At 43.6% G+C, this 69552-nt stretch overlaps 1 protein-coding gene across 1 annotated transcript; it reads left to right on the top strand.

The window, feature by feature from the left end:
* Positions 1-9156: 9156 nt before the first annotated feature.
* mul2 (mitochondrial E3 ubiquitin protein ligase 2) lies at positions 9157-45425 on the top strand. Its single transcript, XM_084332879.1, has 6 exons — positions 9157-9196; positions 26105-26249; positions 35540-35627; positions 38413-38533; positions 39074-39305; positions 40811-45425. The coding sequence occupies exons 2-6, from the start codon at positions 26133-26135 to the stop codon at positions 41297-41299; spliced, it is 1047 nt and encodes a 348-aa protein (XP_084189005.1). The 5' UTR covers positions 9157-9196; positions 26105-26132; the 3' UTR covers positions 41300-45425.
* Positions 45426-69552: the final 24127 nt, after the last annotated feature.

Here is a 69552-nt window from a genome sequence, read left to right as displayed (position 1 = left end):
CTCGTTATTGCTTTTCTGGCCGCTATCAACATTATCTTTATTAAATATTTGTCCCCTCCTTGTATTCCCTCGTGTGTCAGGTCTCCTAAGTAAAGCACCAGTCCTGTTTGTGGTAATCCGTATCCTAGTATTCTGATCATTGCCTCCCCTATCTCCTCCCAATACCCCTTCAGCTTCTGACATCCCCAGAATATGTGCGTGTGATTTGCCCCCTCCTTCCCACACATCCTCCAGCAAGCTCTTTGTGTTGGTGCATATTTTCCCTTCAGTTCTGGGGTTATAAAGAATCTGATTATGTTTTTCCATCCAAACTCTTTCCATATCCTCGATCCTGTTGTTGAATGTTGTACCTCGCATATGTTCCCCCATTCCTTCCCTGTTATTTCTATCTCTAGCTCTCTCTCCCATTTCTCCCTTATGTAATCGGTCGTGTGTCCCTTGCTGTTCATTATAGCCCGGTATATTGCTGATATTACTCTTCCTTGCCCCCCTTCGTACGCCCATACTATCATCTTTATTATTCCATTCTGTTCTTCGTCTTTGGCCCCCCTTATTTCTTTGTTGTAGTAGTCTCTAACCTGTAGATATCTGAAGTGGTCCCTGTTTTCTAGTCCAAATTTCTCCTTTAATTTTTGTAGTGTCTGCATTTCCCCCTTCTCTATCATTTTGCATATCGCTGTTGCCCCCCCCCTCTCCCACCTTCTGAATCCATGGTCTAACCTCCCTGGTTTGAATCTCTTGTCATGTGCTACCCATCTCAGGACCCCTGACTGCTTCTCCAATTTGTGTGTTTTTATTACTCTGTTCCATATCGTCAAGGTGTATTTGGTGATTGGATCTAATAGTCCCTCTTTTTCTTTAAATAGTTCCCTATCTCCCACCAGAGCTTGTACCTTGTATCCCTCCCCTTCTTTTTCAATGTCTTTCCATCTTGCCTCATACTTGTCGTTACACCAGCACGTCACTGCTCTCAGTTGTGCTGCATAGTAATAATCTTGTAGGCTGGGTACTGCCATCCCTCCCTCTTCCTTTGGTAGTTGTAGTGTTTTATATCTGACCCGTGGTCTTCTCCCCGCCCATATGAACCTCGATATCAGTCTGTCCCACTCCCTGAATTGATTCTGTGGTATTTGTATTGGTAGTGACTGGAATAGGTACAGTAACCTTGATAGTATATTCATTTTAATGACCTCTATTCTTGAATTGAAGTCCAAGGGCATTACTGTCCATCTCTCTAAGTCTCTCTTGATGTTCTGATTTATCTGTGTATAGTTCGCCTCATATAGTTTCTCCACCCCTCTCGTGATGTTCACCCCTAAGTATTTAATCTTGTCCATGTCCCATCTTATCCCGTACTGTTCCCTAATTTCCGTCGTTGGGGTATAGTTCCATGCTAAGGTCTGTGTCTTTGTCACGTTTAGTTTGTAACCTGAGTAGTGGCCATATTCCTTCAGTAGATCCATCAGTGCCGGGAAGCTCTTGTCTGGTTGCCTCATGTATATTATCACGTCGTCCGCAAATAGGCCTAGTTTATATTCCGTTCCCTTTATCCTTACTCCCTTAATGTCCTCGGTCTGTCTGATCAGTTGTGCCAGTGGTTATATGAAAACGGCGAAGAGCGTCGGTGAGAGACAACATCCCTGTCTGGTAGCCCTCTCTAATCTGATTCTATCTGTCAAGCTGCCATTCACCTTAACCCTCGCTGTCGGTTCTTGATATAGCGCCTTGATCATCTTCATCGCCCTCTCGTTCAGTCCGAACCTCATCAATGTTTTATATAAAAATGTCCAGCTCACACTGTCGAATGCTTTTTCTGCATCTAGGCTAATCAGTACCGCGCTACCTCCTTGTTTTTGTATCTCCTCTACTATGTGTAATGTCTTTCTCACGTTGTCCTGTGTCTGTCTCCCTTTAATAAATCCAGTTTGATCTTCATCTATAATGTCTGGCATAAACGTCTCAAATCTCTTTGATATTATCGATGTATACATCTTGTAATCCACGTTGAGTATGGACACAGGTCTGAAACTACTACATAATTCTCTATCCTTTCCTTCCTTCGGTATCGTGGTGATTATGGCTTCCTTCCACGAGGGGGGCATTTTTCCCTCTTCCATCGTGTGTCTGAACGCCGCCCCTAACATGGGTGCTAATTCAGTTCTAAATGTCTTGTAGAATTCCGATGGGAATCCGTCGCTCCCCGGAGACTTGTTGTTTTTAGCTCTACTAATTGCCTCTTCCAGTTCTCGTTCCGTAATTATTTAATTTAATTCTTCATTCTGTTCTTTCCCTATCGATGGTAGCTCTAGCTTCTCCAGATATGCTTCTATTTCCTCTTCTCCCACTGCTTTTGGCTGTGTGTATAGTTTCTCATAGTATTCTCTAAATGTCCTCTCTATTTCCGCTGGGTCTCTCAATATTTCATTAGTCTTTGTATCCCTTATTGTGTGTATCGTGTTCAACTTCTGTTGCGTCCTAATTCTCCTAGCCAACAGTCTGGTCGCTTTTGGTCCCCCTTCATAGTACGTTTGTTTCATGAACCTCGCTTTCTTTTCTATTTCCGTCGATAATTCCCTATTTATCCTGGCCTTTACTTCTTTGATTTCTCTGAGCGTTCCCTGTTCTTTTGATATCTGGTGTCTCCCCTCTAGATCCTTCAGCTTCCCTATCAGATTGTGATATGTCTCCGTTCTGGCTTTCTTCAGCATTGCTGTCTTCTCCATCAATTTCCCCCTTATCACCACCTTCAGTGTGTCCCATAGAATGTTCGGGTCTACCGTCCCTCCTTATACCTGGCTATCTCCTCCTTGATCTGACTCACCACCCCCTTGTTATTTAGTATTCCTACATTTAGTCTCCAGATCGTGTTCCTCCGTCTCCCTTCTAGATCTACTGTCAGATATATGGCACTGTGATCCGATATGTCCGCTACTCCTATTCTGCTCTCCCGTACCCTGTAACTGTCCCCCGTCGTCATCAAAAAATAGTCTATTCTCGTGGGTGTGAGTAATGTGTGTATTCCCTGTCCATGGCGTGCATCCCCCTCCAAACATCTGTAATTCCCATTTCCGTCATCTGAATATTCATATATCTACTGATGGGTGCTCGTCCTTTTCTAGTACTCGTGGTGTCTAGGTCGTGATTCAGTACTACATTAAAATCTCCCGCGCATATCAATATCCCTTCTAGTTCCATCACTATCATATCAAAAATGGTCTCATATAAATCCCTCTCACTCTCTGGCGGTGCATAAACATTCACTAACGTAACCATTTGGCCCTCCATTTTCCCATTCACCAGAACAAACCTTCCCTCCTTGTCTCTTACTTCCTTGATCAATTCAAATTTGACTGTGTTTTTGATTAACGTGATTACTCCTCTCCTCGGGTTCCGTTTAAAGGAACTATAGTATGCATTTTCATATCCAAATCTCTTCAGTTTCTCATGATCCTGTGCTACCAAATGTGTCTCTTGCAGAAAAATCACTTCCATCTCACTTTTTTTACATTTCAACATCACTTTGCCCCTCTTTATCGCATTATTCATTCCATTAACGTTTAACGACATCATTTTTATACCTTTAACCATTGTCATCTTTCTTCTTCTTTCGTCTGTCAGTCCCCCCCCTGTCACATTCATTCCCCCCTCCGGTTGGAGCCTCCGCTCTCTTCACCGAATACATATAATGATTAACATAAATAAAAAACATAAACTTTACATAAAGTGCTCCCAAGGCGTTCGGGGGGTCCCTGTGTCCCCCCCAGTCCCCTGCTGGTGGGTGAGGAGTAATTGCTCTCCTAGCGAGAGGCCTCCTCCTGACGGCTTGGGGGTTTGAAGCCTTTACCCCCAACCGCTCGTCATATTTGTCCAGCTTTCTTACTGTTTTTTTTGCTGTCGAGCTCCTGGTCAAAAGCGCTCTGTCCTTCATTCTGACCAAAGACCCTCATTTCCTAGGTCCCTCTCAATGTGTCTCATATGTTCCAATGTCCCTCTTTCCTCCCAAACCCGTGTGTGGTGTCTCCTGTGTACCCCTTTTTACTTTCTTTTCCTCCCCTCTATTTTCTATGTGATGTCCATTTATCCCCTTAATCCCTTCCAACTGTGTTACTCGCAGCGTGTGTCTATGTATTTGTTTCAGTATGTTCTGTGTCTCGTCATACCTAGTTATATTTCCATTTATTTCCTCCATCAGCATGTGTATTATGTGTCCATGTATACGTTATGTTCATTTCTATATCCTGCCTCTACCTGGGAATGTGTGTTTATGCATATGTTATTTCAGTTTCTATATTTTGTCTCTATTTGGATAGTTTTTTCAATCTCTTGTGCGTGTACTCATCCGTTCGCCTCCTCCCGCCTCCTCTCCCCTCCTTCTCCGTCTCTGGCCTCCTCGTCCGTCTCCGCCCTCGGTCTGTCACGTTTCACCTCGGCCTTCTCCTCTCTCCTCCCTCCTCTCCCTGGTTTCGGTCTCCTACTCTGGTCCATCTGCGTGCCCCCTCCAATCTCTGCTGCAGGCTCCGCGTCTGGTCCTCCTGTCTCCTTCCTTCTCCGTCCTCCGCCATCTGCATCCCCCGTCGTCTCATCTCCTGCGCCGCCTCCCGTGCCGTCGCGTACGTCACCGTCCCTTCCTCCCAGTGAATCCTTAGCGAGGTCATGGGTGATTGGAATCTCATTCCGTTTTCTTTCAGAATTCTCTTCAGTCCTGCGTAGGACCTGCGTGTTATTGCTACCGCTGTCGAGTAATCGTGATCAAACAATAGTCTTTTCCCTTCGATTTCTATCTTCTTGGTCCACGCGGTTCTGAGTATCAATTCCTTAATCTCAAATCTCAGAAAGTTAATAATCACCGCTCTCGGAGGTCTGTCCGGTTTCGGTCTCGGAGCCAACGCCCTATGGGCCCTCTGAATCTCCATTTTTTCCAGTCCCGTCTCCTTCAATTGCTCTTTGATAAGCTTTTCTACATATTGGGTCACCGATTCCCCTTCGACTCCTTCTTTCAATCCCCATATTCTGATGTTATTTCTCCGTGACCTCCCCTCCATGTCCGATATCTTTGTCTCCATCTGTTCTTGTTTCTGAATCGCACACGTTAATACCTCGTGTATCTCTGTGTTCCATTCCTCCGCTTGCGCCGTTCTAGTCTGTAGCTCGGTCACGTTTCTGTCCTGTTCCGCCATCTTCTCATCCACCTTTTGAGTTCTGTATTCATTTCACCTCTGAAGTCCTCCTGTTCCTTCCTCAATTCCTCCCGTAACTTCCCAATATCATTCCTTATCGTGTCCGTGTTCAGTTTTATCGCCGCTGTTATGTTCTCCAATATCCCGGCCTGCATGACCACGGCCCATCCTGGCATTCCCGTGTCTGCCTCAGCGGGACCTCCCCCTTCTTCCGCCTGTCTCTTCTCGGCTTCGCTTCGGGGACTCTGTTTCTTCAAATTCTCCTCTTCTCGTGTGTTCTCCATTTCTCTTTCCTTCACAATCGTTGTCTCTTCCTTACTTCTCGTGTGCATTTTCATTTTTAATCACTTTTCGGGTCCTTTTTTATCCGTTTTTTCGCTCATTTGACCAGGAGCTCTACCGCACGTGTGTTACCCGTCTGCTCTCATACCGGAAGTCTCGCTCCTGTCAAATTTACCTTTAATCTGCATTCCCTCCACAACATTCTGTAACCTGGAAATATCATCATAGTTACAGTGCCCAAGGATTGTGTGCCACGTTTGAATATCGTAACAGCCATTACATGAATCGTCAGTTATAGGAACATCACTCACAGTTTTTAAATAGTAGAGTCGGTTGTGTTCTTCAATGTCGAACGTTGTGCCACTCTCGTGGATGAGTTCGTCATGTCCTTGATTGTAGCTCCGTTGGCAGCAGCTGCTTTCACCGAGAAGATCTCTTGTGGGTAGGATGGTATCAGTAGCGCGTTTCTCAGCTCGACCCTCACCACTCTCCCCGTGCGATCCACCAGATGTACCTCTGCATCGCCTCTTCTGTCGCCACGCCGCTCGTCCTGGTGCCATCCGCCAGCTCGACGAAGTGCTTCTCTGGTTGAAACGTACCGTCGAAACTCTTGAATTTGCGTACGTCCGTTATTATGTGCGACGTCGCCCCGGTGTCCACCATCAGCCCCTTTTGCCTGGGACCGGCTAGTTGGACGTCGCTTGCTGTGAAGATATACGCGTGTTCCTCGTCGTCACCTCCTTCATCGACCGCTTGCTTCGCGTTGTCCTGTCTTCTACTCCTGCAGGTTGCATCTGTGTGTGCGGGGCTGTTGCAGTAACTACACCACTTCGCCTGCCTCTGGCGCTCACTGCGCCGACACGCCCGGGCTATATGTCCCATATCCCCACAGTTGTAGCACCTGACGGCGGGTGCAGTAGGCCTCCCTCTCCCTCGGCCATCTGAGGTACTCGCTCCCATCACGTTGTCCTCGGTGTCAGCTGCATGATACCTTTCGGTGTCCCCGAAACTTCTGAGCTTGGTTTTAAACTCGGCGAAAGTCAACTTATCGTCGCCTTGGGTAATGTGGACACTGAATGGCTGGAAAGAGTCGGGTAGTCCCTTTAAGGGGAGACACTACAGGTGAATAGGGTAAAATAATTAACTAATAGATATCACAATGAAACTTCCCCAGTTGATTACTTATATTAAGACAAGACTGTTTTGTATTACAGGTTTTCTGAAATTGTATGTTTAAATGTGCAAATGAGGCATTATCTACTTAAATATGCACTAATTTGCATATAATTCCAGGACAGAAAGCCATTTTCAAAATTATAGTTTCATTTTGTTGACATATTAGAGCCAAAGGTTATTACAGAGGGGATTTTGGATATCTCTTTTTATCACTCCATAAATCAGAAAATACTCCATTCAGTAAATCTTTATGGTAAAATTCCATATTTCGCCATGTTTTTAAGAATGAAATGTGATATAAATCAGGGTATGAATGCGATATCAACAAACCCTTCTGTAAATACCTTCAGAACATAGATATGAATATAACTGGAAGGTTTGGTGTATGTGAGTGCTACTGCAGTGGAGATTTCTGGCTCAGAGTATGAGGAAAAACTCTTAAAACTCATTTTTGGGAAAACGCCTTCAAAGTTCTGTATTGTAAAATGCCATACTTTTTTTTTTAAACAGATATTTACAAACACAAAACCTAATCAAACCATTAGTAATAGACAACCTAAACACATGCCTGATAACTGAATAATAATAATAATAATAATAATAATAATAATAATAATAATAATAATAATAATAATAATAATAATAATAATAATAATAATAATAATAATAATAATAATAATAATAATAATAATAATAATAATAATAATGATGTTATTGAACTGAACAGAACTACACACAGGCTACAAACAGTGTAGTACAGTGTAGTACCCCCTAATAGGCAAAACATATTTGAATAGATATCACTATGAAACTTTCCCAGTTTGTTATGTACATATAAACTAAGAAAAAATATATTGCAAGTTTTCTGAAATGTATGTTTATATATGCAAATGAGTCACTTCCCCATTAAATATGTGGACATTTATGGATGCAATAAGGCAAAATGAAGTAAAATAAACAACTAAATGTGTGTTATTGACGTTTTATTGTCACTAGTTTCATAGAAGACATGTTTAGGAAGCAAAATATAACAATCTCAAAATCAACACCTGCAGTGTCTCGCCTTAAAATCATTGCTATCAACAGTCCATCACTGAACTTCTCGTCAGCCCTCCGAAGTGCTGTAATGATCGTCTCTGCCCTGATTGATTGAAAACTTTATTTAACAGATTGCAGAATGGGTACAGTACAGTACAGCTCAATACATACAATTGTTAAGGGGATGCAGACCAGAGAAAGACTTTCGTCTTGTTTACATCAGGGTCCCCCATTTTCAATTCATTGTAACATATATGACATACATGACATACAGATAGACAGTACTGCTACATCTATACATTTATGACATACCAGATTTGCAATTACAGTACTGTTTGTGATACAAAAAGAGTCCAGAAAAAAAAGAGTATATACATTTGACGTAGAAACTGTACATTGGATTGGGTAGGTGGGGGGGGGGGGACTGTACATTGGAGGTGGTTTGGTGGGTGGTTGGGTAGGAGTGGGGGGGGGGGGGGGTTGGGTAGGAAGGGTGGGTGGGGGACACTGTACAACTGTACAAACAAAACTGTACATTGGATTATTGACAAGACCATACTTGATAATTTACTGTACATTGGAGGGGGTTGTGTTCGGACATTTACAGGGGCCAGTTTCGAGTTGCAGTCTCCCTTAGGTGTTTTTTGAGAGTGTTTTTGAAAGTGGGTAGTGATTCACATTCCTTTACAGCTTTGGGTAGGGCGTTCCACATTGATGTGGCATAATTGCGAAACGTGTTTAGTCCCTTGTTTGAGCCGAATCTGGGTTTAACATGATTTGTGGAGCTCCCTCTGGTGTTGTGATCGTGGTATTCACTGACCTTTGGGAAGTATTTTGTCATGTACATAAATGCCCAAAACCCCCACCACCTCCTAATAGACAGTCTCCTCCCCACCGCATGTATATATTCCCTCCCCGCCGTATGTATATTTCCCTCCCACCCACCCACCCCCTCCTAATGTACAGTCCCCTCCCCATCATATGTACTCTGTCAGGATCTAGGGGTAACAGTACTGTATATTTGAATACCGCTTATGTCACAAATGTATCAGTACTAAATACCTACGCCTAAATACCTGTCCCTATGCCATAATAAATGTCATGTATGTTGTGTATGTCATAAATGTCTATATGAAATGAAAATGGGAGACCCTGATGGAAACAAGACAAACGTCTTTCTCAGGTCTGCATCCCCTTAACAATTGTATGTATTGAGCCGTACTGTATTGTACCCATTCTGCAATCTGTTAAATAAAGTTTTCATTCATTCATTCATTCGGTAAACAATAAGACGCATTCCTGCTCACTTCAAATTTGTTTATTTCTTTTATTTTTATTTGTCCCCTGTCAATCAAGCGTTCCACACAGTCCGGTAGGTGGCGGTAATGCACCTTAAGTTGGTTGCCAACCGCCAATCAAATAAAAGGAAGAAGAAGAAGAAGAGGAGCTCACGTCACGTGACCAAAACATTAGAACCATTCTGACTTCCGGGAATGACGACTTTGAGAGATTGGTTCTAACAGGTAAACAATTTAGATTGATCTCTAGTATGTGTTGTTGTCGAGCATTGATTCGTGGAAAATGACGTACACATGTATATATATATATTCTTTTTTATATAAATATATTATAAAGGAATGAGACACGTCAGGGGTTGCATAACATTCCGGTCGCCTAGTCCAGTGGAGTGCAGGGTTATTCAGCAACAACCAACAACATAATAATAATAATAATGCATGCACCACTTATTAACTCTCAGTAATGACACTTCAAAACAAACTTTGATAGGAATCAAATGGTTTTACCAACGCATATTTTGGGCTGTTTTGGCTCGACAGTGTGGATTTCATAAATCATCCTGGCTGAAAAAAAACTCGACCTAATTTTACAAAAAAAGATGGTTCCTTTCATCTGATTGCATTATTCATGCATTACTCCACACAACCTAGCCACCGGAATTATCACCGCCTGTATGTCATGTATGTGAATGAATGAATGAAAACTTTATTTAACAGATTGCAGAATGGGTACAGTACAGTACGGCTCAATACACACAATTGTTAAGGGTATGCAGACCAGAGAAAGACTTTCGTCTTGTTTACATCAGGGTCCCCCATTTTCAATTCATCAGGACATATATGACATACATGACATACAGATAGTCAGTACTGCTACATCTATACATTTATGACATACCAGATTTGCAAATACAGTACTGTTTGTGATACAGAAGGAGTCAGGAAAAGGGAGTATATACATTTGACGTAGAAACTGTACATTGGAGGAGGTTGGGTGGGGGGGGGGTTGGGTACACTGGGATATTGACAACCATACTGGGTAATCTACATTGGAGGTGGTTGGGGGGGGGGGGGGGCACACTGTATAAACAAGCAAAACTGTACATTGAGGGGGGGGGGGGGGGGGGGGGGGGGAGACACTGTACAAACAAACAAAATTGTACATTGGACTATTGACAACCATACTAGGTAAATGACTGTACATTGGAGGGGGTTGGGTTAGGATATTTACAGGGGCCAGTGTTGAATTGCAGTCTCCCGTAGGTGTCCCTTGAGAGAGGTTTTGAAAGTGGGTAGTGATCCACATTCCTTTACAGCTTTGGGTAGGGCGTTCCACATTGATGTGGCATAATTGCGAAACGTGTTTAGTCCCTTATTTGAGCCGAATCTGGGTTTAACATGATTTGTGGAGCTCCCTCTGGTGTTGTGATCGTGGTATTCACTGACCTTTGGGAAGTATTTTGACATGTACATGGGTACCTTGGTCGTGTAGTGTATCTTGTAGACCAGGCCCATTGCAAGTTGCTGTACTCTGTCGTCTACTCTAAGCCATCCTAGGTTGTCAAAGTGGGCAGGGGTGAGGTGGGTTCTGGGGGTAAGGTCAAGCAGTAGTCTGACCAGTTTGTTTTGAGATGTTTGTAATTTTGTTTTTAGCGCCTTTGAGGTGCTTTGGTACCATGAGGTGCAAGCATAGTCGTAGTACCCCTGAATGAGTGCTCCTGCCAGAGTCTTCAGGGTATTCTTGTTTACCAGAGAGGAGATCCGGTACAAGAATCGAGTTCGTTGGTTGACTTTTTTTATTACATTGGATGCCATTTTGTCACAGGAGAGATTAGCCTCTAGGATGGAACCCAGGTAGGTAATTTCATCTTTCCTTGTGACAATATTGTCACCCACTGTAACTGAGAAGCCGTCGGTCTTGCTGAGTTTGTTATTTGAACCGAAGAGAATGGACTCTGTTTTGCCCATGTGCTAGGAGTAAGGTCAAGCAGTAGTCTGACGAGTTTGTTTTGAGATGTTTGTAATCTTGTTTTTAGCGCCTTTGAGGTGCTTTGGTACCATGAGGTGTAAGCATAGTCGTAGTACCCTTGAATGAGTGCTCCTGCCAGAGTCTTCAGGGTCTTCTTGTTTACCAGAGAGGAGATCCGGTACAAGAATCAAGTTTGTTGGTTGACTTTTTTTATTACATTGGATGCCATTTTGTCACAGGAAAGATTAGCCTCTAGGATGGAACCCAGGTAGGTAATTTCATCTTTCCTTGTGACAATATTGTCACCCACTGTAACTGAGAAGCCGTCGGTCTTGCTGAGTTTGTTATTTGAACCGAAGAGAATGGACTCTGTTTTGCCCATGTGTAATGATAGTTTTTTATCAGCGAGCCATATGCAGATTTTGCCTAGTTCCGAGCTGAGGGTTTTTTCAACCTGTAACTTGTTCTTGTCAGAAACCAGCAGGGCTGAGTCGTCTGCCAACAAGAACAAGTTGCAGTCACAAGCTGACAACATGTCATTTGCATAAATTAGGAACAGTAGCGCCGCCAGTGGCGTAACTCTGTTGCTAGTGGTGCGGGGAACAGATTAGGGGGCGTGGTCAGTGACGTCGCACCTATCCCCCCTACCTAATTATTTTTTTCTAATACCAGGTGTGCAATACGCATTTTCCCAGGCGGTGGCGCCATTTCTCCATGTAAACGACACATACAGAAACAGAAACAACATTTATTTGTTGCTTTTCGGACTCACTGAACACATGATGAAAACTCTGTGAATATCTTTTTCAAAGAATAACATGTTTACTATCACTTTGTAGGGTAGGGTTTGAGGTACCCAAAAAGCACATTCAGGAAGACCTGGCATTTCCTCTCAAGGAATGAATCACAAAAAAGTGCCGTTATGGATGTTACATTTTTGCGTTATGGATGTTACACGTCTGAAATAGACAAAAAACACTCAAAAATAGGGCTTTACCCACATGTGTTTGACTTCGGTGGACCATTTTGAGGGTCAAACCAGTCTGGAATCATGTTGTAGTCTGAAAAAATGCCAGGAAATGCTTCTTCTTCTTCTTCTTCTTCTTTTGAATTTCCGGCAGATTAGACGCATCGTGGCGTATTACTGCCCTCCGCACTTCTTTTGATGATCTCTTCTTCTTCTTCTTCTTCTTCTTCTTTCTTGGCGTATTTCTTCCCTCCTCATTTCTTATACTACACTAGTGGTGTTCCATCTTTAGGCCTCTTCAACTCACACTTTCTCCTTCTTCTCTGCTCCTCTTGCCTGTCCAATACTAATACATACACTAACGCTATATCCTCTGGTACAACTCTGAAGCATGCAGAAATGTCAGCACTGCCTCTGTGATCAACTGGTGGTTCTCATTATCCATGCCAAAGAATGATTTAAGAGAGAAGGAAGATACTCCCAGCTCTACCAGACTTTTATAAAAGATTTCCCTCTCTTTCCTATACCTTTCACATTTTAGGAAGACATGCCCGACAGTTTCAGTCTCTCCACATTCACACACCCCATCTGGATGTTTGCCCACAATGAACAAGCTACTGTTCAACCCACAGTGCCCCAGCCTCAGTCTACACATCTTCACCCTATCACTCCTTGACCCATATCCCTCCACCTTGATCTTGACCCGAGGCTGCAGAGAGAAATAGTGCCTTCCCTTGGTCCCCCTTTCCCACTCATCCTGCCACTCAGCCTCAACTCCTTTCTTTATCTTATCTCTGAGTTCTACTCTTCCCATTGAAATACCTATCTCTTCCTCCCTTCCCAGGCTCTGTTTGGCAAGGGAGTCAGCCATCTCATTCCCCGCACTCCCAGCGTGTCCCGGGACCCAACAAAACTCCACTGACCAGCCTGCCTTCGCAATCCTATATAAAACCAACATTATTTCCTGAATGAGATCAGGGCGAGCTTTAGACCCACCTGCACTCAGAGCCATCAGTGCAGCAGCCGAGTCAGAGCATATAATCACCTGGCTTGGTCCCACTTCCTCCACCCACCACAATGCCCAGAGGATGGCAAGCAACTCTGTCACAAATACTGAGCTGCCATCGGATATTCTTTGTCCCTTACCGATCCCTAACCAAGGCACCCACCACCCAAATCCTGCCCTCCCACTTTCAGGATCCACAGAGCCATCAGTGTACACCTCCAGAGCCCCTGATTCCAGAAGGAACCTCTCTATTTCCTCCACAATCTCGCCCTTATCCTCCTCCTTCAAGAACCTAAGTTCAATGACTCGATCAGGCAATAGCCAAAATGGCACTGATAGCCACCGAGTGTGCTCCGCCACTCCCCCCTGATGCAGTCTCAACTTCCTGGCCCACTGATCAATACTGCCCAAAAAAGGTTTATACTTATCCCCATCTCCTGAAAGTAAACACCTAGCTGGGAAGGACAGACTTGTCCCACTCAATTTTGCCCAGTACTGTAGCCCTAACTTTACTCTCCTCAGGTTTAGGGGCAACTCCCCCATTTCCACCAATAGTGCTGAAGCAGGGGTGGTCTTAAAAGCTCCACAGCAGATTCTCAAAGCCTTGCACTGAAGCACATCCAGCTTTCGCAAATTAAACTTGAATTGTTGAATATATATATATCACAAATGTTCTAGAATGTTCGATTATGACATCATACTGTGACATCACAAATGTTCTAGAATGTTTGATTATGACATCATACTGTGACATCACAATTGTTCTAGAATGTTCTATTATGACATCATACTGTGACATGTTCTAGAATGTTCTATTATGACATCATACTGTGACATCACAAAAATCACACAAAGAAATATTCTGAAAATAAATTACAAAGTTTTTGGAAAATAGCTCTTTATTTGATTAACATAAAAATGTGTTTTATATGCAGAGAACAGCAATATTAATATCGGTTAAATCAGAAAATGAGTTTTGGCGCAATTCCATGAAAATGTCAACCTCACCATGAAAAAGAAAGTTATAAAAAATCAAGTCCAATTCACTCTGCCTGGACTGGTTCAGAGAAATGGTATCTCCCTCTGTTATCCATGTGAGGATTGAGGTGTTCACGAATCTGATCAAAACTGACCCAGGACTTGTCCTCTTTGGTTGGAAGTGCAGCGGTAAGCCTCCATAAGGGACATGCACATGTGGCGTTTCTGAACCCTCTGCTTGACTCCTTCTCTTATGGTCACTGCATCCTTCATTCCTGGGGCCTGTCTTGAAATGTCGTCCCTGGAATAATACTCATTTACTTTCTGTTTGGTTTCATTTGGGGTTTCTGTGTTTTTTGGGGTGGGATTCTTGTCACGATACTCGGCAAAACAATAACAAATACACATGTAAGCAGACGCAAGGGGGAGATGGCCGACAGCAGCCGATTAGCAGTAGGCTAACGTGGACACTGCTCTGCCTAGACTAGACCAACAATGTGTGAAAAAGTTGTGTCTGGAAATATGTTGGATTTTAATCAAACAAGGAGTCATAAAATACTTCTGATTTAAATCAAACAAAGGGGTCATAATCGGACTTAACAACACATTTTTGATAGTGTTTTTTGTCTATTTCAGACGTGTAACATCCATAACGCAAAAATTTAACATCCATAACGGCACTTTTTTGTGATTCATTCCTTGAGAGGAAATGCCAGGTTTTCCTGAATGTGCTTTTTGGGTACCTCAAACCCTTCCCTACAAAGTGATAGTAAACATGTTATTCTTTGAAAAAGATATTCACAGAGTTTTCATCATGTGTTCAGTGAGTCCGAAAAGCTTGTCAATTTCCGTAACATCCATAACGCTGTGTATTTTGTCACCTATCTCAAAATCCAAAAGGTCAAAACATTTCTTATTGCAGGCTCATCTTTATCGCAATAAGTAACTAAAATGTGTAAATTATACTTCAAACAAAGGGGTCATAATCAGACTTAACAACACACATTCGCAATGTAACATCCGTCACTTGCAATGTAACATCCATAACGGTAACATCCATAACACTTGTAAAGAATACAAAAAATAAGACCAGAATGACTAATTGTTGCTAATATGTCATCTTTATAAAAGTTAGCTTTGTTTGGTTGACATTGCATTCCAGATGCATGTTTTATGACAACTTTTCCTGGAAAAAGTTATGGATGTTACATTCGCTGTCCCATAAAGGGGCATTATAACAGCATGCTTCACCTGCCAATGGAAAGACACAAAGTACATAATTGATTCACATATTGATACAACAGCCCTTCATGACCAAAGGTGAGGTTAGAAAAATATCTGTTGATTTATTTCTTTTGCCATTCTGGCCATTCAGAAAGTCATGCAATTAGGTTAATCGAAAAAAAAATAATTACATCATTGTGTCTCCTCCTGTAGTGTGAAAAAACATGCATTCTCATAAATATTACGATCAAATCTATTTTGTACTTCAAAATATAGACCTTGATGATACATTTGAAATTGGTTTGGTTATGATCATGTTATTTAAATTTTTTCATGGTGAGGTTGACATTTGCATGGAAGTGCCTTTTACCAGAGAGGAGATCCGGTACAAGAATCAAGTTCGTTGGTTGACTTTTTTATTACATTGGATGCCATTTTGTCACAGGAAAGATTAGCCTCTAGGATGGAACGCAGGTAGGTAATTTCATCTTTCCTTGTGACAATATTGTCACCCACTGTAACTGAGGAGCCGTCGGTCTTGCTGAGTTTGTTATTTGAACCGAAGAGAATGGACTCTGTTTTGCCCATGTGTAATGATAGTTTGTTATCAGCGAGCCATATGCAGATTTTGCCTAGTTCCGAGCTGAGGGTTTTTTCAACCTGTAACTTGTTCTTGTCAGAGACCAGCAGGGCTGAGTCATTTGCCAACAAGTACAAGTTGCAGTCACAAGCTGACGACATGTCATTTGCATAAATTAGGAACAGTAGCGGTCCTAGTATGCTTCCTTGTGGAACACCACAGCTCACTGTGAGGGGGGGGGGGGGGGGGGGGGTAGGGTACCGTTTACCTCCACCATCTGTTCTCTCCCATCCAGGTAGGATTGCATCCAGCTCACTGATAGACTATCAAAACCATCTATCAGAATAGAGTGATTGACAGTGTCGAAGGCTTTTTGTAGGTCCAGCATGACCATGCCGCAGTATTTGCCCGCGTCCACCTCTTGTTTGATGTGGTCGTTCAAAATAGAGAAGGCATGTGTCAGTGGAGTGGGATGTTCTGAAGCCAGATTGGAATTCGTAGATTAGATTTTTTTCCGCTTGGTACTTTTCAACCTGTTCGTAGAATTTTTTTTCCATGACTTTCGAGATGGAGGTAAGAATAGAAACAGGGCGGTAGTTGCCTGGGTCTAATTTACTGCCCTTTTTGTGCAGAGGGGTCACTCTCGCAACTTTGAAGTCCTTGGGGACGTGTCCCTGTTTTATGGAGAGGTTTATTATGTGTGTGATGACTGGGGTGATGGCGGCTGCTGAGTCTCTGAGGAATTTGGAGGGGATGTTGTCATGGCCAGTGGCCTTGTTAGGTTGGAGGGCGCTCAGTTTTTTGAGTACCTCATCTGTTGTTACTATTTCCAGTTTGAAGTCGTCTTTGCGGACCCCTAGGTTTTTGTAGTAAGCTACTATGTGTTCTAGGGCTGGGCGATAAAACGATAACGATAACTATCCCGATAAATTATTTCCTCGAAATAAACATGAAACGTGGTCGCAAAGTTTCGATATATCGATTTTCCAAGCTTGGATATGAGCACGCACTAACAACCAATCAGTGAAGGAGATGGCTGAGAGCGAAGGAGACCCGGAAGGAGACCCAGAGGTAGGACTCACTCAACAACAAGGCTTGCTAGGCTAATTAGCTTGCACGGCGCTGTTTTATAGATTTACGTGCCGAGTATGTGTGTGGCGTGAATTCTGAGGCCACGTTTATAGTAGTGTGGGGTATACAGTGGACGTCGTTTCAATATATTGTGGCGGAAGAGAGTATTTTAGTGTCATATTTATTACATTGTCTCATGAGATACTCCGCTTGTCGGCTAACTGCTAACGTGCGCGGACTGATGACGACATCAACTCGACTCGAGACATTCGCTTAGAAACAACAGGCTGGCTAGGATAACTAGCTTGCACGGCGCTGTTTTATAGATTTACGTGCCGAGTATGTGTGTGGCGTGAATTCTGAGGCCACGTTTATAGTAGTGTGGGGTATACAGTGGACGTCGTTTCAATATATTGTGGCGGAAGAGAGTATTTTAGTGTCATATTTATTACATTGTCTCATGAGATACTCCGCTTGTCGGCTAACTGCTAACGTGCGCGGACTGATGACGACATCGACTCGAGACATTCGCTTAGAAACAACAGGCTGGCTAGGATAACTAGCTTGCACGGCGCTGTTTTATAGATTTACGTGCCGAGTATGTGTGTGGCGTGAATTCTGAGGCCACGTTTATAGTAGTGTGGGGTATACAGTGGACGTCGTTTCAATATATTGTGGCGGAAGAGAGTATTTTAGTGTCATATTTATTACATTGTCATGAGATACTGCGCTTGTCGGCTAACTGCTAACGTGCGCGGACTGATGACGACATCAACTCGACTCGAGACATTCGCAGCAGCATAAGAAGTTAATTAAACTTGACAGACATTATATCGACGATAATTATCGATATCGAATTATATGAACATAATTTTATAATTTTATCGCGATAACGTTTTTGGTCATATCGCCCAGCCCTAATGTGTTCTACCCCATAATGCCCTGAGTGGGAGGGTAGTTTGTTTACCAGTGTTGTGGCTATGTTTGTGAAGAAAATGTTTAAGTAATTGGCTACATCTAGCTTGTCTGTGATGAGTGTGTTGTCCGTCTTTATGTTTATGTTTGAGAATCTGGTTTTAAGTTTTTTACTGCAGCCTAGTTGATTGTTGAGTAATTTCCAAAGTTCACGTGGTTTGTTTTTGTTTTCCTCAGTTTTGTCATTGATGAAATTATTTTTTGCAGTTTTGATCATGGAGTTTACGTCGTTTCTTAGTCTGTTTCTTTCCAGTTTGAGTTCAGTCACGTGGGCTTGGAGTTCACTGCTCGTGCTTTTTGTAAGCTTTGACTGACTTTTACGAAACTCAGCATTTTTTGTCTCTGGTTTTCATAGCGGCCAATATTTCGGAGTGCATCCACGGTTCAGCGCGATTTTTTACCCTGGTGGTTCTTATAGTGCGGTGGCTTAGCACCAGATTTGAGAAGGATGTGGACACGCCGGACAAAAGCAGCAAATCTTCCCCATGTGTTCCTCATCATCATAGCTTTCATTTTGGGGTAGGGGCCACATCATCATGAAGGATTTCAAGATGGCCGCCATGTAAAATCAAGGTTCTGCCCAGTGCCCATTAATAAATATCTTGTTCCATAGCGCGCTCAATATTTGAGCGAACACAAAGGTATTGGTATCCCTGTAAACTAGAGAAGCTAAGCTTTCCATTGGTATCATTTTCATTAAGCCTAACTGTTTTAATAGGCAATGATTCAAAATTATGTTAAATTTTCGCCTAGAAAAAACTGCCATGCTCATCTTCCAAAAGGTCCCTTGGCTGTTCACATGAATATATCAGAGTGCACATTGGTTTTATAGGTACCCACAAGCCTCTTCTTTCCAGACATACCCACTTTGTCCAACTTGCATGCTATTTGGGGCAATAATCAAGCAGGTTTGTGCATGTGGTACAAATGTGTAGAACATTTTAACAACTGCCAAACATTTTTGAATGTTTGGTTAGGGTTTGTTGTTAGAATGTTGAACATAGAAAATCAATTTGGGTGTCAAACTATACATTTTCTGGGTCAATAAATGTGTTAATACTATGAAGAATGTCACCAGATGAATATTTGTACCATTCTAACAACATATTTACATAATTTTTTACTTGTTTAACAGTCAGACATGCATGAATCGATGCATGAATTAGGATCACTCGTTACATTTATTATTATTATTATTATTATTATCATAACTCTTTAGCCCGTATAGGCGTATTTAACTGTTATGGAGATATTTTCGCGGGTCTTGTGCAGTGGTCTCGTGCCCGCGAAAATATCAGAATGTTTCATAAAAAGTCCCGCGGCATACTGGCCAGCTCTCAGTGCGCATCTCGTGACAGCTGTCGTGGCTTAAGCGCAGCCAGAGGACAGCGTGATAAGGGACATGTTTAAAAAGGCAAAACATAATATAACGGGTAAGTCAAGCGTCATTACTTTAGTTATCAATGGTAGAATCTCTGGACATAAGCATTAGGGCTGTCTTAAATACTTCGAAGCTTCGAAGCTTCGTTCGATGGCACAAGCTTCGAACATTAAAAAAAAATCGAAGTTTAAAAAAAAAAATATTAATTTTCTTTTCAAAAATTTTTTTTTTCAATTTTATTTTTTTTACTTCGATGTGTGTGTGTGTGAGTGTGAGTGTGTGTGTGTGAACTACCCATCCCAGTTAGGACATCCGAATCCCGTCCAATCTTTCGCCGTCGACTAAAGACTCACTTCTTCAACCATTATCTGAAATGATTAAAAAGAAAAAGAAAAAAAAATCTAACCGTGACTAACCTTACTGTCATGCACTTGTCCTAATAAACTAACCTACACTGTAACATACATGTCGTACAGAACTTGTAAGTCGCTTTGGATAAAAGCGTCAGCTAAATGACTAAATGTAAGTGTGTGTGTGTGTGCGCGCGCCTTGTAGAATTCCACACATAAGAAAGAAAGATACTGGGATGAATAAACAAAATAGGAAATAAAATGTAGAAATGCATGCAATACATAAATAAATATGAATCTCCATATATGAAATATAACATTTAGATAAGGTGCTACTGAGATGTTTTGGTGAGTTCTTTGTTTTTTTGTGGAAGTTGCCCTTCTTAAAAATGCATGAACATTCACTGATAATTGGTCTGTAGTGGAGTCTACAAGGTCTACATTGCCGGACCATGTAGAATCCGGACCTTGTAGACTGACATAATTCTGTGCATAGTTTAGTCTACACAGGCCATATTTCAAATAATCAAAATCTTACTTCATTCATCTTAAACATTCTTGATTTGGGGGATTGGTAGTTCCCATGAAATCTGAAGTTGTTCAAACGACAACAGCGATTCACCTTGAATTAAATCACACAGCCGAGTGAAACCTTGTTGGATGCGTCAGTCACGAAAGGGGCTACTTAATTAATTAATCCAACCCACTTTATTTATAGAGCACATTTAAAAACTGTGCTGTACACAGTAAAAAGTGCTGTACAAGTCCCACAACATAAGATAATAAAAAAAAAAAAAAAAAAAAATTTCTTTTTTTTCGAAGCTTCGAATTAAAATCGAAGCTCGGCCCCGAAGCTTCGATTGCCAAAAAAAGCTTCGAAGGTCAGCCCTAATAAGCATTATAGGGATGGGTACCGTTCACATTTGAACCGATACGGTACTGGTACCTGTGAATCGATACCGGTACCCTTTTTCGGTACTTTAGTCTCTAAAAATGTAATCTACCTACCTCAGTCGTAAAAAAAATATCCAAACTTCAAATAACTACACTTTCGACCGTTTTCGGCTTGCCATTGCCCAGACTGCTTTGTTGTTGAATCAAGTCAAATCCTAGGTAAGTGTATTCTAGAGGAGCCAAAGCTATATATTTAGGTCATTGTATTATATGAATGTTTATATGTTTATTTTTATAACCTTACATTGAAACGGCATTAGGAATATTGATTGGATTTAGATAGTCATTGAACCGTATTATTTGTCATAATAGAACCTTCTAGAACATTCGTGATGTCACAGTATGATGTCATAGTCAAACATTCTAGAACATTTGTGATGTCACAGTATGATGTCATAATGGAACATTCTAGACCATTCGTGATGTCACAGTATGATGTCATAATCAAACATTCTCTCAGAAGATCTCATTCTGCATCTTGAAACAGTACTGAACAGATAGACTAAACAACATAGATTGAAGCCTGCATTTCTAGACCCGGGTGCCTTGCCGACCGTTTCGCTGTGGAAAGAGCCGGCAAGTTGATTTACGGCTTTCAGGTGAGGAGGAATTTTCATGTGTCGAGTCGGCGGTGATTTTGGAGACTGGGAAAATACAGTTTTCTTACCTTCTAGTAGTGACGTGAATATTTAGGAAAATAGCTTTAGGATCACTTCTGTAAAGAAAGACTTCGCTGTGGAAGAGAAATAAACCATTTGGATAGCTTTGTTTTACACCAGAGCGGCTGTGGACCGTACTACTCACGAGTAAGCAACTTTAACCAGTAGAGTGGAACGTCGGCCCTGATACGTATATTGTGCGTGTGAACGTTGACATGAAAAGAAAAAAGGTTAAAAAAAAAGTGCAAACTATTTATTTTTTCTTTCTTTTACGGTATCTCACATGAATCGATACTCGGTAGTACCGATGTGTTTCGGTAAGTACCTTTAAAAGTACCGAATTCGGTACCCATCCCTAATAAGCAATGACGTTATAGTTTAAAGCTAAACTTAACTATATGTTTTTCTCTCTTGTTAGAAGAGGGATAACTTCTTCAGTTAGATTTGATTTGATCTTTATTTATCTCGAACATTTTCAACCATAAACACACATTTGTAATAACAAAAAATTAATAAAAACGAAATAAAATACAAATACATTTAAATATATCTTCCTATGGAGGGTATAATCAACATAGCTCAAGACAAATGGTTTTGTTCAAGAAGGGACAGAAAGAAGCAAAGCTTATCTGGTCCTGCCCCTTACAATATCATATTAATATGTAATAAGTTATCTATCAATACATAGTTAACTAACGGAATAGATAGTTAACTAATCAAAGTATCAGAATGTTTATAGAAATTCCTGCGGCCTGCCGGCCATCCTCTGTACGAGAGCACTCGCAAATTATGCTGCATGCATGCATATCATTGTCAAATGGTGCACGTCTCGAGTCGTGCCACTGTCGGTCGCTTGGTTGACAGTGGCACGCACGAGACCACTGCACAAGACCTGCGAAAATATCAGAATGTTTCATAAAAATTCCCGCGGTGGCCATACTCTCAGTGCACGTCTCATGACAGCTGTCGGTGGCTATACCGGTCATCAACACCGTAATGACCAAACTACCAGGATATTCTTCATAGCATTAACACATTTATTGACCCAGAAAATGTGTAGTAACTTTGACACCAAAATTGATCTTCTATGTTCAACATTCTAACAACAAACCCTAACCCAATGTTCGACACATTTGTACCACATGCACAAACCTGCTTGATTATTGCCCCAAATAGCATGCAAGTTGGACAAAGTGGGTATGTCTGGAAAGAAGAGGCTTGTGGGTACCTATAAAACCAATGTTCACTCTGATATATTCATGTGAACAGCCAAGGGACCTTTTGGAAGATGAGCATGGCAGTTTTTTTCTAGGCGAACATTTTACATAATTTTGAATCATTGCCTATTAAAATGATTAAAAAAAATTAAAAAAGGCTTAATGCAAATGGTACCAATGGAAAGCTTAGCTTCTCTAGTTTACAGGGATACCAATACCTTTGTGTTCGCTCAAATATTGAGTGCGCTATGGACCAAGATATTTATTAATGGGCAGAACCTTGATTTTACATGGCGGCCATCTTGAAATCCTTCATGATGATGTGGCCCCTACCCCAAAATGAAAGCTATGGTGATGGGGAACACGTGGAAAAAATTTGGTGCTTTTTTTGGCGCGTCCACATTTTTTTGCTAAGCCACCGCACTATTAGGGGGGCCATGTTGTTTAGTATTGATGAGAATTTGGTTTTGAATCCATGCCATGCTTCTTCCACTAGTGTACCACTGAGCTCATCTGACCAGTCCAGGCTCTCCAGTTCAAGGTTAAAGGCCTCTCTAGAGTAGGTTTTGAGGTCCCTAGATGTGACTGTTTTGTTACAGCCGGCCTTATGTTTTAGCTTTTTGCGGGTACAGAATATCATATAATGATCACTTAACCCGCATGCTATAACCCTTTTATTGGAGATCTTGGACTTGTCAGAGGTCAGGATGAGGTCAATGGTAGTCTGAGTTGATTCACATACCCTTGTGGGTTGGGTGATCAGCTGTCTGAGGCCGTGCAGATCACAAAACCTATTGAAGGATTTGAAGACGGGTGCATCTTTTTGTTGCATATCCGTGTTCCAATCCCCAATAAGAATCTTTTCAGCATCCTCATCTCCAGCTAAGCACACATCCAGAGTATCATAAAAGCCAGTTTGATGTTGTCATGTATGTTGTGTATGTCATGAATGTCATTATGAATTGAAAATGGGGACCCTGATGTAAACAAGACGAAAGTATTTCTCTGGTCTGCATCCCTTTAACAATTGTGTGCATTGAGCCGTACTGTATTGTACCATTCTGCAATCAATCAAACCACTTTAATTGAATGTAAGTATTTTATTCAAATGGTGTGTACATATTATGTGGTGTTTCTGGTCATATCTGACCAAATAGAAAATGAATGGGTCAGACTGTAATAGAGCATAATATATCATACTACTACATACGGTATTACAGGGAACTACTACATCATACTACATGTGGCACTTCAGGTATTAACATGGTACTAGAGACTGATACTACTGGGCACTGGGGGATACTTGGATACTACATGGACAGTGGTTATAAAAACCTTTTCATTTCAAGGACCCCACAATTGATACAGTATGTAATTGGCCAACATATTTTTGTTACATATGATTTAATCCAGAATGCCACAACTGTCTGTATAGTCACTCTTACACATTCTCTCACAGTACTCGCTTCTAGGGAAGATTTCGAAGAATTTGTGAAATGAAACCATTCCCCATTTTGAAACACAGAGAGACGGTGCTAAATAGTAAAGAGACTAACTCGAGTTAACACACATATATGCGTTAACCCTAGTTTCTAGAACGTAAAACATAATGTTAAATTGATTAAATCAAAGTTATCTGGTAGTAGATTAAGTCTAATATTAGACCTAACTGTACATAAGATTTGTTAGTAGCAACAAGACTAGCAGGTAATATGCCCGTTCTCTTTGCTAAATTTGTTCAAGACTGCACATTAACTTTGGTTTCTAATGAGAGAACTGCATTGATTATGGTCATTTTATGTCTCAATCCTTGATTCAAACATGAACAAATGGGTTTGCGCAGCAACATAAATAGGAATAGTGACATATTGTTATGGTCTAGTTGATTGACTGAGCTCTTGGTACAAGGGCTAACAGTAGACAACGTTTTAAAAACCGTATTTGCTATATTTTGGGATGAGGTAAGAATGTTTAAAATAGCTTATTTTCCGTCTACAAGTCAAACACATTCAGAATGTAACACGTGAATACAACCTTAAATTGTCCAAAAATAATCTGGGTTGGGCCTCTCACCTGCTAATGCTAAATTAATTATAAATGGCTGCATTTTATTATATATCTCTTTTATCCAAAGCGCGTTACAATTGGTTCCAATCCTCACAAATTTTTACCCATTCACACACCGACGGCGGAGGCGACCATGCAAGCTGCCAACCTGCTCATCAGGAGCAATTAGGGGTTAAGTGTCTTGCTCAAGGACACTTCGACATGCTGTCCGGGAGGAGCGGGAATCGAACCGAGAACCTCCGGATTACCAGACAACTGCTCTACCTCCCGAGCCACTGTCGCCCCTTATTATGCTAGCTAGCTAATGAGTAGAAAATATTATTATTGTGTTGAATGTTGTTTTGTAAATAGCCTAGGTTGCAAAACACCTAAGTTTTGAAACCGTTTCGACCGATCCATCCTGCATGCCACTGTGCAGAACTAGCACTCGGGGGTATGAGCTGTCAAATGGAATATAATTACAGACATTTCAAAGCATTTCGCAGAGATTTCTTGCAGCTGTGGGTATAATTGTAGCTTAATTGTAGAGCGGCGCTTAGGCCAGTGAGTCTTTTATGTTGCTTCCTCCTTCACGTCACGTGTTTGGATGTCGGTCAGTGTCGCCTGCTGCTCTCCCAGAGGCCAGAAGAGACGTGGAGCCTAGGACCACAACGATAAATAAATAAAACGATAATAATAACGATAATTATTGCGATATAAATTTTAATAATCGATAATAAAAAGAATATCGATAATTGCAATTTTTTATTTTAATTGTATTTGTATTGTGACCTGCAACAGGGCAGCTTTAAAACCAGAGACGGTGGACAGACTAGTCTTTCTCGCCTGCAACTTAAAGTAATGGCTTTGCTTGTCCAAATGACAATGCTGACCAAATTGAGATTTATTTATCTCTTGTCCATTTATTTAGTTTGCTTTCTAATTTAAAATACAGTTTGAAACCGTCTGTACACACAGTAGGCTATGTGTGCTAGCAGAGCTAGTCTCCAGTCCAGGTTTGTCCACCAAAAAAGCACCAAAAGATAGAAAAGAAACTAGCAGAGCCAGAACTGTTCAACTCCTCTGGAGCCACAGCCACTGTTTTTGGTACTTTCGCTTTCAAACCAGCTGCAGCCTGAGAACTGGAGTGTGAGGGGCTGTAACACTAAAGATGGCAACGGCAAAGAATTGCTGCAAAATAAACATACATTTGTTGTTTAAATAATAATACCGTAATTCCTCTAATAGTGACCCGGGCTTGTATTTGCTTAAACTGTAGCGGGTACCAGGCTTTTATTAGGAGGAGGCATGTATAAGAGAGAGGCCTATATTTCTAATTTTCAAACGGATCATAATGAATAAATCAACATTTTGTGTCAGTTTGAACCCAGTAAAATGTACTGGGTTCATTTATTGAAACCAAGTACTGTATGAAATAGTAAACAGTGCAATTACAGGTGGTCACTGGTCATTTCAACGTTTTCAAAGTGAAATCAAGTAACTAGCTCAGTGTGCAGCTCAGTATGTTAGTGACCCGGCTTGTATTAGGAGGTCGGCTTATAATTGCTTAGCTCAACAGCGCACCCGGCCATTAATAGAGACCCGGCTTGTAATTGAATACCGGTCACTATTAGAGGAATTACGCTAATAATTATTTTTTAATTGATACTAATAAAAATATCGATAATTATTGATATCGAACGATATGAAAAAATGTTATCGTGATATATCGTGATAATAAAAATGTTCGCCCCAGCCCTAGGCCAGAAGAGACGTGGAGGAGGATGGAGGAGTTTCCGGTGAGAACCGCGGAGGCCCTGTGTCTGGGAACCAGCCTCGCCCTCTCCGGCCTCTTCTACTACGTGTACCGGAAGAAGAGGAGGACGGTGGAGAAACTCAGCGTGAGTGCTGCACCTCACCTAGCGGCTTTAGCCGTTTGTCCAGAAAAAACATCCTTATGTCATGTTAACTTGTTTGGTTTTATGCCACTAGGTGTTTTTTCCCCCCGGATGTAATTCAAAATTCACATTTCAAAATGTTCAGTTGCTATCGCATGCACTTATCTGTGTTTCGTTACACATACAGGATGAGTGCATTGCTTACCGACTGTTTCGCCTGTTTTACTGCAACACTACTATCACCGACATCTAAGAAGGGAGATCCCCCCTTGAACGGCCCTTCTAAGGTTTCTCTCCTCCACATTGCCTGTGGTGCTTTTTTCCTATTGCTAGGTTTTTAGTGAGTTTTTCCTTACCTTCGCCTGGGGTATGTCTGGGAGTGTTGTTTTGGATTTCATGATGGGTTTTTTGTTCTTGATTTATTGTGATGTTTCTTCTTGACTTGTTTTAAAGAAGACGTGTCTGGCCCATGGGGACATTAACGTGTGTTGTCGGGCCTTACAAATACATTTGATTTGATTTGATTCATGTAGCCTGGTCTATAGGAGGGAACTGAGGGATTTGTGTAGAATTCTGTGTATGATCATAAGCATAATCATAAGCCCCCCCACACAAACGCTAATCCCCATGAGGTCGATCAGCACTCTCCACTAAAGACACACTGTGGACCGATGGACTGTGTATTATAAAGAGTAACAACTCTCCAGTGACCATCCCAACTCACAGCGTAACGCACCGTGCACTAGGGCTGGGCGATTAATCTAAAAAAGATCGCAATCTTGATTCATAGACCTATGCAATCTCATTTCTAAATTATGACGATTTTTTTTTGATCCACTTTTTCTCCCATTTTCTATTTTTCTCCCATCCCAATTTCGTATCATCCAATTCAACCCTCCCCTGTCACGGACGCTGTTTCTTGCCTCCCACAAGCCGGCTGCAATGTGGACTAAGTCATACATAGCACAAGTCCCCTCCGGTACTTGAGGTAACAGCAGTCGCATCTTTCCACCTGCGCGGCGCGATCTTTCAGGGGTCTGGGCTTTGGAGGGGCCCCGCCCCCGTCGCTTCCTGATTCTGCTGCGCAGGCGCACCAACCGACCTGTAGGAGTCGCTGTCCACAACGCCCGATCCCCACCCATCAGTTTCCCACCCCCTAATACTGCCAATGTGTATTAATACGGACGACCAGCTAAACTGAAAGCAATGTGGAGCGCTGGGCTCAAACAGGCAAGCCCAGCGTCTCCAGTATTCATGGTGAGCGCCTTGCCCACTGCACCACGTAGCCGCCCTTTATGACGATTTTTTTATATCCACATTTCTTTTACTTTTTACTTAACTTTTAAATGATGACGATTCTGACTTGAGTTATTTTGTTTAAGTTCAAGTCGAGCACTTTCATGTATTATGTTATGTTTAAGTTTAAGTCAAGCACTTTCATATTATGTTATGTTTAAGTTTAAGTCGAGCACTTTCATATATTATGTTATGTTGTCTGTTTAAGAGAGTGCAATAAATGATTTTATTGAAAAAATAAGAATCGCGTGAGAGAATCGTGATCTCAATTCTTAGAGAGAAAAATGGTGATTCACATTTGAGCAAGAATGGCCCCCAGCCCCACCATGCACCGTCCCTTGTGGCTCCCTGGTCATGAAAACTACTTTTTTGAAATATTTTGTGTGTGTGTGTGAGCACAGCGGTGTCTGTGTTTATTATTATTTCATGAAATTGGGAAAATATCTTAATTTTACATATATGTTCATTGTGTCAAAAGCTTATAATATGAAACACTCTAAAAAAATTGTTATAGTGTTTAGTGCCTTCAGGGGCCCTGGTCATGTTTTCTACTCCAGCCACTTCCATGTTAATAAAACCGCTATAAAACCGCCATAAAACCGCAAGTCTAAATTTTTTTTTTTTTTTATCTCTAATCTCTAATTTTCACATCATATATCGATAAATAAACAGAATAATTACACCAGGCATTCAAAATACATACAATACATACCTTTTAGTAATAGATTAGTACTAACCGGTGCTTACTAACGCTTACTAACGGCTATTTCTGACCGCTATTTCTGACCGAAATAGTCAACCTTTCTTTTTTATAATGGCAGATTCTTATTCACAGGAATTTTGTCCATTTTTCACACGCTGTAATATGGTGTCTAAAATGTATAGAAATATGATGAATATGGATATGAATATGAATTTTTTCAATAAAAACAGACATGGTATCAAACGAACACATATAAGTGGTTAAAATTCGGAAATATTTGTAATTTGTTACAGATATCTTGAGATTGGGCTATTAATGTTAATCATGGGGGAATATTTTTTTTTTAAATAGTAAACAGTTAAAATTATATGGCTTTAAACATGATGTATCATTTCATCTCTTAAGCCCAGTGAGTGTCACAATCCTTAGGAAGCCACAAGGGTTAAAGCTGCACAAAGGGAGATGTTCAACATGAAGGCCTGCACTGTTGTTATTGCAGCCCCAATGGAATGAGGAGCGCGTTATGCTCGGCCACTAAACGACACGCTTATATTTCACGTAATTTTTACAAGATAAAATCTATACCGTCCTCATTCCAAATGAAACACAATTCTTCTTTTAATGCAGCTTCTAAGTGTCATCGAATGGCTACATTTGAAGACATCAACCCGATGCTTCTATTAAAAGATGAGAGCACTCCTTTTACATTGTAGAAAAGGGATTTAAAAGCAGGTTCCGATGGGAGACGAGGTGAAGAGAGAGGATAAAGCTATAGTCAGTTACACATTTAAACAATTTAATGCCAAATTTACCGGCAAGCTTAAACCCGCTCCTCCGCGATCCTTGCGGTCGGCGTGGTCTAATCGTGCGCGGGCGGCGCGGCCTCTGTGAACGTCAGGTTTCTTAAAGATTTCCAGTTCCAGTGTTCTATTGTCCATTTTGCATGTATAACCAGTTATTATCTAATTAATTAGAATGTTGGAATACATTTTAGAATGATGAAATCAGTGTGACTGTACTCCTGAAAAAGTATAGTATGGGTTTATTTGTATTGGGAAGGATACAGACACATTAGCTGGTTGAACAACATTCGGTGGGTTTGGGCCGTCATGCTTCTTGAGGTCAGAGCAGCTCCGAGAACCAAGCTGTCACCATAGCAACGCAAATCATTGCGTCGGTCTGTGCGGTCCCCCTGGTCCACGTTACCACATCTTGGAGGCGCGCACTCAGACCCTCCTCACTTAGAGTCACGACATCTTGGAGGTGCGCACTCAGACCCTCCTCACTTAGAGTCACGACATCTTGGAGGTGCGCACTCAGACCCTCTGCCCTTTCAGTCACGACATCTTGGAGGCGCGCACTCAGACCCTCCGCCCTTTCAGTCACGACATCTTGGAGGTGTGCACTCAGACCCTCCGCCCTTTCAGTCACGACATCTTGGAGGTGTGCACTCAGACCCTCCGCACTTAGAGTCACGACATCTTGGAGGTGTGCACTCAGACCCTCCTCACTTAGAGTCACGACATCTTGGAGGTGCGCACTCAGACCCTCCTCACTTAGAGTCACCACATCTTGGAGGCGCGCACTCAGACCCTCCTCACTTAGAGTCACGACATCTTGGAGGCGCGCACTCAGACCCTCCTCACTTAGAGTCACCACATTTTGGAGGTGCGCACTCAGACCCTCCGCACTTTCAGTCACGACATCTTGGAGGTGTGCACTCAGACCCTCCTCACTTAGAGTCACGACATCTTGGAGGTGTGCACTCAGACCCTCCTCACTTAGAGTCACCACATCTTGGAGGTGTGCACTCAGACCCTCCTCACTTAGAGTCACCACATCTTGGAGGTGTGCACTCAGACCCTCCTCACTTAGAGTCACCACATCTTGGAGGTGTGCACTCAGACCCTCCTCACTTAGAGTCACGACATCTTGGAGGTGCGCACTCAGACCCTCCTCACTTAGAGTCACCACATCTTGGAGGTGTGCACTCAGACCCTCCTCACTTAGAGTCACGACATCTTGGAGGTGTGCACTCAGACCCTCCGCACTTAGAGTCACGACATCTTGGAGGCGTGCAATTTGCGCAACATCACTGTGTGGACCACGACGGCGGGCGTGAGAATGAAACCGGTTTTAGCAGCTTCCTCGCTGCAGTGTCTCCTTGGCCAGAGTGCTCACATTTTGCATTTTCTTTTTTTAAAACTTCATTTTTTTAGCGTTTATCGCTTTTCTGGTCAAGCATGACCGACAGATACAGGGTGAAACGGGATATAGAGCAGGGGAAGACATTCGGCAAATGACGGCGGGTCCGGGAATCAAACTCGGAGTCAACCAGATCCGTGACGCAGCACGGTTTTCCCCGACGCAGAAATAGCGTCGAGATATGCGGTGAGCTACTGGAGCCCCCCCACATTTTGCATTTTTCATGTGAATAACATGCAAACTGGCTTCATGATGGTGGAACGAACTTCCCACCAGTCAGGACAGCTGAAACTAGGGCTGGGGCGCGATCAATCGATTAATTCGATTAATTCGAATTCATGATTTAGGACTATGTTTAAAAATGAAAATATATTTTTATTTATAATTTTCTTTCTCAAGAGTCACCTTTTATTTTACAAAAAGTGATGTTTGGTGAAAGTTAGATTTGCACTTTATTAATCCCAATAAGGTCAAGGTCATGGTCAACTTTATTTATATAGCACATTTAAAACCAACCGAAGTTGTACCAAAGTGCTTCACGACACAGAGAAAATACTAAAAATACAATATAAAAACTGAGAAATACAAAAGAATATATATACAAAATACAGTATACACACAATCAGAAGCTGCAATACATTAAAACAATATAAAAACTAAGAAATACAAAAAATTTGAAATACAGTATGTACACAAAATCAGAAGCTGCAATACATTAAAAACAATCACGACAGGGCGGTTAGGTGGCCGAGCGGAGATTGCGTTCGTCACCAACCCCGGAGCTGTGAGCTGGATTCGCCTGTTTGAATCCAGCTCACAGCTCCGGGGTTGTCACCAGCTTGGCTGGCCGTTCACACTAATACAATTGGCAGTATTAGAGGGTGGGAGAAGCTGGCGGGGTGGGTCCAGGTCGTTGTAAACAGCGACTCCTACAGTTCGGTCGGGGCGCCTGCTAAGCGCGGATAGGACTTGAGGGGGATAGTGTGGTCCTCCCACACGCTACGCCCTCTCGATGAGAATCCGCGCTGCCAGGTGAAAAGAAGCGGTGATTGGCTGGACGTGTGTCGGAGGAAGCACGTGGTAGCCTCCACTCTCCCAGATGATCTGACTGTGGGGGGTAAGTGCGCAGCGACCAGGAAGGGACTGGGAATTGGCATACGACTAACATTGGGATGGGAGAAAATCGGAGGAAAATGGAGGGGGAAAAAGACCAAAAAAATAAAAAATCACGACACGACCAGGGATGTATGGCTTACTAAGCCTCAAAACGCCAAAGAGAACAGGTGAGTCTTTAGCTGAGCCTTAACATTTTCTAGCGTCTGAGCTGACCTCATTTGTAATGGAAGACTGTTCCACAATTTAGGGGCAGCCACTTCAAAGGCTCGGTCGCCTTTTGTTTTTTGCCTAGACCTTGGGACATCTAAAAGTAATTTATTTGATGACCTCAGTGCTCTAACTGGGGTGCAAACATGGAGAAGTTCAGCTAGGTACTGAGGGGCCAGACCATTTAAGGCTTTAAAAACAAACAACGCAATTTTAAAATCAATCCTGAAACGAACAGGGAGCCAGCCAGTGCAGGGGAAGCTAGCACTGGACTGATGTGCTCACGCCTTTTAGTGCCAGTCAAGAGGCGTGCAGCAGCGTTCTGCACTAAGGAGAGCTGGTCGAGACCCACATATAGAGCATTACAGTAGTCCAGCCTTGACGATATGAACGCATGGATGACCCTCTCCAGGTCTTTGGGAGAGAGGTAGGGCTTTACCTTTGCCAGGAGCCTTAGTTGAAAGAAAGAGCCTTTAACCACATCGAGGGGCCCTAAAATACCAGCCGAGTTTCCCAAGCGGTCCAGATGCCCAGGGCAGTTTTAAGATGCCCATTAAGATTTAGGAAATTTAGATCCATCCAAATCTTAATGTCGGCAAGAGCGGCCAGCAGATGTTCAAGACAGTTATTGCTTTCTACTTTTAGAGGAAGGTAAATTTGGACATCGTCCGCGTAGCAGTGAAAAGAGACATTATGTTTGCGTAGAATAGAACCTAAGGGCAGCATGTATAAGGAAAATTACAAGGGACCCAGGATGGAACCTTTGGGAACACCACAGGAAAGAGGGGCCACATTTGAGGAGAATTCACCCAGATGGACAGAGAAAGTCCCATCAGTCAGGTACGACTGAATTAACATAAGGGCAGCACCTCTTATGCCAACACACTGTTCTAGGCGGGATGAAAGGGTCTTATGATCCACCGTATCAAAGGCAGCGGTCAAATCCAGTGTTACCATAATGGCATCACACCCAGAGTCCACAGTTAAAATAAGGTCATTGAACATTTTTAAAAGAGCAGTCTCAGTACTATGACGAGGTCTAAAACCCGTTTGTCTCTAAAAAAAAAAGATTGCAGCTGGATGGAGATTACTTACTCCAGCACTTTGGACAGAAAGGGCAGTTTCGAGATGGGCCTAAAATTTGAGAGAACAGAGGGGTCCAAGTTTTTTTTTTTTTATTAGTGGCTGGCTGCACTAATAGCATGTTTAAAATAAGTTGGAAAAATTCCTGAACTAAAACAAGCATGCACCAAAACAAGAATAAAAGAGCCAACTGACTCAGAATCAAAAACCTCTTTTAAAAGGGCGAGAGGGAACACTGTCAGAGAGGCAGTTTGTGGGCCGCAACTCGCGAACGACATCAGACAGTGAGGACAAGGATATGGGTTTAAACTCCTCAAAAGCAGCTGGGCACACAGGTGGAACCGAGGGGTTGGGGGCAGCAAGAGGGGGTGCAGACCGAAGAGACGAGATTGTCAACAAAGACAATCATTACAGAGAGCAGGCGATGGTACAACAGGGGCAGTATCACGAGGGTTTACAAGAGAGTCAAGAGTATTAAATAGAACCCTGGGTTTGCTAATATTCTTAGAAATAAGATTGGAGATATACTCAGTTTTAGCAGCCTTCATGGCTCTCTGATACTCCATTTTACAGTCTTTTAGAATCCCAAGCGAGACATGCAACTTATCCTTCTTCCACTTTCTCTCAGCGCGCCTGCATGAGCGTCTGAGCACACGGATAGTGTTATTTATCCATGGTTCCGAAGGAGCCCTAGGGTGTTTGCTCCTCAATGGGGCGATAGAGTCTAGGATGCTGGTGCAAGTGGAGTTAAAAAGTGCAACAAGCTCCTCTACATTTAGGGCATTATACCCATCCACACTAGAAAGCACTAGGGCTGTCTTAAATACTTCGAAGCTTCGTTCGATGGGCATGGGATTCGAATATGAAAATAAAATTCGATTATTTATAAAAAAAAAAAAAAAAAAAAAAAATGCTGTTTGTTATTTAAGATGAGGTCGGACTCGGCACTGACAGATTTGTGTTCATTGTGCTGCTTTTATAAAGCCTCAAATGACGGCTTACAATATTTCATGAAAGCAAAGTGTTTCGTTTGTCTAAGATTTAAAAAGGTTTAAACTTTACAGTACTGACAAAGTGGAACAAAGTGCTGTACAAGTCCCACAACATTAAAAAAAAAAATATTTTTTTTTAAAAATTACGTTTTATTTTTAATTTAATTTTTTTTTTAATTTTTTTAAATTTTAAAGCTTCGAATTAAAATCGAATCTCGGCCCCGAAGCTTCGAATTCCAAAAGAAATTCAAAGGTCAGCCCTAGAAAGCACAGTCATTAAAAGCTGTGTGGAAATTCAGCGCAGTGTCTTGTGTTTATAGCATGAAAACGGTGTGCAGGAGGACGAATAGCAACTACAGAGCATGGGACACAGCAGAAAATAAAACAGGCATATGATCAGAAATACAAGCACTATCACATTTCTTTAACACAGACACTCAAACCATGAGACAACAGCACTAGGTCTAATGTGTGTCCTTTTTTGTATAGACATTCATCTTTGTTTGATCAAGAGTAACCTTTTAAATATATATATATATATACATATATATATATATATATATATATATATATATATATATATATATATATATATATATATATATATATATATATATATATATATATAATTATTATTAATTTTTTTAAGTGAAGATTGGTGAAAGTTAGGTTTGCACTTCAATCCCAATAGGGAAATTCATCTTGGTTTGATAAAAAAAATGTCAAATAAAAACAGCGTATTTAAATGATTTCCTTGGCATTTCTATTTTTTTTTTGTGAAAACAATTTATTTAAATCGGATGTGGTGTGGAAAAAATCTGAGATTTTATTTTTAAGCCATATCGCCCAGCCCTAGCTGAAACCTGCCCTTCTTACTGTCGTACAGTATGTACAGTGTCAATTTCAACACTGTTTGACAAACAAATACCACTTAACCCTATAGTTGCCAGAGGTGTACCTCCTTTTTAAGTCGCTTTGGATAAAAGCAAAGATATTCTATTTGGTATATTTTGATGCAATTTAACAACAATAACAACAATGTTTGAGAAGGAAAAAGTAACTTGAGTATTAGGTGACATACTTATTACAAGTTATTAAACGATCAATTTCAGTCCCATTATTTGACTCACGGCTCACCGCCCATTTCAAACAAAGTGCGAGCACTCCTTGTCTAGCTTGCAATGCCAGAGTACATGTGCCCTACACTATCTGAGCTCCGGGAGGGTCATCAAGGAGAAGCCGCCTATTCTCAGTCCTTGCCCCACAATGGTGGAACGAACGACCCACCCGAGTTAGAACAGCCGAAACCCGTGCAATCTTTCGCCGTCGACTAAAGACGCACTTCTTCAACCTTCAATTATCTGAAATGAAATATAAAAAATAAAATAATCTAACCCTAACTAACCTTACTGTCATGCACTTATAATAAACTAACCTACACTGTAGCACTTTGATGAACATTGTTACTCAGCTGATAGAGTTGTGCCCTTCCTGATGACTTGTCGTACAGAACTTGTAAGTCGCTTTGGATAAAAGCGTTCAGCTAAATGACTAAATGTAAATGTACATGTGCCAATTTAAACTAAAATGAAAACAACATTTGAACCATTTGCTCCAAGAGAGGAAACACACAGAGCTGTTGATTATAGCCTCTATAATATGTACATGGTCTTTGGTCTTCTTCATCTCAGGATGCTCCACGGTTGACCCTGGATGGGAACCTGACGGACCTTCTGAATACCACTCCAGGGAAGTGTCTGCAGTACGTTATTGTTGAAGGTAACTAACGTGGGACTGTTAGTGTTTCTCAACCCGGACACAAGCTGACTCCCTGTTTCTTTCCCTTTGAAAGAAAAGCTGTCCGCTTACTTGTGTGTGTGTGTGTCTCTCTCTCTCTCACATGCATGTGTTGGTGTCAGTGACACAGGAACTGGGGGTGCTTAGGGTGCTGCAGCACCCCCACCTGTTGGCAGGGAGTTGTAACTGCATGGGTTATTGGGCGCAAAGGATCACGGTTGAGGTTGAACACAACAGTAATGGGTAACTTACTTAGTTGCGTCTCAAAACATTTCTAAAAAAAGAATATTATGATTTCTTTAATGACCCCAAAGCAAAATGGATATACGGTATTTTTCCAAGGCATATAAACAAAGTAATTTAGAAGCTGTACCAGGCTGCACCGGGCAGAAAAGATCATTGATGCCAAGACGAAACGTCGCATTTTGCTGCATTAAGGTAAGACAATGGTTAATCTATTATTGGATGCCTTCATTTGAACACTTAATTTGCACTATATATTAACACTTTAATCGCCGAAAACGCTGTCCAGCGTCTTTCCCCGCCATGCTTATTCTGCCGATATCAATTTGATATCAATATTTCAAAAATCTGTGATCGAAATCATATTTCTCCCCCGGAGACATTATATGTACTGGTGAGCCCCTCTCAACTCTCCAGCGGTTCAAGAGCGCCATCTGGTGGCCGATCGGCGGATCGCCCAGGGCAGAAACAGGAAGTGGAAGCTGGTGCTCATTTCAATTCGGTCCGATCACTCGCTAATAGTCCCAGGACTCGAGCTGATCACAACGGATAGCAATCCGTTACCAATAACTCGATAAACAACATGATTTGGACGTATATACTATTATACAACCTGGAGATGGATCGCATATTTCGACACCCCATAATAGAAACATTTCTGTTCCACGCTCATCTCCCAACGGCGCGAGGAAGCTACGGTGAGTTTCAGCGTTATTTTTTAATGTCTTCGATACTAACTACTCTAATGATCATATCACCCACACTAGATGAATGATATAACGTTGCCCACGGAATTATAAACGACCCCCCCCCCCCCCCCCCCCATCCGGTCAACATCAGATGAAGTAGTAACTTCTAGAAGCATGTCCATTTGAAATGTTTTATCTTGCGCCGATTGCTATCAAACTGTATACAATCATCAATATAATGCATTTAGGGCTATAAATCACGTTCTGGAGAAAGCTGCAGAAAACGATAAAAACATACTTATACTTTAGACCGTATTTTAGTATGAATATGTGAATGAAAAAGTATAACATTGCTACACCCTGAACAATAGATGCTTGATGTTGAATGGGCCATAGTAATGTCAATTTAGCAATACAATTTAAAAAGTTATAGCCCTGCAAAGAAGGGGAACTTCTCCATAGACAAATAGAGCTGGCGAGGGATGGTAAATTATGAATTTAACCCCGGCGATCAAAGTGTTAAAAGAGTGGGGCTCGCCTTGCATAGCCTAGTGGGTGTGTGTATATTGACAAAAAAGGAAAAGATTTGCGCGCAGCGCGCGTCATTGCCTATGACGTTATTATATCACTTATCTCCGCACCCCCAACTCTGACTGACTTCCCGCGTCCCTGGTTGGTGTGTGTGTGTGTGTGTCTCTCTCTCTCTCTCACATGCATGTGTTGGTGTGTGTGTGTCTCTCTCTCTCACATGCGTGTGTTGGTGTGTGTGTCTCTCACATGCGTGTGTTGGTGTGAGTGTGTGTCTCTCTCTCTCACATGCGTGTGTTGGTGTGAGTGTGTGTGTCTCTCATGCATGTGCACGTGTGTGTGTCTCTCTCACATGTGTGTGTTGGTGTATGTGTGTGTGTCTCTCTCTCTCACATGCATGTGTTGGTGTGATTGTGTGTCTCTCATGCGTGTGTGTGTGTGTGTGTCTCTCTCTCATGTGTGTATTGGTGTGTGTGTGTGTCTCTCTCTAATGTGTGCTTGTGTGTGTGTGTCTCTCTCACACGTGTGTGTGTGTGTGTCAGTGTGTGTCTCATGCATGTGTGTTTGTGCGTGTGTGTCTCTCACATGTGTGTGTGTGTGTGTGTGTCTCATGCATGTGTGTATGTGTGTGTCTCCCTCTCTCACACATGCGTGTGTTGGTGTGAGTGTCTGTTTGTGTGTGTCTCTCTCACATGCGTGTTGGTGTGGTGTGTGTGTGTGTGTGTCTCTCTCATGCGTGTGTGTGTCTCTCTCTCATGTGTGTGTTGGTGTGTGTGTGTGTGTGTGTGTGTCTCATGCGTGTGTGTGTGTCTCATGCGTGTGTTGGTATGTGTGTGTGTCTCTCTCATGCGTGTGTGTCTCATGCGTGTGTGCACGTGTGTGTCTCTCATGTGTGTGTTGGTGTGTGTGTGTCTCATGCGTGTGTGTGTGTGTGTCTCTCTCTCTCGTGTGTGTGTGTGTCTCACATGTGTGCGTGTGTGTCTCTCATGCGTGTGTTGGTATGTGTGTGTCTCTCTCTCATACGTGTGTGTGTGTCTCATGCGTGTGTGCACGTGTGTGTGTGTCTCATGTGTGCGTGTGTGTCTCTCATGTGTGTGTTGGTGTGTGTGTGTCTCATGTGTGTGTGTGTGTCTCTCTCTCGTGTGTGTGTGTGTGTGTGTCTCATGTGTGCGTGTGTGTCTCTCATGCGTGTGTTGGTATGTGTGTGTCTCTCTCTCATGCGTGTGTGTGTGTCTCATCCGTGTGTGCACGTGTGTGCACGTGTGTGTGTGTGTGTGTGTGTGTCTCACGTGTGTGCGTGTGTGTAGGCGCGGTGCGGCCCCTAGGGGCACCCCTGAGGAGCCAGTTCCAGGAGGGCGCGGTGGGCGTGATCCAGAAGCTGATGCTGAGGGAACACAAGCTGGTCTGGAACAGCTTCGCTCGCACCTGGTCAGTGAGACGGCAGCGGCAGTTAATCCAAGGAATCGGGATTTCTTTTATATATATATATATATATATATATATTTTTTGTGGTTCACCACTGATGAGCTTTATTTTATTTAATTTTTTGAATTTTTATCCAATGCTGCAATAAGTGGGGAAAAAAGCTATATATCCATGTTGGATATAATGGATATACTGTTGAAAAAGCCATATCCATGTTGGATATAATGGATAGTTGGATACTCCACACTTTCCTTTTCTTTTTTCATTGCCGAAAGATCGGATCGGAAAAAACCGGTATCACATGATCGGGATCGGATCAGGAGCAAAAAAATGCGATCGAGACATCCCTAGATACGACCATAGCACTCCTCTCGGTACACTAACAAGAACGGTGTCGTCTGCATAACGTCATATATCTTTCTATATTGAAAGACACAGTCATAGATGGACTGTGTTTATATAATTTTTATTTTTATTTTTTTTTTTAAGTGGTTCTGGTTAAAGTAAACCAGACCCGTTATCACCTCCCTTCTTCCTCTGCAGGACGGACAGCGAGCGAGTGTTGCACCAGCGGGTGAACGCGGTCCCCTTCAACCTGGTGGGATCGGACGACGCCACCATCAGGGTGCTCTGTCCTCTGGAGGCGTCCGGCCTGGAGATGGAGATCGTCCACGAGAAGTTCCACCAGGCCACGTACGGCTTCAGCGACATCATAGGACAGTACCTGAGCGGCGAGAAACCCAAGGGACAACTGGAGACCGAGGAGATGCTGAAGGTCAGGCCTGAGCCCAAACGTTCGAACGTTCGAACCTTCGTTCGTTACGTTGGCATTCGAATTCTAAATCAACATTTGAACTTTTAATTTTTAATTAATTTATTTTTATTTTTATATATATATATATATATTTTTTTTTTTCTATTCATTCTGTTTAAACCAATGGGGGTTTTCTTCACAGTTGCAGATAAAGATTAGGCTACACTAATATTAATACTAATAATACAGTATTGAAAAAAACTGATGAGTTATATTCATTAAAGAAAGTTGATTTAATTGATTTAGTTCAGCTGGGGCTTCTCCCTGGGCTGGGTCTGGGGCTGGAAAGTTGATTTAATAAAATTTAAAAAAAGACAAATTTAATCAGATTAATCACTTTATTCAAATTGAGGATTTAGTTTGAGGATATAAACGTCAGTTCGAAAAACCCTGACGAAGTTCGAATCCCAAAAACAGGCTTCGGGACAGCCTTAGCTGAAGGTCAGCCTGAGATTGAATGAATGAATGAAAACTTTATTTAACAGATTGCAGAATGGGTACAATACAGTACGGCTCAATACACACAATTGTTAAGGGGATGCAGACCAGAGAAAGACGTTTGTCTTGTTTACATCAGGGTCCCCCATTTTCTCGATACCGATTGGAGAGGTAATAGTGTTTCACTGTGCTGCTTTCTTATGTCTGGTAATTTTTTGCATGGTGTTATTCACTGTCAAAGATGCAAAGAAAAATCATAATTCATATTCTCCTTTTGTTTCAGCACAATTTAAGCAAGCCTAGTAATAGACACAATATTTCTGACACTGGGAATACATTCACTGAGGTCTATAGATGTCCCTAGATACCAAGAACATGCAAATGGACCTTGTAGAAGTGGTGCAATATTCAATTTACTTAGTTATGTATTTTAGGCGGGTTTTCAGAAAATAGGGCTCTGGGCTTAAGAGGTATTAATAGTATTTCAAGGTGCCACTCATAGAGTTAATAGTATTTCACTGTTCATAGATTTAATAGTATTTCAAGATGTTGCTCATGGAGTTAATAGTATTCCAAGGTGCCGTTCATGGAGTTAATAGTATTTTAAGATGTTGCTCATGGAGTTAATAGTATTTCAAGATGTTGCTCATGGTATTTCAAGGTGCCACTCATGGAGTTAATAGTATTTCAAGATGTTGCTCATGGAGTTAATAGTATTTCAAGGTGCCACTCATAGAGTTAATAGTATTTCAAGGTGCCACTCATAGAGTTAATAGTATTTCAAGCTGCCACTCATAGAGTTAATAGTATTTGAAGCTGCCGCTCATGGAGTTAATAGTATTTGAAGCTGCCGCTCATGGAGAAAAATAAAATCATTTAGAGCAAAAGAAATAGTTTCAATCCAATAAATGCACTTTTTGGTGTTTGTGTTTTACAAGCCACCAGTGAATGCTGATATTCTTCTTAATAAAGATGACATCACTGCTTTAAGTGTGACGACAACACTGCCCCCCCCTTGCTTTCCCCAGGTGGGCGCCACCCTCACGGGCGTGGGCGAGCTGATCCTGGACACGGACCGGGCCCTGAAGCTCCGCCCACCCACCGACGGCTCGGAGTACTTCCTGAGCACGGCCGACTTCGAGAGCCTGCGGACGGAGCAGGAGAGCCAGGCGGCCGTGTGGCAGGTCCTGGCCTCCGTCTTCGCCGTGGCCGGCGCCGCGGTCCTCCTCTGGGTCGGCAGGCGCTACTACCGCGGCCTGAAGGTGCGCTGGGAGCAGGACCGGCTGAGGAGGGAGTTCGAGAGGCTGGGGGGCGGCGGAGGAGGGGGCGGGGCCACTCAGGACGAGGTGCCCCTGGAGAACGCCTGCGTGATCTGTCTCAGCCAGCCGCGCGGCTGCGTTCTCCTGGACTGCGGGCACGTGTGCTGCTGCTTTAGCTGCTACCAGGCCCTCCCTCAGCCCACCTGTCCCATCTGCAGGCGGGGCATCAAGAGAGTGGTACCCCTCTACCAGGCCTGAGGCTCGGTACCCCTCTACCAGGCCCCTCCCCCGGCCCACCTGTCCCATCTGCAGGCGGGGCATCAAGAGAGTGGTACCCCTCTACCAGGCCTGAGGCTCGGTACCCCTCTACCAGGCCCCTCCCCCGGCCCACCTGTCCCATCTGCAGGCGGGGCATCAAGAGAGTGGTACCCCTCTACCAGGCCTGAGGCTCGGTACCCCTCTACCAGGCCCCTCCCCCGGCCCACCTGTCCCATCTGCAGGCGGGGCATCAAGAGAGTGGTACCCCTCTACCAGGCCTGAGGCTCGGTACCCCTCTACCAGGCCCCTCCCCCGGCCCACCTGTCCCATCTGCAGGCGGGGCATCAAGAGAGTGGTACCCCTCTACCAGGCCTGAGGCTCGGTACCCCTCTACCAGGCCCCTCCCCCGGCCCACCTGTCCCATCTGCAGGCGGGGCATCAAGAGAGTGGTACCCAGTGTTAATTTTGGCAGCTATTTTAATTTTAGGTTTAGTCTTAGTCGTGTGTCAAATGCTCCTTTTTCGTTTTCATCATATTTAGTCACCTTCATTTATTTTTTGTTTAGTCAGTTTTAGTCAACTACAGGTCTGAGCATTTTAGTCTTAGGCTACGTTTAGACGAGCGTTTTGTGAACAGAAACCGCAAAAGTCATCTTGCGGTTTCACTTTTAATTTTACGTTTAGACGAGCGTTTTGGGGTGGAATTCTCCGTGCAGACGAGGCTGTAACGACGGAGACCCGCTGTCACACGATTGGCGCATATGTCACATGACGTGCTGTGAAGACCCGCCCTACTCTGCCTCTGATTCGCAGACTGTGGATGGGGAATGTGATTGTACCAAAGCAGAGTCACTCACAGACAGTGGGTCCACTCACGCCGCGGGACAGATTCTTGTGTATTTAACCCTTTCACTGCCACACGACAGCCGGTTGTGTGATAGTAAAGGGTTAACCTTCTGTCGTGTGGCAGTGAAAGGGTTAAAAGTACTGCCAATGTAGCCTTCAGGTGATCTCCGTTGATAATAGTCAGACATACTTGCTTTGTTTACGTCTCGGCTACTGGCGCATACCTGCTACCTGTGACGTAAGCAGTACGCGCGACCAGAGCCGTGACAACCCTTTCGTCATCGTTTTAACAGATTTATACGGTTTTACAGTTTAGACGAGAGCGCAAAGCTTTTGCGTTTCTAGGAATTCCACCCTGGAAGGTAGTCTCACTTTTTTGCGGTTTCACCCCGTAAAAACGCCGTTTCCGTATAAACGAAAGGCACATCCGATTTTTTGCGGATTCACCTGCTAGCGTTTCCGTCTAAACGGGGCCTTAGTCAGTTTTGTTGACAACGATATTTAGTCATCATTTTCGTTGACAAAATGAACACTGGTGGTACCCCTCTACCAGGCCTGAGGCTCGGTACCCCTCTACCAGGCCTGAGGGGAACCTCGTCAAGGACATCGACCGCCCCTGAGCTGCTGCCAGTGCTGTTGGACATTACTGGGACCTTGAACACTAAGATAAGATAAGATCTTTTACACAGAATACTGTCAGCTTTACAGTCTAGGGCTGGGCGATATGGCAAAAAATTATATCGCGATAACGATATGATAATGTTATCATATCACTCGATATCGATAATTATCGAAATTGTTCTAAGTAAAAAGAATTGTATGTTTGTTGTATGTTTATTTTGCAGCAATTCTTTGTCGTTGCCGCCATCTTTAGTGTTACATCCCCTCACACTCCAGTTCTCAGGCTGCAGCTGGTTTGAAAGCGAAAGTAAACCGGCTTCTCTGCTGGCCGTGGCTCCAGGGGAGTTGAACAGTTCTGGCTCTGCTCGTTTATGACTCGCGACTGGAGACTAGCTCTGCTAGCACACATAGCCTACTGTGTACAGACGGTTTCAAACTGTATTTTAAATTAGAAAGCAAACTAAATAAATGGACAAGAGATAAATGTATCTCAATTTGGTCAGTATTGTGATTTGGACAAGCAAAGCCATTACTTTAAGTTGCAGGCAAGAAAGACAAGTCTGTCCACCATCTCTGGTTTTAAAACTGCCCTGTTGCAGGTAAAAAAAAAAAAAAAAATGCTGATGTTTTTTTCTTTTCGATATCGATTATTAAAATATATTGCGATAATTATCGTTATCGTTATATCGCCCAGCCATACTTTACACTCAAAAACTCAAAGGAAGGTCCTTTCTATGCCGATCTAAAATACTGTACCGAGAGGGATTTTCAGTGTTCTTAACACTTTGAGAGCCCACCACGTGATAACACGTGTTATCAGCCCGCCCCCTGAATGCCCACCACGACAATTAACGCGTTATTTTTTTATTAGCGATCTGAATTCATATTTCATCAACGGAGTCTCCCGTTGGTAAACCAGCCCCATCAGGAGCTCGGATGTGAAAAAACCGCCCCCTATTGTCTCCCAGATGGTAATGCACCCTTTTGGAATGGACTCGATGAAAATGGATGAGAAAAGAAAAATCCGGAATCCACATTTAACTTCTCAGGCATGTACCCCGAGCCGATCAGACTCATTGTGGACCATCAGAACAGCGTGGAATATGTGTTTACAGTATGTAGGATCAATAAAGCGATCGATTTTTGGAATGGCGATCAGGAATTGGAATGATCTTTTTGGAGAACATCTGATCTGAGGTAAGGAATCTATTTTACATGTCTTGGGATAATCAGAGTTGTATTCGCTGAGCTCTCAGCATTCGCCCTATGTGTGTGTGTGTGTGTGGGCGATGGCTTTGAGGAAATCAGAGAATCGATTTTTCAGATCGCCTATATAGCGTGCATACGTACACATAATATACTATCGATAATCTAGCGTTTATTTGAAAACGATTCATAAATAGGCCAAAAAATTACAACGTTCTAGAATATTCCAGTAAAGGGCGTTTATCACGGAATCTTTTTATTTTCCTTAAACGAGGGCTTTTCAAAATGCCATAAAACGGAAATGAACCGATAAAAAAACAATCCGCTTCGACAATGTTGACTGGAAAATGAGTCATTGATAAGCGACGGGCAGATTAGACACATAGCCATAATTTAAAACATAGATTAGGCATTATTAACGCTAACATTGAAGTGGATGATGGGCATTCAAGCACTAAACCGTGCACCCCCTGGTGGGCGCTGAAAGTGTTAAAAAGGAGACGTATACACAAAATGTGAATTTTGATATACTACTATGTGTTGTGATCACTAGTAGTACACGTAGTATGTTTTGATGCAGCTGGTTTGTCCTTCAAATTGTAACTGTGTGTGAAATTTGTGTGAAAAGACATGTCCCGTCACTTTAAAAAAGTGTGTAAATGTGCTGTGTATAGACTATATATGTTTATTTTCCTACATGTTTTGTCGCGTGCCTTAATTTGGTGATTTAAGCCATCGCTGCTGTCATAGGGAGGCACTGATACGGCGTTTCCCCCCGCGCCGTATCCTATGTTAGCCTGGCATGGTTATAGGGAGGTAGTCTGACGTCACTTTAGTTTCCCGCGAGGTCCACCCGTATAGGGATTTATCAGTGGGAAAATGTATTATCGGCTATTGCCTCATGAACATTGGCAAACTTTCCATTTTTGCACAAAATGAGTTCCCTTCTATCACTAACATTATTGTTTAAGCATTTTTGGTTGAAATTAAATCATACGTAATTATTTTACGATTTAATTGCGAATTGTTTCACGTTGAGCTATAGATTGTGGATGCATACGCTCACAGGAAGGTACACCATGCCAATGTTCACGCTTTATTTGTTTTAAACGAGACGAAAACGAGATATGAAAATGTGTCCATATGTGGAAATACATTGCAATTTCAAGTGAGGTGGACCGGCCGGAAACAGCAATGGCGTAACCACTACACCTCCCTATAGACCAGGAAGTAACCACTACACCTCCCTATAGACCAGGAAGTAACCACTACACCTCCCTATAGACCAGGAAGTAAGTAACCACTACACCTCCCTATAGACCAGGAAGTAACCACTACACCTCCCTATAGACCAGGAAGTAAGTAACCACTACACCTCCCTATAGACCAGGAAGTAACCGCTACACCTCCCTATAGACCAGGAAGTAACCACTACACCTCCCTATAGACCAGGAAGTAACCACTACACCTCCCTATAGACCAGGAAGTAACCACTACACCTCCCTATAGACCAGGAAGTAACCACTACACCTCCCTATAGACCAGGAAGTAACCACTACACCTCCCTATAGACCAGGAAGTAACCGCTACACCTCCCTATAGACCAGGAAGTAACCACTACACCTCCCTATAGACCAGGAAGTAACCACTACACCTCCCTATAGACCAGGAAGTAACCACTACACCTCCCTATAGACCAGGAAGTAACCACTACACCTCCCTATAGACCAGGACGTAACTACTACACCTCCCTGTAGACCAGGAAGTAACCACTACACCTCCCTATAGACCAGGAAGTAACCACTACACCTCCCTATTGGTGGACATCCCCCACGCGGAGTGATTGCATTTAAACCCTGGTCGTGAAGAGCCGAGCTTCCAGCACACACCCGCTTCAGTTACTCACCACGTGGCTAGTAGCGATGAAGAGCCGAGCTTCCAGCAACACCCGCTTCAGTTACTCACGCGGCTAGTAGAGATGATTTCTATTTTAGACAATTTAAGATACGATAAGATCGCTGCTACTGTCAGGTCAAAAAACCCTGTAGCTCCACTTTGAGTAGTTCTACACGTTTTTTGTACGGCAAGTAAAGGCGTTGTGAGAGTACGTTTCATAGGGGTGTAAAGGTACACATATCCGTACCGAACCGTTTCAGTACTTAAGTTCCGTGCGGCTGTGTACTGAACAAACGGAATGTTAACCACTGACGACCGCCCACCGGTGGCTGTTTTTTTTCACAATCTAATATAATTACTATAATTATAGTCGATTATTCATTTCAATATAGAATATTCGTTGACAGCCCTACAAGTACAATTAGTTACTGCACACTGCATCGCCCCTGAGTGGAACATGGAAAGACAAACTTTCCCCCACTGTACCGACAACCCGTACCGAACCGTGACTTCAAAACCGAGCTACGTACCGTTACACCCCCTCGTACGTTTCACCATCCTGGGGGCGACGGGGGGGGGGGGCGATTACCCCTCGGAAACTCAATCGAGCATTGACCGCATTCACACAGCGGTAATTTTGCTCTTATGTCGTGCTCAGGTTGGGTTCCCGTCCACCCTGTTCCCCCACCTTGGAGAAAATGTGTGCGTGTGAGAATATGGTCAATACTGCATTTATAAATACATTTCTTTGCCAGCTTGTCTGTGTGTGAACGGGGCTTTAGTCGTCTTATTGACCACCAATGATGTCCATCTGTCTGTCCCACTTAACCCTTTCACTGCCACACGACAAAGGGTTAACCCTTTCACTGCCACACTGCAGAAGGTTAACCCTTTTCTGTAGTGTGATAGTAAAGGGTTAACCTTCTGCAGTGTGGCAGTGAAAGGGTTAATGTCCTGGTGTTCAGGCTGAGAATTAAGCTGTTCCTTCTTTATTCTTCAGGGGTTGATTATTTTAACACTTTGAGTGCCAACGACGAGAAATCTTGTTGTTTGCCGCCATGCGTTGAGTGCCAACGACGAGAAATCTCATTATTTAATCGTTATTGCTTTTATTAGCGATATCCATACATTTTTCATCAATCCAGCCTCACGTCATCATTGGGACTGTCTATGAGCTCGAACAGGGAAAATACCGCCCCCTATCGTCTCCCGGATTGTAATGCACCCATTGGATTGGACTCAATGGAAATGCATGGGGGGGGGGGGAACCCGGAATCCACATTTTACTTCTCAGGCATGTAACCCGAGACGATGGCATTCATTGTGGACCCTCAGAGCAGCGTGGAATATGTGTTTTGAGTACATAACGTTGGATCAATAAACGCGATCGATATTTGGAATGGCGATCAGGAATTGGAATAATCTTTTTGCAGAACAGCTGATGTGAGGTAAGGAATCTATTTTACCAGTTTTGGGGTAATCGGATGTATTTTTCACATATCAACGTGTCCCCTATGTGTGTGTGTGCGTGTATGACGTTAGCGCTGACCAGATCATAGATAATCGATTTTTTTTAGCCTGCTTCTCTAGCGTGCATAAGTACACATATACTATCGATAATCTAGCGTTTATTTGAAAACGATTCTTAAATCAGCCGGAAAATGACATCGTGTTGTGTGTATTCCAGTAAAGAGCTATTATCACGTAATCTTTTTTTCCCCCACGGAAATGTACTGATGAAAAAACAATCCGTTTCGTACATGTTGACTGCAAGCAAGTCATTGATAAGCGACAGGCGTATTAGACACATAGCCATAATATAGAATATAGAAATAGCTCCGCGAAAATCATGAAATATCGGAAAATCGGCACCAAAAGGCTGCCATTCAAGCGATAAATCGTGCGCCCCCTGCTGGCACTCAATGTGTTAAGGTTATTTTGCAGCAAGCAACACTTGGTCCAATATAAGTCAACGGAACCAAGGAAACTATAAAAGAAGGAAGGGTCCTGTGCCTGTTCTATAGGTATACAAGCTACTGTATCTCTGAGGACATGTACAACAACGTGTCGATGATCCTGACAGCCCCGGTTATAGCCTGTTTAACCCTTTCACTACCACACTACCAAAGGGTTAACCCTTTCACTGCGACAATACAGAAGGTTAACCATTTCAAAGGGTTAACCCTTTCACAACCACACTACAGACGGTTAACCCTTTCACTACTACCACACTACAGACGGTTAACCCTTTCACTACCACACTACAGACCGTTAAGCGTCTGTAGTGTGGTAGTGAAAGGGTGAACCTTCTGTAGTGTGGTAGTAGTGAAAGGGTTAAATGCCACACTGAAAGTGTCCACACTTGGCACCAATCTGTGTTCACACACGCTACACGCACACAGTGGCATGACGACGACCCTTCCTTTCTTTTATAGTTTCTTTGACCGGGAACAGGGACACGCACTTAATGCTAATGTGCTTTTAGGAAAACCAGGCCCTGATCAATTCATTATTTAAACCTCAATAGTATCGAGCATTAAATTGAATGCACTATAGTTGGTAACACTGGAATCGTGACTGTTGTCAGGAGAGGAGTATATTGTAGTAAACTGAGGATTACTGAGGATGCACAGATAATGTTGATATTCAAATATAAAAAGGTTTCGAGAGGAGTGGAAGTTTGAAGACAGACTAGACTACAATATGATGCGGGGGTGGTGAGTTGAAACAGTGTGTGTGTCCCCGACCCCACTTCTATGTTTCAATAAATTATTTGCATTTAAAACTATTAACGCTGACTCATTCCTTCAGTCCACTCAAAATTATGCTAATATTCCTTATGTTGTTTATGATATTAATTGAAAATAGCATATGAGAGTATTGTATAGTAATAATAACACATGGCGATATACTAAAAAGCTTTTACATTTTTGGCTAGTAAAAAATCTGCCTGGCTGGTCGTTTTTAAAATCTACCAGCCAAATGGCTGGTAAGTCAAAAAGTTAATTTTGTTCCCTGCACTATAGTTGGTAACACTGGAATTGTGACTGTTGTTGTTGAAACAGCCTGGTCAATAAAACGTTGCTCCCTGACCTACTAGAGTGCCTGGCTCGGACTTACTCGTTTTTTTATTAGGTATTTTCCACAGCACGGAGTACACTTGGATTATACTTCCTACTAAATATAGCTATATATATATATATATATATCCCTGCTGTGTGTCTCGCTTGACTTGAGATTCTTTTATAAGCGATACAACAAATCATAGGGCCATCATGAACATCTGACGATAGAGATCTGTGTTAAGGTTTCATCACTTAAGATATATATATATATATATATATATATATATATATATATGTGTGTGTTTGTGAGTCGCTGCCTGCCCCCGTCCCTCTGCACACCGTGAGCAGACAGACACCTGAACACAACCGTTTCATCAAACGGCTGCTGCTCCTGTCAAACGGGGGAGAGAGAGAGAGAGAGAGAGAGAAAGTAGTTCATGTTTGAATATATTGATGAGGCTGCCAGAGAAACAACAAAGTTCCACGCAACTCCCCAGAGACAGCTCAGGTGAATCAATGCCGTGGTGGTGTTATCCAAGGGCACAAATTCTTGTCGACAACAACAACAACAACAACAACAGCAGCTCGGCGCCGGCAAGACTTTTTTTCCGTGTCGTCGTGTCGTGAGTCAGCGATCTTGCTATTCCTCCTGTCATCTCTAAAACACGAGCGCGGGCGGAGGAGGAGAGGAGAGCGCTGTGTGGTGGATAGTAGGGCTGCAACTAATGACTATTTTGGTAGTCGACTAATCTGTCGATTATTTTTTCGATTAGTCGACTAATCGAAAAACAATTATATAAAAAAAAAATATATATATATATATTATTCCCCCCCCCCCCCCCCCCCCACTACCTATCTTTGTGAAAGTGGCTTCTCGGCTCTGGTCCAGCTGAAGACAGAGCAGAGGAACAGATTGGACATTGAGCATGACCTCAGAGTTGCTTTGAGACTCTTGTCAGGACCAAACAACATCCCCAGTTATCCCATTAGTTCCCCAAACTTACTGTCGGTCTGTTATGTTAAGCTAAGAAGTCTTCAGCTGGCTGGACCAGAGCTGAGAAGCCACTTTCACAAAGATAGGTAGTGCAAAAAAAAATATATATATATTATAATATTTTTTTTTATTTTTTTAATGACTAATCGACGCAACAATTCCTCGTTGACGATTTTTTTATAATCGATATCGTCGATTATGTCGACTAATCGTTGCAGCCCTAGTGGATAGAAGAAGGAACGCTGCTGCCGTATTTTCTTTTTTTTCTTTCTGTGCAGTGATATGGAAGTGGAAAAACAAACCAGAGTGTGGGATTGAGTTGGAGAGGTGTGTGTGTGTTGGGGGGGGGGGGGGGGGGCCTGGACAGGTGGGGGACTCACTCAGGCTACCATAAATATTCCCAAAGGGTCAGAGGTCACATCGACAAATTCTTGGCAAGCCCCCCCCCCCACCCACACACACACCCCCAGCAGGACAACAGCTGTGGCACTCATCGAACACAATATTAATGTGCCACCAAACGGTCCCAGGGCATGGAAAGACCCCCGACATGCCACCCTCACCCCCCCCCCCCCCCCACACGGAGCGTGCGTGAAGCGTGAAGAGAAAATCCTTTTTGAACGGGCTGCCGATTAGAAATGAAGCTCCTCTGAATTATAAGTGTGGAGTTAAATCAATGTCAAAACATATAAAACAGTTTAAAATAGAATACAGTCCAATAGTTTTCCAGAGGTATACAGAGATGAAGGGGTTTGATAACTGGCAGTATATATGTATATATGTGCATAGTTGTATATATGTATAAGAAATAGCCAGAGCAACACAGGGTAACATACAGTTTTGGCAAATATTAATAAGGTATTATTAAAACATGTACTGTTAACTAAGTAAACATTTTCAATATAAGTCTAGTAATGTATGAATTAGTAAATAAAATATAGTATGTTCTGATGAGTAAATAGGGGTGGGATTAAATAAGTGTATGCTTCTTCCCACTCCTTTTCAAATATGTAAATTACCTGAAAAAAATAATTGAGTTTGACTTTTTTGTTTGTTCTTTGTTATTTATATATATATATATATATATATATATATATATATATATATATATATATATATACATTTATTATTTGAACGGCTTAAGGCTATATATCTACTTGATGTTTGTTTGTTGTGTTGCATATTTGAAATAAACTTCAATCAATCAAGTGTGGTTTCATGCGCCCTCACTGTAATGTACCCTGTTCACGTTAGAATCGTCACCGTGAGCTTATAAATAAACATACACTTCAGAAGCTTCTAAATATAGACATAGTTGTCTCCAAAGAATGTTTGTGGGATACTGTTTACATGCGTTTGATGTGTGTGTGCGTGCGTGTGTGTGTGTTTTCCTTCCACTTGAGTAATACGATCTAAACTTTTGGAATAGGCATCTTTCTCCAAAATCTAATTCTGTTTTGATCCAATGCGCGCTTCGGCCACTAGGTGTCTCTCTCTCACCTCGCACTCGCAGAGAGATATAATAAGGAAGACACGTGGAAGTCACCAAATCCAATGGCCTGATTCTAACTGACGTGCAACGGAGGCCCCGCTGTGAAATCCTATTTAATCCACCCTGTGATAGCTGACAAACAATTAAGATGATATGATTAATCGTTTAAGCTGTGTGGGAGGTGGGGGAGCGCCGGACATGTGATGTGAGGTAAAGATTTACGAGTTTTACAGGAATACTTCAAGGTCTTGGTTTTGGAAAATGAAGTTGATTGATTGATTGATTGATTGAAAACTTTATCAACAGATTGCAGAATGGGTACAATACAGTACGGCTCAATACAAACAATTGTTACGGGGATGCAGACCAGAAAAAAACGTTCGTCTTGTTTACAACGGGGTCCCCCATTTCCAATTCATCAGGATATTTATGACATACACTACATACAGTACTGTTTATGAGAAAGGGATCATAAAAAAAAATATATACATTAGAGGGGGAAGAAACTGTACATTGGAGGGGGGTGGGTGGGGGGGGGTTGGACATTTACCGGGGCCCGCTTTGAATTGCAGCCTCCCGTAGGTGCTCTTTGAGAGCGGTTTTGAAGGAGGGTAGGGATTCACATTATTTTACGGCAGTGGGTAGGGCGTTCCACATAGTTGTGGCATAGTTGCGAAACGTGTTTAGTCCCTTGTTTGAGCCGAATCTGGGTTGAACATGATTTGTGAAACTCCCTCTGGTGTTGTGGTCGTGGTATTGCATCCAGTTCACTATCAAAACCAATTGCTTTTAGCTTGTCAATCAGAATGGTGTGATTGACAGTGTCAAAGGCCTTTTGGAGGTCCAGCATGCCCAGGCCGCAGTATTTGCCCGTGTCCACCTCCTGTTTGATGTGGTCGTTCAAATAGAGAAGGCATGTGTCAGTGGAGTGGGATGTTCTGAAGCCAGATTGGAATTCGTATAGCTTTTTTTCCCGCAAGGTACTTTTCGACCTGTTCGTAGACAATTTTTTCCATAACCTTCGAGATGGAGGTAAGAATAGAAACAGGGTGGTAGTTGCCTGGGTCTAATTTGCTGCCTTTTTTGTGCAGGGAGATTACTCTCGCAATTTTGAAGTCTTTGGGTACGTGTCCCTGTTTTATGGAGAGGTTTATTATGTGTGTGATGACTGGGGTGATGGCGGCTGCTGAGTCTCTGAGGAATTTGGAGGGGATGTTGTCATGGCCAGTGGCCTTGTTAGGTTGGAGGGCGCTCAGTTTTTTTAGCACCTCATCTGTTGTTACCATTTCGAGTTTGAAGTCATCTTTGCGGACCCCTAGGTTTTTGTAGAAGGCTAGGATGTGTTCTACCCCAAAATGCCCAGGGTGGGAGGGTAGTTTATTAACCAGTGTTGTGGCTATGTTAGTAAAGAAAATGTTTAAGTACTTGGCCACATCCAGCTTGTCTGTGATGAGTGTTTTCTGTCTTTATGTTGATGTTTGTAAATCTGGTTTTTAGTTTTTTACTGCAGCCTAGTTGGTTGTTGAGTAATTTCCAAAGTTCACAGGGTTTGTTTTTGTTTTGCTCAGTTTACATAAGAATAGTTTCTTAGCCTTTTTCTTTGTTGTTTGAGTTCAACCACGTGGGCTTGGAGATCACTGTTTGAGCTTTTGGCAAGCTTTGACTGACTTTTATGAAGTTCAGAGCATTTTTTGTCTCTGGTTTTCATAGCGGTCAGTATGTCTGAGTGCATCCATGGCTCCGCACGATTTTTAACCCTGGTGGTTCTTAGGGGGGCCATGTTGTTTAGTATTGATGAGAATTTGGTTTTGAATCCATGCCATGCTTCTTCAACTAGTGTACCACTGAGCTCATCTGACCAGTCCAGGCTCTCCAGTTCAAGGTTAAAGGCCTCTCTAGAGTAGGTTTTGATTTTGAGGTCCCTAGATGTGACTGTTTTGTGACAGCCGGACTTTTGTCTTAGCTTTTTGCGGGTACAGAATATCATATAATGATCGCTTAACCCGCATGCTATCACCCCTTTATTGGAGACCCTGGACTTGTCAGAGGTCAGAATGAGACCAATGGCAGTTTGTGTTGAATCACACACTCTTGTTCGTGATGAGGTGACAGGTATTGCTGGTGGGTCGAGGGAAACCTGAGGGATACTGGATTAACACAGGGATTCTGATGAGACATTGGTTCAGGGAACAGCTGGTTGTCACGACAGCGTGTATTCACAGTGGCACACCTTAGCTATCAATCAACCAGCCTCACCTTTACATAAGATGACTTTTCACATGACGCCCCTCCCTACGTATTGTCTTTTTATTTCCCTCTCGTACCTTTCACCGGCTTCTTATAAACACAGCCGCGTCACGTTTGCAAAGCACATTGGATCGCAACCCCGTATGAAATACGGTATCGACATAAAACTTGTGTGATTGATACCAACCTATATTTCTTTCGGAGGAGCGGTATCTAATATGTTTAGTGGTTTTCGGTGCCCGTATACACGCGGTGTAGTAACAGATTGCACTAATGAAATGTGTCGGGCTGGGATTGTCTCGGACGCGGGCATGGTTTTATAGAACGTTAGTAGCCAGTGTGCAACGTGTCCGGTATCCCGAGAGAGGTTATTGTATCTCACCACCAACGCCGGGAGAGACAGCCAAGACACATGCCATACTAGTACTACGATAGGCACTGGGGGGTTGTTGTGCGTCTGCATGTGGGCAGCGGTGGCCTAAAGGTTAGAGAAGCGGGTTTGTGACCGGGAAGGTCGCCGGTTCGCGTGTAGCTTTATGCCAAGCAAGCAGTGCAAAAACTTACCGTAGTGGCATGCAGTAATGCGCCTTTCATTTTCCGCCGCCCAGCGCCCAGGTCGCGCGGAAATAGGCTGTCTATTGCCATTCTCTTTGACAAACTCTAACCTTAACCAGCTCCTTAACAACGCCTAAACTTAACCGTTCTAACCTTAACCAACTCCGAAACAATGCCTAACCTTAACCATAGAAATTATATTGCCATTCTCTTTGACAAACTCTAACCTTAACCAGCTCCTTAACAGCGCCTAAACTTAACCGTTCTAACCTTAACCAACTCCGAAACAATGCCTAACCTTAACCGGCGAAAGAATACACGTTAAAAAAAAATCACGTTAAAAAATATTTTCGATGGGATTCGAACTCGCCAGCAAACAAGCCATAGGATCCACAGCCATGTGTCCTTGCCAATTGAGCTAGTGCCAGATAGTGAATAAGAGGCGGTGACTTATATATATTGAGCTCCAACCAAGGCGGGATCTCATGCGCATGCGCGGGCACCTCGCGCGAGCACGCCGGCGCACGCACGCACCTGAGCGAGCACGCCGCCGCCGGTGCACGCACGGTAGCATTTGTCTGAAAAGAAGGGCGCTTTACCGCACTAGCGTGCGGTGACGAATGCGGAAGCATTTTTGCACTGCTTGCTTGGCATTAACGTACAGGCCGCCGGTTCGATCCCCGGGGCCGGCAGGAACACCAACCGCTGAAGTGCCCTTGAGCAAGGCACTTAACCCCGCCCCAACTGCTCCAGTGGAGTTGCTCAGTGGCCAACGGTGGCTGACTGTGGTTGTACTGGGCAGCTCCCAGGTGTCAGACTGTGGTTGTACTGGGCAGCTCCCAGGTGTCAGACTGTGGTTGTACTGGGCAGCTCCCAGGTGTCAGACTGTGGTTGTACTGGGCAGCTCCCAGGTGTCAGACTGTGGTTGTACTGGGCGGCTCCCAGGTGGCAGACTGTGGTTGTACTGGGCAGCTCCCAGGTGTCAGACTGTGGTTGTACTGGGCAGCTCCCAGGTGTCAGACTGTGGTTGTACTGGGCAGCTCCCAGGTGTCAGACTGTGGTTGTACTGGGCAGCTCCCAGGTGTCAGACTGTGGTTGTACTGGGCAGCTCCCAGGTGTCAGACTGTGGTTGTACTGGGCAGCTCCCAGGTGTCAGACTGTGGTTGTACTGGGCAGCTCCCAGGTGTCAGACTGTGGTTGTACTGGGCAGCTCCCAGGTGGCAGACTGTGGTTGTACTGGGCAGCTCCCAGGTGTGAATGGAACTGTGTGAATGTGAAGCAGGGCGTTAACAGAATTCGGCTATGGGGCGACAATAATGTGGTCAAGGGGCATGGTTTCTATCTTGAGCCTTTAATCGGCGTGGTTTATTATTCACATGGCAGAGCAGTTACTATACAGATCTTCTCTCACTGAGAGACTAGGGGGAAGAGAAAGAAGTGGGAGGAGACATAGCTATTTACACTCGCCACCTGGTAGTACTCCTGAGTGTCTCCGCCTTGGGCGCCCTCCAGTGGAAACAGTTATATATGCAGGTAGACGGTTACTAGTGTAAACAGTTATATATGCAGTTAGACGGTTACTAACAATCCTACACAGAACCTCTGCCTTCAACAACAGGGCGTTCCTGGAAAAGAGCATCCGTACTCTGAGAACCTACCCTGGGTAATTAAAGATTAAACAAACAAACAAACAAACATGTGGCTCAATATTATATAATCCTGCAGCGAAACGTATGATTAGTTCCTCCAAGCCCCCCCCCCCCCCCCCTGACGTGACCCTGTCTGCTTTTGCTTTCCTGACTGGGGTGGGGTGGGGGTGGGGGGGCCGGCGCACATCTCTAAATATGCCGAGTTACTTATTACTGCACACATTGAGACAGGCAGGCGGACAGGCGGAGAGGTGGAGAGATGATGCGGGATCTCTAGAGAGAGAGAGAGAAAAGCCACCGCCAGCCCCTGCTGCCAATTACCGCTGTCACCCATCTACCCTGGGCACACCGTGAAATGTGTTCTCTCTGTGACCTACTTTCCCAACGGCAGCAGTGTGACTGCAGAGCTCTCCCTCTCGTCAACAAGGAGGGGGGGTTTGGGGGGGGGGGGGGGGGGGGGCAATAGCGCGGGGGACGCTGAAGGTCACTAGACATAATGGCCGGCTCTATGGATTCTCCTCTCCGAGAGAGACCATCAATTTACAGCAGATTGAAATCGCTTTTATTGGCTTCCACCAGAACCCATAATAAATCCTACCCAGCAGTTTTTGAAAGCAGCCCGTCCCGTTTCCTGTTGGGGGGGGGGCGTTCGAATTGTAACAGACAGTACAGACAGACAAGTATTTTCTCTGTTGTCTTTGTTTTGTAGTCTATACACATGTGTGCACTCGTTGGAGATTTAATCCGACGGGTGAGAGCAGGTCCCCCGAGAGATGCTTCATAATTCCTTTTCATCTGCCCTGTCTCTCTTCAGATCGGAGGAATACAGGAATGAAAGGGACGCGGGATGAGCGCGTTAAAAGATTTAATTTGAGAGACCGGTTTTTTGCGCATCAGACTTCATCAACACAGGACTAAAATAACATATGAACACACATATACCTTTGATCATTATTATTCTGTGATATATAGCAGGAGTGGTAGAGGTGTCAGGTGAGAGAGACAGACAGACAGAGCGGAGAGATGGGAGTGTGTTTGTTGCAGCCTACAGCCATCCAAGGGCAGTAGCGATGCCAATGTTCCCAAAAAGCCATGCATTTGAGCATGTTTATGCAGGGTAAGTAACAAACACACGGCATTCATCTTCACGAAGAGAGAGAGACGTGCATATACAGAAGCATATACTTTCATTTAGAACACGTCTGCAGATGGTGCTTCTCTCTCTCTCTCTCTCTCTCTCTCTCTCTCTCTCTCTGTGTGAATTTGAATTTCATCAGGCTGAAGTCAGTGAGGTGGAGCGGTTACTCCGCTCTTTTCCTGATAGTAAGTTAGCAGGCCTAGAGATAACCTGGATAGTAAAGTGCTGAGAATGACTGCTGGTATCATAGCATCTCCTATATGTCATATTATGAATAGATGTTTGGATGTGGGCCTATTTCCAAAGATGTGGATGTCCTGTAAGGGTTTGGCTCGTGTTGCTACACGGACATGTTTGTATGTTGCAAGGTACTTCCTGACTTACCTACCAGTAAAGAGTCAACGTGATCACATGCTCTCCGTCTCTTATTATAATGTGAACTAAAGGTACAAGGTTTACACAACATGGTGTCAGAAGTGGGATCACTTAGTAAGAAGACGAACTATACAAAAAAAAAATTAAATTAAAAAAGAGAGACAACGACGGAATGGCAGAAGAAGCAGCCCCGTTGCCGTCGCTGCCACAGTTGGCTCCGCCAGGCAGGTTCGACTTCAATAACATTCATGACTGGCCGAGATGGATGAAGCGATTTGAACGCTATAGAATAGCGTCTGGATTGGATAAACAGTCCGAAGAATTCCAAGTAAATGCCTTCATGTATGTGGTGGGAGACGACGCCGAAGACATATTAAGTGTTTTGCCGCTCACAGAGGGACAGAAAAATAAATACAAGGACGTCACGGATGCGTTCAACGCACATTGCGTCAGTAAGAGGAACGTCATATTTGAAAGAGCACGTTTCAACAGAAGGAACCAAGAACCGGGTGAGAATGTTGAATCCTTTATCACTGCTGTACACACGCTGGCTGAACATTGTCAATTTGGAACCCTAAGAGAAGACTTGATAAGGGACAGGATTGTAGTAGGCAAAAGAGATGCCAAGCTATCAGAAAACCTGCAAATGGATGCAGATTTAACTCTGGAAAAGGCAATGACTAAAGTGAAGCAGAGTGCAGCAATAAAGAAACAACAGCCCGTCTTAAGAGGCACTGAGCAGCAGGCAGCTGCACATGTAGAGGCCATACAAAAAAATAGATGGCAGAAAGCACAACAATACAGAACTGACACAGTCTCCTGGATAGACATATGTGGAAAGAATGCCCTGCCCGGGATGCGTCTATATTTTCTACAACGGAGTTCGGCGATTTGCGAATCTGATTGGCCACTGACGTTTCTGGTCATGTGACATGTGCGCCCAATAGCGTGACGAGCTGTGTCTTTGCCCATTTCCGCATCGAACAGCCTGCAAAGCACCTGGCGTTCTATCGCCTAACCCTAACCTTAACCAACTTCGAAAGAGTGCCTAAGCTTAACCGTCGGAATCAGGGCAGGCGTTCTATCGTCACGCTCTAAGACAAACTCTAACCTTAACCGACTTCGAACGAGCGCCTAAGCCTGACCAGTGTAGAAACTTGCGGTCCCACGATTGGGCGTATGCGTCACATGACCAGAAATGACACTGGCCAATCAGATTCGCAAATCGCCGAACTCCGTTGTAGAAAAATAACAGGCGCCCGGCATGCTGAGTGTAGAGTGTGTCATAAAAAAGGACACTTTGCAAAGACATGCAGAACAGGAAAAGGGGTCCATGACATCACACTGGCACACGCAGAGACTTCTCAAGATGAAGAGGAGGACTTTGCGTTCCTGAACGTAGTAAACCTAGAGGAACCTGAAGATGAATGGCTGGAACTGTTAGAGGTGAATGGACAGGAGGCCATATTCAAGCTGGATACAGGTGCCCAGGTCACAGCGGTGCCGAGCAGCATGCACTCAGTTGAAAAACATGGTCATCTACAGCCACCACAAAAAGTACTGTATGGACCAGGAAAATACAAGTTAAATACAAAAGGCTGCTTCAGGGGCGAGCTCTCGTAGCTCACCGCGTACCTCGGCGCTATTTCTGCGTCGGTGACAACCGTGCTCGTCACGGATCTGGGGGACACGAGTTCGATTCCCGGACCCGCCGTATTTTCTCAAGAGTGTCTTCCCCTACTCTACATCCCATTCAACCTGTTTCTGTCGGTCATGCTTGACCAGAAAAGCGATAAACGCAAAAAAATAAAGTTAAAAAAAAAAGAAAAAAAAGGCTGCTTCAGTGGTGAGCTAACCATTAGAAAGAGAACAACAGCACAAATAATCTATGTTGTGGAAGACCTAACCAGGCCCCTCCTAGGCCTTCCTGCAATAAAGGCGCTTGGACTCATAAAGCGGCTGCACACAGTCGCAGCCCAGCAAGAGGATGTCAAGGTTCAATACCCCAAAGTATTCTCAGGAAGCTAAAGGAGCCCTACAAAATTGAGCTAGAGCCCGATGCTGTCCCATACGCCCTGTCAACTCCACGTCGTGTGCCCTTGCCCCTGCGAGAGACAGTGAGAGCAGAACTGGAGCGCATGGAGAAGATGGGGGTGATTTCCAAAGTGACACGACCCACACCGTGGTGCGCAGGCATAGTCGTGGTTCCCAAGCCGAAAGAAAAAATACGGCTGTGTGTAGATATGACACCTTTGAACAAATATGTCAGAAGAGAGAGACTCATCCTCCCAGCGGTGGATGAGACACTTGCCATGCTTGAAGGGGCGAAGATATTCACAAAGTTGGATGCTACTGCTGGCTTCTGGCAAATCCCGCTGGCAGAGGAAAGCAAGCTACTCACAACCTTCATCACCCCGTTCGGGCGGTATGCGTTCAATCGCCTCCCGTTTGGGATTTCATCGGCCCCAGAGCATTTTCAACGCCGTATGTCACAGATGATAGAAGGCTGCACAGGTGTCCAGTGTCATGCTGACGACATACTGGTGTACGGAAAGGACATACAGGAGCATAATGAGAGATTGCACAGGGTCCTAAAGACACTGCAGGCAGAAGGCCTGACACTGAACAGTGAAAAATGTGAGTTTGCAAAAAGCAGCATAATGTTCCTGGGTCACCGCATCACAGCAGACGGGGTGGCCCCGGATCCAGGTCAGAGCAATCTTGGAGATGCCTGACCCTACCGACGTCGAAGGAGTGAAAAGACTGATGGGGATGGCCCAATATATAGGCAAGTTCTTACCTCATCTGGCCTCGTACACTCGCCCAATCAAAGACCTGTTGTGCGGGAAGAATGAATGGGTCTGGGAGGCCCCACAAAAAGAAGCTTTTCAGAGACTGAAAGCAGAGTTAATTTCTCCGTGGGTGTTAGCCCCGTACTCACCTACAGCAGAGACGTGCGTATCGGCCAATGCCTCGTCCTACGGTATCGGAGGCGTTCTGACGCAGCAACAGACAGATGGGATATGGAAGCCGGTCGTGTTCATCTCTAGGAGCCTGTCAAGCCCAGAGAAGAATTATGCCCAGATAGAAAAGGAGGCGTTGGCAGCCACATGGGCATGAGAGCGGTTGTCATCCTACCTTCTGGGGGTCAGATTCAGGCTGGAAACTGATCATAAGCCACTAGTGCCATTGCTGAGTAACAAAGCACTAGATGAGCTCCCACCCAGAGTTCTGAGGTTTCGGCTGAGACTGATGAGATTCACATACGATATTGTACATGTGCCCAGTAAGTGCTTGATAACAGCAGACACATTGTCGAGAGCTCCTGTCAAGCACACGTTCACACAAGAAGAAATGGACAGGGAAACAAAAGTCAGAGTGTTCGTGGATGCAGTTGTGCAAAGCCTCCCAGCCACGGAAGCTAGGCTGAGGAGCATACAGGAGAAACAGGGTGTTGACCCTGTCTGTGCAATGCTCATCAGATACTGTAAGACAGGTTGGCCTGAGAAGCATGACCTCCCACTGGAGTTGGGGACATACTGGCCAGAAAGAGAGAACCTCACACTGGCTGGTGAGCTACTGCTGCGTGGTCAGAGGATCGTGATTCCCCAATGCATCAGACAGGAGGTGCTTAATGACCTGCACACTGGACATCAAGGAGTTGTCAAGTGCAGAGCAAGAGCACGCCAGTCAGTCTGGTGGCCCGGACTGTCGGTACACATCAATCAGCTGGTGGAAAAGTGTGACACATGTTCACAACACAGGGCAGAACGCAGAGAGCCCTTGGTCCCCACACCAGTGCAAGAAAGGCCCTGGCAGCGGGTCGCTACTGACTTGTTTTTCTGGGAGAAGAAGACTTATATGGTGATTGTGGACTTTTTCTCGCGATATATAGAAGTTGCCCATCTTAAGGTAGCTTCGGCGGAGACAGTCGTGGCTGCACTGAAGGACGTGTTCAGCCGTCACGGGACCCCGCAGACCCTGGTTTCTGACAATGGGCCCCAATACAGTGGGTTTCCCTTCCAGAGCTTTGCGGGTAAGTATGGTTTCACCCATGTGACTAGCAGTCCACGGTATCCGCAGGCAAACGGAGAGGCTGAGCGGGCCGTGGCTACAGTGAAGGGGCTGTGGAAAGGAGGAGGCGACAAGGCAAAGGCGCTGTTGGCATACCGCGCCACGCCCCTGGAGAGCGGTTATTCCCCTGCACAGCTCCTCATGGGGAGACAGATTCGCTCCAACATACCACAACTCCCAAAGACTCTACTCCCTCGCTGGCCAAACATCAGAGACTTCAGGAAGTCGGAGATGCAGGCAAAAGAGGATCAACAACGTCGCTACAATCTGCGTCACGGAGCCCGTCCCTTACCTACGCTGCAGTGTGGCCAAAATGTGTGGCTCCCCAAAGAGAACAGAGGAGGGACTGTCATACAGCAGGCGACAACGCCCAGGTCATACATCGTACAGACGGACGAAGGACAGTTGAGAAGAAATCGTGCTCACCTGCGCACTCTTCAGCAACCTGCTCCACAGACAACAACACCTGAGGTACCTGAGCCAACTGTGGAACAAGGTAACTCAGAGACACACCCATACCAGCCAGCTCAAAGTGCCAGTGACATTAGAAATGACAGACATTCTGATAACACCAAAGTGCCCTATGTGACCTCCTCTGGCAGAGTGTCACGTCCTCCAGTTAGATTGGATATGTGAGAGACGGGGGGGGGGGGGGTTGAATGACTGTGCATGAGCAAAAAAAAACTAAAAACTAAAAACAAAAAAAAAGAGAGAGAGAGGAAAGATGATGTGAATTGCATGTGTTCATAATCTCAGTAAGAGATGCAAGACGAGAGTCTTGTTGAGATTTATTGTTTGAAAATGCATTTGATGTGCTGGACCATTCTCTACTTAAGCATTACATCACGCGCAGGAGTGGTTTGTGAACAATAAACCATGCCTAGGGGTGGTCGTTAGACCCCCCTAGGCATGGTTTATTGTTCACAAATCACGACTGCAAGTGGTATAATGCTTTTATACAACTGCCACATTCATCCAACCTTATTGATATACAATAAACACACATTAATCGAAGATTTATTGAAAAAACCATCCGCCAGAAAAAGTAGTTCCCACAACTACAAAAAAGACAAGTTGCCTCCATGTGGAAGCAGCTCGGAAGTGCATCCAACCAACTAACACATCCAACTGTGTGTTATTGGAAGCAGCTTTAAGTGCATCCAACCAACTAACACATCCAACTGCCAACACATCCAACTGCCTTTCAACTAAGACATCCAACCAACTAACACATCCAACTTTTCTTTAGTTTTTAATTATGAAGTTAGTGGTTATTGGAATGATTGATTGATTGATTGAAAATTGTATTACCAGATGCAGAATGGGTACAATACAGTACGGCTCAATACACACAATTGTTAAAGGGGAACTCCAACATTTTGGGAAATTAGCTTATTTAACATCTTCCCTGGAGTTAGACAAGAAGATACATACCTTTTTTGTCTCTGTGCGTGCATTTTACTTTGGGAATAGACACTCCGTTAGCATAGCTTAGCTTCATCACTGGAAGTGAGGCAGGACAGTAGCCTTACAGTGCCTTACAGTGTATTGCAAGGTCTGACATTGACCAAACTTGATATGCATGACCTTGGTGGGCTCTAGGTCAACTCCTGAAAAGGGGGTCAATGTCAGACTTTGCAATCAAAAGTTAGGGGGCTAATAACCCTTGCCATAATTTCAGTGCGCCCCCTAACTTTTGATTGCAAGGTCTGACATTGACCCCCTTTTCAGGAGTTGACCTAGAGCCCACCAAGGTCATGCATATCAAATTTGGTCAATGTCAGACCTTGCAATACACTGTAAGGCACTGTAAGGCTACTGTCCTGCCTCACTTCCAGTGATGAAGCTAAGCTATGCTAACGGAGCGTCTATTCCCAAAGCTAAAATGCACGCACAGAGACAAAAAAGTTATGTATCTTCTTGTCTAACTCCAGGGAAGATGTTAAATAAGCTAATTTCCCAAAATGTTGGAGTTCCCCTTTAAGGGGATGCAGACCTACTTTCTACAGAACTTCATTCTTAGATGCTTCTATAGAAAGTAGGTAAAACAAATTAAAAAGTTTTCTTTGCCCTATAAGAAAAGAAAAGTTGGGGAGCTCCAGTAGCTCACCGCGTACCTCGAGCGCTATTTCGGCGCCGGGGACAACCGTGCTCGTCACGGATCTGGGGTAGCAAGTTCGATTCCCGGACAAAGCCGTAACTTTCTCAGAGTGTCTTCCCCCCATCTGTACCCCCATTCAACCTGTTTCTGTCGGTCATTCTTGACCAGAGAAAAAGCGATAAACGCAAAAAGAGCCAGCGGAATGGCCAAAGTTTAAAAAAAAGAAAAGAAAAGTTTTCTTCCCCCTATTTTTTTATTTATTTTTTTTAGCCTAAACGTAACCAGTTGGAAACCAGGCGTACAGTAATAAAATTAGCAATCAACCAATCAATCAATTCAATAGACCATGCTCACTTAAAACAGCGCTGCTTCTCTCTCAGTCTGACTCCCCCGCTGTTGCAGACAGGTGTGTGTGTGTGTGTGTGTGTGTGTGTGTGTGTGTGTGTGTGTGTGTGTGTGTGTGTGTGTGTGTGTGTGTGTGTGTGTGTGTGTGTGTGTGTGTGTGTGTGTGTGTGTGTGTGTGTGTGTGTGTGTGTGTGTGTGTGTGTGTGTGTGTGTGTGTGTGTGTGTGTGTGTGTGTGTGTGTGTGTGTGTGTGTGTGTGTGTGTGTGTTTGTGGGTACGCCAGCGTCGGACAGTGTGAGAGTGAACGCTGCAGTCAGTGGGAAGGAAGTAGAAATTTAAAATAAAATTGCAAATAATCAATCAATCAATCCGCGATTTTCTTTTGTTCTAAAATGACTCATGACCCATCAATTACATCATCCAACATTGTTTAAAGGACTAAGACATTCGCCTTGACAGAATCGCTTTATATTTAGTCGTTATGACGCTATCAACATATCCATTTGTTAAAGATTATTGTCCGCCATCTTGTGATCCGGCGGAGTGATGTGATGTGATTCGGTTGTGGGCGGGTCCTGGGACCAGAAGCGTAGAATGGTCCCAATACATACGTGTAAATGGACTGTTTCAGCCAATCAGAATTGAGAAATTTGCATGCCGTTGTATAATGGTTGAGAAACTTAAATGTTATGGTTTTAACTCTTCTGCTTTAAAGTGAATACTAAGTTATTTGTCCTCTAGATCACAGAAGGTGTATCTAAATGGCAGCCTGTCCAGTAGCAGAGGTCTAGTGTGTGGCGTTCCGCAAGGAAGTTGCCTAGGACTTTTGCTCTTCTCTGTATTTACTAATGACCTGTTACGAATGGCGTGTTTCGATAGCATGGTGGAGTGTGGAACCCAGTTGCAGCAGATAATGGAGAGATACCTTAACAGGAAGCAGGAGACGGCGTTGTGATGATAACAAGGTTTACTCAAACAGAAAACAAGGAAACACGACTGACAAACAGGTAACATTAAACAATGAACCAGCCAGCGTATGCTGGCCCAGAACACTTAAATACAAACACTAATTAATTAAAGGGGATCAATAAAGGAATATCTTATCTTAATTAGAGACAGAGGGTAATTACTAACAGGACACAGGTGTGGTAGACAGAACTAACAGAAAACATAGCACACAGGGGAAAACAATAACAATTGTACAAACTGAGACATACGAGACTAAAACACATTTACAAAACACAGACAGTAGGGGACACAAGACTAACACAGTGGAAATAATAATGACAACATAGACAACGAATATATCAAACATAAATGGCAGAAAATAATGTTAATCAGGTGAGTGAGCTAATGCCAGATCTGCCACATCTGGATCAGCCCACCGGTTGGCAATGTTGAAGAGTGAAGTGGTGTATGGAAGGGAAGTTGTGAAGGTCCGACACCTGGACCAGCCGCACCGGGAGGAGGGTTGCCGTCTGGTCCCGCAGGACCGGGGGAAGCGTTACAATGACCTATCTTGGGCTACCAAATGTGCTACAACAGTTCTTTATGCAGATGATTCAACATTGTATTACGCTGCACCATCATGCAATGTACTTAATGAAGTTTTGAGCAGAGAACTTAAAGTTGTGCATGACTGGGTAGTATGTAATAGACTTGTCCTTAATATCTCCAAGACTAAATGTATTGTGCTGGGAACAAGGCACAGGTTATCTACAAATCCAAAGCTTCATTTAAACTTGTGTAATTCGGCAGTTCAACAAGTTGAAAGTACTAAACAGTGATGCTGGATTGCACTCTGTCTTGGTCTCAGCATATTAATTATATTGTTTTAAAAATGGGAAGAGCAATTGGTATTTCCAGGAAATGTGCTTCTCTTGTTGCCCGTCCCCTTTTATGTCAGATAGTGCAAAGTTTAGTTTTATGTCATCTTGACTATTGCTCTGCGATGTGGTCATCTGCTGCCAGTGGTGACCTCAGGAAGCTCCAGGTGGTCCAGAACAGTGGTGACCTCAGGAAGCTCCAGGTGGTCCAGAACAGGGGTGACCTCAGGAAGCTCCAGGTGGTCCAGAACAGGGGTGACCTCAGGAAGCTCCAGGTGGTCCAGAACAGGGCAGCACGGTTGGTACTGGGCTGCTCACTAAGGTCTAATGTGAGCCGTATGCATGCCCGCCTCTCTTGGCTTAACGTTGAAAATAGATTGTCTTTTAATATACATGTGCTGTTCAAGTTGGTCCTGAGCAGTAAAACTCCTGTTTTTATACATAATCAGATTGTTTTTAGTAATACTGTGCACGAGCATTACACTAGAGGTTCCAGTAGTGGGCAGCTTGAATTGCCAGGTCCTAAAACACTTTAAGGGAGATCTTTTATTTTTAGAGCATTAACTCTTTGGAATAACCTGCCTCCAAACCTCTGCTGCATTTACAGTAGATTCACTTTTAAAAAGAATCTTAAACAGTTTTTAAATTGTTTTTAACACTAAAGTAATTTTTTGTTTTTGTTTTACACTAATGTAATTTTAGCTATCTTAATTGTTACAGTAGTTTCATTATGCATCGTGTGTACTGACTTTTAATCATTTTGTTTGTGCAATAATAATTGTTTTTGTATGTTTTTTTGTGTGTGGACCCCAGGAAGACTAGCTGGTTGCTACGGCACCAGCTAATGGGGATCCCTAATAAAAAAAATCTCTCTCTCTCTCTCTCTCTCTCTCTCTCTCTCTCTCTCTCTCTCTCTCTCTCTCTCTCTCTCTCTCTCTCTCTCTCTCTCTCTCTCTCTCTTTGTTTACCCTTTTCTACCACTGCCTTTGTTATTCCTGGTGTCTGAGACTGATTTGATGTGTGTGTGTGTGCGTGTGTGTGTGCGTGTGTGTGTGTGTGTGTGTGTGTGTGTGTGTGTGTAGGCTCAGAGGTGGCTGGTCTGCTGTAAGGAGCAGTGGGGGAGGGGATGGGTGACTCAGCAATATGATTCATTTGTAATTAGAGGCCCTATATTAGTAAGTTTGAAAAACAGAAGGTTAACCTTTCACTACCACACTACAGAAGGTTAACCTTTCACTACCACACTACAGAAGGTTAACCTCTCACTACCACACTACAGAAGGTTAACCCTTTCACTACCACACTACAGAAGGTTAACCTTTCACTACCACACTACAAAAGGTTAACCTTTCACTACTACACTACAGAAGGTTAACCCTTTCACTACCACACTACAGAAGGTTAACCCTTTCACTACCACACTACAGAAGATTAACCCTTTCACTACCACACTACAGAAGGTTAACCTTTCACTACCACACTACAGAAGGTTAACACTTTCACTACCACACTACAGAAGGTTAACCTTTCACTACCACACTACAGAAGGTTAACCCTTTCACTACCACACTACAGACGGTTAACACTTTCACTACCACACTACAGAAGGTTAACACTTTCACTACCACACTACAGAAGGTTAACACTTTCACTACCACACTACAGAAGGTTAACCCTTTCACTACCACACTACAGAAGGTTAACCTTTCACTACCACACTACAGAAGGTTAACCCTTTCACTACCACACTACAGAAGGTTAACCTTTCACTACCACACTACAGAAGGTTAACCTTTCACTACCACACTACAGAAGGTTAACCTTTCACTACCACACTACAGAAGGTTAACCTTTCACTACCACACTACAGAAGGTTAACACTTTAACCGTCTGTAGTGTGGTAGTGAAAGGGTTAACCCCCCCCCCCCATCTCTGCTTCTCTGGCCTACCACTCAAGTGGGAAACAGTTCTTGTTATTGTGTAATATGATTTCAGAATCAATAATGCTTGCATTTTCTTTTATCGCCGTATAGGCCTATCACAAGTAAAAATAAAAAGTGTTACTCGTAAAATAATAATAATAATAAAAATAAAAACAGTGCAGAAACCATAGGGGCCTGAGGGCGGAAGACCCCTCCTGCCCCCTCCCTCCCTCCCACTCAGCACGACGCACACATTCCTCCGCCATAAATAGTAGTGCAGCGTATAGCAACAGTACAGTTCCTGGGTAGCCTATAAGGGGAGTATAACCAACACCTTTCATCATTCAGGGCTATACGGGTCACCCCCCCCCCCCCCCCCCCCTCCCCCTCTGTCGCTGACCGATGACATCGCGTGACACCGGTGAACCCTGTCTGAACCCTCGCTGGGACATCAATCTGCTCCCGAGTGTCTCGTTGACGCCTGGAGAGGAGGCCACAGAGAGAGGCGGAGGAGGCTGTGTTATTAATCCCTGGGTTATTACATTGGGCTATAGAGTGGCACCTTTATTATCTCCAATAATTTAAGGATTTATACGGGGAAGTTTATGGTCAGCAGGGGTGGTTTATGGTCAGGGTGGGGTCAGTCACTTCAGGGGATGACAGTGTAACAGCATATGCACCTATAAAAGTAATCAAATAACAAATCTGTATATTTCCATAAAACAGTATTTAATTTAAAGTAATTTAGGTATAGGCTATATGCTTGGATTAGGGATGATCTAAATGTGTTACACTCTTAAAGGAAAACTCCAACATATTGGGAAATTAGCTTATTTGCCATCTACCCTGGAGTTAGACAAGAAGATACATACCTTTTTCTTCTCTGTGCATGCAGTAGGAGTAGGAAGACGTTGGGAACTAGGCTAATGGAGGAACCTACTTCCAGTGACTGACGCTAAGCTAGGCTAACGTGCGTGTCTTCCTACTCCTACTGCATGCACAGAGAAGAAAGAGGGTATGTATCTTCTTGTCTAACTCCAGGGTAGATGCCAAATAAGCTAATTTCCCAAAATATTGGAGTTTTCCTTTAACCCTTTCACACTACCAAAGGGTTAACCCTTTCACATGTGCCAATAGAGAAGGTTAACCCTTTCACTGCCACACGCGACAAAGGGTTAACCCTTTCACTACCACACTACAGACGGTTAACCCTTTCACTACCACACTACAGAAGGTTAACCCTTTCACTACCACACTACAGAAGGTTAACCTGTCACTACCACACTACAGAAGGTTAGCCCTTTCACTACCATACTACAGAAGGTTAACCTGTCACTACCACACTACAGAAGGTTAGCCCTTTCACTACCACACTACAGAAGGTTAACCCTTTCACTACCACACTACAGAAGGTTAACCTGTCACTACCACACTACAGAAGGTTAGCCCTTTCACTACCATACTACAGACGGTTAACCTGTCACTACCACACTACAGAAGGTTAGCCCTTTCACTACCACACTACAGAAGGTTAGCCCTTTCACTACCACACTACAGAAGGTTAACCTGTCACTACCACACTACTACATATGGTCTGTAGTGCGGTAGTGAACTGTAGTGTGTGTGGTAGTGAAAGGTTAATCTTCTGTATAGTGTGGTAGTGAAAGGGTTAATAGAACGTTGGGTCCCTGGTCTTCCCTTTTTCTCTGTCTTTCGAGTGGATTGCTTTCAGCTTGTAAAGATGTCGGGTTTTGGTTTGGAGGCGGCCAACTTCAGTAAACTGGTCAACCCTGGTGTCGTTGGCACGCTGCAGTACCAGAGGGGGGGGGGGGGTACATAACTGCGGGCTGCCCGCGTTCACAGACGGAGGCTTGTTGCTGGGGAGCCCCCCCCCCCTATGGCG

The sequence above is a fragment of the Notolepis coatsorum genome (assembly GCF_963971535.1).
Source record: "Notolepis coatsorum genome assembly, chromosome: 17".
In the NCBI taxonomy this organism is placed as follows: domain Eukaryota; kingdom Metazoa; phylum Chordata; class Actinopteri; order Aulopiformes; family Paralepididae; genus Notolepis; species Notolepis coatsorum.
Note: the sequence above shows the minus strand (reverse complement) of the source record. Positions and strands in the feature narration are given on the sequence as shown.

Excerpts from the sequence above, each read along its gene's own strand:
- mul2 (XM_084332879.1), top strand. The coding sequence starts at position 26,133 with ATGGAGGAGTTTCCGGTGAGAACCGCGGAGGCCCTGTGTCTGGGAACC. Across the intron at positions 26,250-35,539 it reads GGACGGTGGAGAAACTCAGC|GATGCTCCACGGTTGACCCT; the intron begins GTGAGTGCTGCA and ends TCTTCATCTCAG. Across the intron at positions 39,306-40,810 it reads AGACCGAGGAGATGCTGAAG|GTGGGCGCCACCCTCACGGG; the intron begins GTCAGGCCTGAG and ends TGCTTTCCCCAG.